Source organism: Mobula hypostoma, chromosome 6 (assembly GCF_963921235.1).
Source record: "Mobula hypostoma chromosome 6, sMobHyp1.1, whole genome shotgun sequence".
Classification (NCBI taxonomy): domain Eukaryota; kingdom Metazoa; phylum Chordata; class Chondrichthyes; order Myliobatiformes; family Myliobatidae; genus Mobula; species Mobula hypostoma.
The window spans coordinates 143439099-143500046 of NC_086102.1; the positions used below are offsets into that span (position 1 = coordinate 143439099).

Below are 60948 nucleotides of genomic sequence, written 5' to 3' on the forward strand. Positions count from 1 at the left end.
GCTTACCGTGCTATTCCACGCCCATACTTTGGAACATCCGATCACCTAACTGTACATCTGCTTCCAGGGTAGAAGCAGAGACTAAACACTGCAGCACTAGAGGTGAGGACCAAGAAAGGAGGCAGAGGAGTGCTTTCAGCTGGTGGACTGGACAATATTCAAGTCTGAATGAATACACCACAGTAGCCATCAAATTTATTATGAACTGTGAGGATGAGTATGCCTTCGAGAACATACCGGACATACTCAAACCAAAAGCCGTGGATGAACCAGGAGATTTGTAGTCTACTGAGAACTCAATCTGTGGCATTCAAGACTGGTGATCCAGAACTATATAAGAAGTACAGTTATGACCTACAGAAGGCTATTTTAAGAGTGAAAGAACAATTCCAAATGAGGTTAGAAATGGAATCAGATTCACGTCAGTTCTGGCAGGGTTTGCTGACCGTTAGTTCCTACAAAGTAAAGCCTAACATCATGAATGGCTGTGATGGTTCACTCCCAGATAAGCTCAATGTCTTTTATGCACACGTTGAAAGGGAGAGTAAAACTACACCTGTGCAATTCCCTGCAGCATCTGGATTCTGTGATCTCTGCCTTGGAGGCTGATGTCAGAACATCTTTCAAGAGGGTGAGTACTCACAAGGAGTCAGGCCCTTATCATGTACCTGTAGGGCTCTGAAAACCTATGCTAACCATCTGGTGGGAGTGTTCAAGGACATCTTTAATCTCTGCACCTGCACAAGAGTAATACCTTGTGGCGGACCCCACACACGGGACTCGAACCGCCATCGGGAGCCGCGGGCAGACACGAGGTATCGCGTTTGGAACTACCCGCTCGGGGTGGACCTTCCGGGGGCAGTCTGACGTCACGTCCGCCCCGCGGGTCGCAGGGACCCATGGGAGGGGAGATTTAAGTGCGCGATTTTGCATCAGTAAAGGCATTCTGAGTTCAGCTCTCTCTGCCTCTGTGAGTTTCTTTAAGCGTATTTGCATGCGACTACATTGGTGACCCCGACGTTCCAAACAGCATCTGGAGCCGGCGACTCAGTGACCAGCTATGAGTTTGAGCAACTCGCACAGCACGGTCTCTCTGAAGCTTCCAACTTTCTGGGCCACTCAGCCCCACGTTTGGCTCAAGCAGGCTGAGGCCCAGTTCAATATCAGAGACATTATAGCCGACACCACGCGGTACTACTACGTGGTCAGCACACTCGACCAGGAGACGGCAGGCTGGGTCATCGACTTCCTACGCCAGCCACCAACGGAGGACAGGTACACGAAGCTTAAGGCACTCTTGATCCATACCTTCGGACTCTCCCACTGCGAACTGGATGGAGGCCCTGCGGAGACTATAGAAGGCTCAACGACGCCACAACCACCGACAGATACCCGGTACCCCACATCCAGGACTTCACGGCGAACCAACACGGAGCGACCATCTTCTCGAAAATCGACCTGGTCAGGGGATACCATCAGATCCCAGTGCACCCCGACGATGTGCCCATGACAGCCCTCATCACCCGGTTCGGCTTGTTTGAATTCCTGAGGATGCCTTTCAGTCTCAAGAATGCAGCCCAAACTTTCTAAAGGCTCATGGACTCGGTGGAACGCAACCTGGATTTCTTTTTCATCTACTTGGATGATATCCTGGCGGCCAGCAGTTTCCACCAAGCGCACGTAGCACATTTGCGCCAGCTCTGCCAATGCCTGAGCGACCACGGACTGGCAATCAATCGGGCGAAGTGCCAGTTCGGGCTGACAGAGATCGATTTCTTGAGCCACAGAGTCAACTGACATGGCGCAGTTCCCCTACCGGACAAGGTCCAGGCCATCCGCCAGTTCCCCAAGCCCAGCACGGTCAAGGGCCTGCAGGAGTTCGTAGGGATGGTCAACTTTTATCATCGGTTCGTGCCGGCGGTGACACGCATCATGAGATCCTTGTTCAGCCTGATGGCCGGCGAGGCCAAAGAAGTGGCACGGGACGCAGAGTCCATGGAGGCACTCGAGCAGGCTGAGGAGGCGCTGGCAAAGGCGGCCCTCCAAGTGCACCCGAGAGTCGATGTACCCATGGCACTCACAGTTGACGCTTCCAACGTGGCAGTCGGCAAGGTCCTGGAGCAGCTCGTCGAGAACCAATGGCGACCACTCGCTTTCTTCAGCCAGCACCTACGGCCACCAGAGATGAAGTACAGCACTTTCAACAGAGAGTTGCTAGCGCTCTACCTGGCTGTCCGGCATTTCCGGTACTTCCTCGAGGGAAGGGAGTTCACCGTGTATACGGACCATAAGCCCATCACCTTCGCACTGGCCAAGGTATCGGACCCATGGTCAGCTCGGCAGCAGAGGCACCTGTCCTTTATTTCAGAATTCACCACGGACGTCCGCCACATCGCAGGGAAGAACAACGTCGTTGCCGACACACTGTCTCGCACCTGCCTCCAACTCAGTAGGCATATCATCCTCAGGAACAGACTACGCAGCACTGGCGGAAGCACAACGGTCAGACACCAGGATCCCGGCTTACCGCACCACCGCTACGGGGCTCCAGTTGGAGGACGTCTCCATCGGTCCAGCAGCAGATCGACTCCTGTGTGATGTGTCTACCGGCAAACCCCAACCCGTGCTACTAGCAGCATGGAGGCCCCGGGTGTTCGACACACTGCACGACCTGGCCCACCCGTCCATCCGGGCATCCATCAAGCTGGTAGCGGACAGATTCGTCTGGCACAGTTTGCGCAAACAGGTCGGACACTGGGCCAGGACCTGTGTATACTGCCAGATCGCCAGAGTCCAGCGGCACGTGAAGGCTCCCCTCCAGCAGTTCCAGCTGATGCACAGGAGATTCCAACACATCCACATGGACATCGTCGGCCCCCTGCCAGTCTCCCGGGCGCCAGGTATATCTTTACCATGGTAGACAGGTTCACCAGATGGCCGGAAGCCGTACTGCTCACAGACACGTCCACTGAGTCCTGCACCAAGATGCTCATTGCAAACTGAATCGCCAGGTTCGGCCTCCCAACGGACATCACCTCCGACAGAGGGGCGCAGTTCACACCTGGTTTGTGGACAGCACTGGCGCAGCTCCCGGGCACCCAGCTGCATCACACCACAGCGTACCATCCCCCATCCAACGGTTTGGTAGAGCAATTCCACCAGCATCTCAAGTCGGCCCTGATGGCGTGTCTCAGGGGCCCCAACTGGACAGATGAGCTTCCCTGGGTCCTACTGGGCATCCGCACAGCCCCCAAGGAGGACCTGGACACCTCCTCAGCAGAATTGGTCTACAGCACCCCCCGCCCCGACGGTTCCAGGCAAGTTCGTACCAGAGGCCCGAGGTTCGGAAGAAACTCCAGTAGTGGTGCTAACGGGGCTGCGGGACAAGGTAGGGACCCTGGCACCAGTCCCAACCTCCAAGCATGGTCCCATGCCATCCTTCACCCCAAAGACCTCCGAGACTGTGAGTATGTTTTTATTCGCAGGGGCATGCACAGGTCACCTCTACAGCGGCTGTACGAGGGACCCTTCAAGGTGATCCGGCACAGCAGAACCACGTGTGTCATGGAGGTGGGTGGCCGGGAAGAGACTTTTACAGTGGACCGCCTCAAACTGGCAGACTTGGACATTGAGCAACCAGTGAGGGCACCCACACCGTGCCAGCGAGGCCAGCCACCCAAGCAAGCCACACAGACTGGGAGCTCCACTCCCCCGATAGACATTTCTTTGGGGGGGGGTGGCAGCCCGCACACGCGGGACTTGAACCGCCATCGGGAGCCGCGGGCAGACATGCGGTAGCGCATTTGGAACTACCCATTCGGGGTGGACCTTCCGGGGACAGTCTGACATCACATCCGCCCCGTGGGTCGCAGGGGCCCATGGGAGGGGAGATTCAAGCGCGCGATTTTGCATCAGTAAAGGCATTCTGAGCTCAGCTCTCTCTGCCTCTGTGTGTTTCTTTAGTAGCGCGTTTGCACGTGACTACAACCTACAGCATGTTGCTCTTTATTGACTACAGCTCAACATGCAACACAATATATCTTCAGTTCTAATCAACAAGCTCAAAAATCTGGGACTCTGTACCTCCCTCTAAGATATCTAAAATCTAAGATAGTGAGCAATAAAGATGTCAGGAAAGACAGGCAGGTGATGGGGCAAATGTGTAGCCATTGGGATGAGTTGCAGTGCAATAAAGTTGCAGTGAAATCAAAGCAAAAGGTATCAAATACTCGTCTTAAGATGTTGTACTTAAATGCACGCAGCATAAGAAATAAGGTGGATGATCTTGTCGTACAGCTACAGATTGGCAGGTATGATATTGTGGCCATCACTGAGACCTGGCTAAAGGATGCATGTCTCTGGGAGCTGAACGTCCAAGGATACACAGTGTATCGGAAGGATAGGAAAATAGGCAGAGGGGGAGGCGTGGCTTTATTGGTAAGAAATGATATTAAATCATTAGAAAGAGGTGATATAGGATCCGAAGGTGCAGAATCTTTATGGGTTGAGCTAAGGAATAGCAGGGGTAAAAGGACCCTGATGGCAGTTATTTATAGGCCTCCAAACAACTGCAGGGATGTGGACTACAAATTACAACTGGAAATAGAAAAGGCTTGTCAGAAGGGCAGTGTTATGATAATTGTGGGGGATTTTAACATGCGAGTAGATTGGAAAAATCAGGTTGGCACTAGATCTCAAGAGAGAGAATTTGCAGAATGTCTGCGAGATGGCTTTTTAGAACAGCTTGTTGTTGAGCCCACTAGGGGATCGGCTGTACTGGATTGGGTATTGTGTAATGAACCGGAGGTGATTGGAGAGATTGAGGTGAAAGAACCCTTAGGAGGCAGTAATCATAACATGATTGAGTTCACTGTGAAATTAGAAGCCAAAATCTGATGTGTCGGTGTTTCAGTGGAGTAAAGGAAACTACTGTGGCATGAGAGAGGAACTGGCCAAAGTTGACTGGAAAGAGACACTGGCGGGAAAGACGGTAGAGCAGCAGTGGCTGGAGTTTATGCGAGAAATGAGGAATGAGCAAGACAGGTATATTCCAAAAAAGAAGAAATTTTCGAGTGGAAAAAGGATGCAACCGTGATTGACAAGCGAAGTCAAAGCCAAAGTTAAAGCTAAGGAGAAGGCATACAAGGAAGCAAAAATTAGTGGGAAGACAGAGGATTGGGAAGTCTTTAAAACCTTACAAAAGGAAACCAAGTAAGGTCATTAAGACAGAAAAGATTAACTATGAAAGGAAACTAGCAAATAATAACAAAGAGGATACTAAAAGCTTTTTCAAGTATATAAAGAGTAAAAGACAGGTGAGAGTAGATATAGGACCGATAGAAAATGATACTGGAGAAATTGTAATGGGAGATGAGGAGATGGCAGAGGAACTGAACAAGTATTTTGCATCAGTCTTCACTGAGGAAGACAGCAGGATACCGGACACTCAAGGGTGGCAGGGAAGAGAAGTGTGCGCAGTCACAATTACGACAGAGAAAGTACTCAGGAAGCTGAATAGGCTAAAGGTCGATACATCTCCTGGACCAGATGGAATGCACCCTCGTGTTCTGAAGGAAGTAGCTGTGGAGATTGCGGAGGCATTAACGATGATCTTTCAAAAGTCGATAGATTCTGGCATGGTTCCGGAAGACTGGAAGATTGCAAATGTCACTCCGCTATTTAAGAAGGGAGCAAGGAAGCAAAAAGGAAATTATAGACCTGTTAGCTTGATGTCGGTGGTTGGGAAGTTGTTGGAGTCGATTGTCAAGGATGAGGTTACAGAGTACCTGGAGGCATATGACAAGATAGGCAGAACTCAGCATGGATTCCTTAAAGGAAAATCCTGCCTGACAAACCTATTACAATTTTTTGAGGAAATTACCAGTAGGCTAGACAAGGGAGATGCAGTGGATGTTGTATATTTGGATTTTCAGAAGGCCTTTGACAAGGTGCCACACATGAGGCTGCTTAACAAGATAAGAGCCCATGGAATTACAGGTAAGTTACATACGTGGATAGAGCGTTGGCTGATTGGCAGGAAACAGAGAGTGGGAATAAACGGATCCTATTCTGGTTGGCTGCCGGTTACCAGTGGTGTTCCACAGGGATCAGTGTTGGGGCCGCTTCTTTTTACATTGTACATCAACGATTTGGATTATGGAATAGATGGCTTTGTGGCTAAGTTTGCTGACGATACGAAGGTAGGTGGAGGGGCCGGTAGTGCTGAGGAAACGGAGAGTCTGCAGAGAGACTTGGATAGATTGGAAGAATGGGCAGAGAAGTGGCAAATGAAGTACAATTTTGGAAAGTGTATGGTTATGCACTTTGGCAGAAAAAATAAATGGGCAGACTATTATTTAAATGGGGAAAGAATTCAAAGTTCTGAGATGCAACGGGACTTGGGAGTCCTTGTACAGGATTCCCTTAAAGTTAACCTCCAGGTTGAGTCGGTAGTGAAGAAGGCGAAGGCAATGTTGGCATTCATTTCCAGAGGAATAGCGTATAGGAGCAGGGATGTGATGTTGAGGCTCTATAAGGCGCTGGTGAGACCTCACTTGGAGTACTGTGGGCATTTTTGGTCTCCTTATTTAAGAAAGGATGTGCTGACGTTGGAGAGGGTACAGAGAAGATTCACTAGAATGGTTCCGGGAATGAGAGGGTTAACATATGAGGAACGTTTGTCCGCTCTTGGACTGTATTCCTTGGAGTATAGAAGAATGAGGGGAGACCTCATAGAAACATTTCGAATGTTAAAAGGCATGGACAGAGTGGATGTGGCAAAGTTGTTTCCCATGATGGGGGAGTCTAGTACGAGAGGGCATGACTTCAGGATTGAAGGGCGCCCTTTCAGAACAGAAATGCGAAAAAAAATTTTTAGTCAGAGGGTGGTGAATCTATGGAATTTGTTGCCACGGGCAGCAGTGGAGGCCAAGTCATTGGGTGTATTTAAGGCAGAGATTGATAGGTATCTGAGTAGCCATGGCATCAAAGGTTATGGTGAGAAGGCGGGGCAGTGGGACTAAATAGGATAAAATGGATCAGCTCATGATAAAATGGCGGAGCAGACTCGATGGGCCGAATGGCCTACTTCTGCTCCTTTGTCTTATGGTCTTATGGTCTCTGAACTCTTGGTGAGGAAGTCTTGACTTCCGCACCAGGAAACCAGGGTCAGTGCGGATAAGAAATAACATCTCAACCTTGCTAACAATCAACACTGGCACACTCAAGGACGCATGCTCAACCCACTGCTCTGCTCACTCTATACCCACAATTGTGTGGCTAGGTACAGCACAAACACCATCTATAAATTTGTAAATGACACAATTACTTTTGGTAGAATTTCAGATAGTGATGAGAAGGCATACAGCATAAAGATAGATCAGTTTGTTAAGTGTTGTTGCAACAACCTTGCACTCAACGTCAGTAAGACCAAAGAATTGATGGGGAATTTCAGAAAGGGGAAGTTGAAGGAACACACACCAGTGCTTATTGAGAAATCGGAAGTGGAAAGCGTGAGCAGTTTAAAGTTCCTGCATGTCAACGTCTCCGAGGAGCACAAAATATTGATATATCTCATAATTGGTATGTCACCAAAAACACTCGGAAATTTCTACAGATCTACCATGGAGAGCATTCTAACTGGTTGCACCACCATCTGGTATGGAAGAGCCACTGCACAGGATTGGCAAAGGTTGCAGAAAGTTGTAAACTTAGGCAGCTCCATCATGGGCATCAGCAACATCCAGGACACCTTTAAAAGGCAATGCCTCAAAAAGGAGGCATACATCATTAAAGATCCTGATCAGCCAGGACATACCCTCTTTCCATTGGTACCATCAAGGAGATGGTATAGGAGCCTGAAGAACACACAACCAACATATTTCTAACAGCTTATTCCCTCCATCATCAGATTTCTGAATGGACAATGAACCTATGAAGTGCCTCAGCTTTTCCCTCACTTTTTGCACTACCTATATATATTTATAAAAAATATATAACTATATATGTAGTTATATAGTATTTTTGTTGGCACGTGGCCAAGTGGTTAAGGCGTTCGTCTAGTGATCTGAAGGTCACTAGTTCGAGCCTTGGCTGAGGCAGCGTGTCTGTCCTTGAGCAAGGCACTTAACCACACCTTGCTCTGCGATGACACCGGTGCCAAGCTGTATGAGTCCTAATGCCCTCCCCTTGGACAACATTGGTGGCGTGGAGAGGGGAGACTTGCAGCATGGGCAACTGCCAGTCTTCCATACAACCTTGCCCAGGCCTGCACCCTGGAAACTTTCCAAGGTGCAAATCCATGGTCTCATAAGACTAACGGATGCCTATAGATATTTTTATAAATTATAATATAAATTCTGTTATTAAAATATATATACACATAAGTATTATTGTGATTTTTATTTATTAATATTATTATGTATTGCAATGTACTGCTGCCAAAAAATAAGTTTCACAACATATGCCAGTGAGATTAAACCTGATCCTGAAATAGGGAAGGCATGCTAGCTAAGTACCTGCTTGTGCAGACAAAAAGCTTAGTCAGATGTGGATTTTCAGCAGCTTCTTAAAGAGAGTATAATATTCAGTGACTGTGATAGTGGTGGGTGGGGATGTGGGAGGAAGGTTGTCGCAAAAGGTTGATTAATTCCAGAGCTTAGAATCTTAAACATTGAAAGAACACCCACCAATGGCAGAGCAATTACAGTCAAGAATACTCCAGAGGCAAGAATTGGAATAGTGCAAATATCTTTGAGGATTACTGACCGGAGGGACATTTCAGAGTTAGAAATGGGCAAAGCTACTGAGGGATTTGAAAACAAGAATGACAATTGTTTACTTTAGGTCTATCTTAATCAGGAGTCAGTGCAGGGTTTGAGGAGTTTGCAGAGATAGAAAGGGCCAGATGATGGGAGGATGTAAAATCCCTTGCACTCTTGGTTAGTATCTTTAAGGAGTTTCAAGTAATAAGGTTTATATTCTTTAAGGAAGAATGCTGAAGTTGCCTTAAATCTGACTTTAGCTGATTGAACATGCAAAAATCTACAGTCTACTGAATAAGAAGTCCACCGAATTATGAGCCTATTTCTTTTTTTGTTTCCACATATGAACACTAAATAATGACACTATGATTCAGCATTTTACTGAATTCATTGGATTTCACATTCTTCCACCCAGCTCCCATCCAAATTCAAAAAGGCTGCAAAGCTCTCCATTGCTCTTAAATGTAGGCCACAAGTGAGGCAGGCAACCCGGGAATGAGTCTGATGAATTATTGGAGCTACATATAGAGATATAACAATTGCCAGCGGCTTACTCAAGAGTATAACTTTGAAATCCTTTGTGCCTCTTATATTATGCTGAAAGTGGGCCTGGAAATTATGCCCTCATTAAAATGTACCCCAAGTTCTCCAGAGAAATTAGGGTGCAAAAACAGCCTTGTTGTTCTCAATTCAAATGAATATGATCAAATGTGACTGACTACACCACACCCTAATATTGCACTTAATAGCTGAAGTGAGAAGAAAGAAGAAATTATTAATTACTTGTGTTTGCCACTGTGCTTTCTTACTGTAACTCTCAGACTCACCCAGTTCATGTTCGTCTAGGGGAAACACTACATACCTGTAGCCCTGACACACTACCTTCATGTGTAACCACTCTGTAAGCTTTAGGTCAACATGGAAGAATGAAAGGATTATTGTATGAGGAACGCCCAGCAGCTCTCGGGCTGTATTCCCTGGAGTTCAGAAGAATGGGGGGGCGGGGGAATCTCATAAAAACATTCCGAATGTTAAAAGACCTGAACAGATTAGATATGGCAAAGTTATTTCCCGTGGTAGGGGATTCTAGGACAAGAGGACAGGACTTCAGGGTTGAAGGACGTCCTTTTAGAACCCAGATGCGGAGAAATTGCTTTAGTCAGAGGGTGGTAAATCTGTGGAATTTGTTGCCACAAGTGGCTGTGGAGGCCAAGTCATTGGGTGTATTTAATGCAGAGATAGATAGGTTCTTGATTAGCCAGGGCATCAAAGAGTATGGGGTGAAAGCAGGGGAGTGGAGATGACCCGAAGAACTGGATCAGCCCATGACTGAATGGCGGAGCAGATTCAATGGGCTGAATGGCCTACTTCTGCTCCTATATCTTATGGCCTTATACAAGTGCTGATCTAATATAAAGACCCACATGAATGGATCTCCCGCTAATAATTCAGTTGAACAACCTGCCTCAACTCTTGCACACTCTTTGGGTGAAACAGCAATTACATAGAACATATGATGAAACTCTGTCAACAGATTTAAAACATGCAAAATACAGAGATTTCGTGTATGGTTTATGATTTAGCATTCTAGAGATGTGTTTTACAAAACAGGTTGGACATTCGGAATTTGGATAATGAGACGATAGTGTTGTTTGTGATTTTTGTTTTTGTTCAGTTAGCTTTATCAATCTGGATGTCCAGTGCTGACTTGGCCACTTTCAGTTCCCCTGCTTTGTCTCCACTTAAATGAACCCACAAATACTATCTCATTTCTGGACAATGTTTCCCACCCTCTGCATGCATGCATGCCACCTTGGCTGAACAGAGGAGCACTTTTAGTAATAGACGAAGACAACTACACTGCTCCAAGGAGCACTATATACAATCATTCTTACTTTCAGTCATTAGACTCTACAATGAGTCAACCTATAGCCGGGGAAGTGATGATCCCCTCCTGTTAGACTGTTTGAGATAACTTATTTTTTATTATTTTTACTTCTCTTCTAATATTTATATCTGTGCACTGTAATGTCACTGTGACACTGTAATTTCCTTTAGGATCAATAAAATATCAATCTATCTATCCATCTATTATTCCTCTTTTAAGGTTCAAAGGTCCAATTTAATGTCAGAGAAATGCACACAATATACATCCTGAAATGCTTTTTCTTCGCAAAACATCCACAAAAACAGAAAAGTGCCCCAAAGAATGAACAACAGTTAAACGTGAGAACCCCAAAAGACTCCCCCCAGCTCCCCCCGCCCACGCGTAAGCAGCGGCGAGAAACAATCCCCATCGGCAAAAAACAGCAAGCATCAGCACCACCACCAAGCACTCAAGCATGAGCAAAGCAATAGTAAAGACACAGACTTGCAGTTACCCCAAAGACTTCACATTTCATCTGGCATTCGACATACCACAGGTTCTCTCTCTCCCTAATAAGGGAGAAAGAAGTGTCTCCGTTTCACAGCGAGCAGGGAGACATAACAAACAACCCACCGGTTTACAATGTTAAAAATCCTATATGTTGCTTTTTTCGACGCTTTTTGCAGTATTTATTTTGTAATTTACAGTAATTGTACTACTGCTGCAAAACAACAAATTGCACAACACAGTCAGTGATTATAAACCTGATTCTGATATTGACATGTTATACATTAAGCAGCTGTATGAAGTTCTTGTGAAAGGATGATATATTTATCTGGATATAATGGCATTTGTATCCAGTCAACACTTTAATTTTTTTTAAAGCACACTCAAGCTATCAACTCCACCACGGATGGTCCCGAGTACGGCTGAGAAAGGAGGAGGGTTGGGAATGTGGCTTGCAACCTCATCCTGTAAAAGCCCAGAGATGCAGAAATGCCAGCAGAAGCTCCAAAGACGTCATCCCTGGGAGAGGAAGGACCTTCACTTAGAAGAACTATAAAGTCATGTGGTGAAAGCGGAAACCACTGAGCCGATAAACATTTGGCCCAGGACAGCTGATGTCAGTGACCTATGCTCCAGTAGAGGTGATGGGCTTAAGAAGATGAAGACACTCAAACTATCAACAACATGGCGAGATGAAACATGGTTAATCTGCCTTTTAGATTGAAAGCTATTTCCCAAGTCACTGGCATGGTTGACTAGTATGCGTCTTACTTTAGAATAAAAGACCAAGGAGCAGGGTATGATTTAAATGTCACAGATAGTAGCAATTAATGGGCCACTTACTTGCAATACTATATTACACTTCTGGTATTGTTCCTTTATAGCAAGGAACCCAGCAGGGAACCCACACAATTAATTATTTCAAAGACAGCATTGGCATTTCTTCACTAAAGTAAATCAAGGTAATAATGCTATATTCTCTTCAGAGAATCATTAGAAGTTATGCAGCCTTGGTACCACAAACAGCCAAAAATAGTCTACTTCACCAGCCAGAAACATTTTCACTACAGTAAATATAATGGAATACAATGTTTGCAGACAAATATCTTTTCAGATTCTTATTATAACTTCCATCCTTGGTTAATTTCAGTGTAATCATCCCACTAACAAATTATTTATGGTAACACTCTGAAAAGTTGTTTCTAAAGCTTGACAATCCTTTTAAAGTTGTCCTCACTTAATACCTTTCATTATTGAAATGGATCATGCACCGTAAATTTCCCCCTTTAGTGCAAACAACCACCATTTCTTCCATCTTGTAATCCTCACATTGAAAATAGTCTTTCCAAAGTGACACCAATAACCTAACCAATGCACTCTAGTATTTGATTCTCCAATATAACTGCCCGTAGCTGGAGTATCACTGGCTGTGCATCTCTTCCTATGTAACACACACAAAATGTTGGGAATCTCATTGGGTTAGGCAGCATCTATGGAGAGGAATAGAGTCAACATTTTGGGCCATGACCCTTCATCACTTCGTCACCCCTCTGCTGCCCACCTACCACCCCTCTCTCCTGGCTTCACCTATCACCTGCTATCTTGTAATCCTTCCTCACTCCTTCCCCCCCCCCCACCTTCATATTCTAGACTCTTCCCATGTCATTCTAGTCCTGATGAAAGGTCTCAGACTGAAATATTGACTTTTTATTACTCTCTATAGATGCTGCCTCACCTGCTGAGTTCCTCCAGAATTTTGTGTGTGTTACTGTGGATTTCCATCATCTGCAGAATCTCTTGTGTTAATGCATCTCTTCCTAGCCTATCCAGGACATCTGGAGACTCCTAATAATCTATTCTTGCTATCTTCCTCTTTTATACACACTACATCATCTGGTGATAAAAGGTCAGGTTCCTTTTCTGTAGTTGCACTAACCAGCTCTTCACCACCACGACCTCTTTTGACTCTTCTGTAGCCTCTGTCTGATATCCAGATTTGGACATGATGTATTTGCCTGTGATCAAACCATTGCAAAATCAAAATGCAGACCTCCAATTTCCTTTCACATTACTCTGCTACTTTCCATTATTTCAAAAATTCTGTTTGCAGCCATGATGTATCCTGTTGTGACTATGAACCTACAAGATTACAGTATTGTGGGGAAAAAACCCTCATATTCACTGATGCACTGTTTCTCTAAAGCCAGTTCACAGACTGGTGATCATCCACAGCATTGTCATCACAGGTCCATGAAAGTAAATAAAAATATATTTTTAAAGAAAAAATGGCTAAAACTTCTTAGATTTCTGAATTCAAAGGTTCATTTATGATCAAAGTACAGTGGCATGCAAAGGTTTGGGCACCCCTGGTCAAAATTTCTTCTACTGTGAATAGCTAAGCGAGTAAAAGATGAACTGATATCCAATAGGCATAAAGTTAAAGATGATACATTACTTTAATATTTTAAGCAAGAAATTTTTTTTATTTCCATCTTTTACAGATTTCAAAATAACAAAAATGAAAAGAGCCCAAAGCAAAAGTTTGGGCACCCTGCATGGCAGTACTTAGTAACACCCCCTTTGGCAAATATCACAGCTTGTAAACACTTTTTGTAGCCAGCTAAGAGTCTTTCAGTTCTTGTTTGGGGGATTTTCGCCCATTCTTTCTTGCAAAAGGCTTCTAGTTCTGTGAGATTCTTGGGCTGTCTTGCATGCACTGCTCTTTTGAGGTCTATCCACAGATTCTCGATGATGTTTAGGTCAGGGGACTGTGAGGGCCATGGCAAAACCTTCAGCTTGCACCTCTTGAGGTAGTCCATTGTGGATTTTGAGGTGTGTTTAGGATCATTATCCTGTTGCAGAAGCCATCCTCTTTTCACCTTCGGCTTTCTTACAGACGGTGTGACGTTTGCTTTTAGAATTTGCTGGTATTTAATTGAATTCATTCTTCCCTTTACCAGTAAATGTTCCTTGTGCCACTGGCTGCAACACAAGCCCAAAGCATGATCGATCCACCCCTGTGCTTATACAGTTACAGAGGGGTTCTTTTCATGAAATTCTGCACCCTTTTTCCTCCAAACATACCCTTGCTCATTGTGGCCAAAAAGTTCCATTCAAAAGGTTCAAAGGAACAGCTAAACAAGTCCTGTGGACTGATGAAGTTAAAATAGAACTTTTTGGCCGCAAAAACAGGAGGCCACACTGGGAGAACCAGATACAGTAATGACCCCAACAGACTCAGAGATGAAGTGTCGCCTCACCTGGGAGGACTGTTTGGGGCCCAGAATGGTAGTGAGGGAGGAGGTGCAGGGGCAGGTGGAGCACTTGTTCCGTTTGCAAGGATAAGTACCAGGAGGGAGATAAGTGGGAAGGGATGAATAGACAAGGGATTCGTGTAAGGAATGATGCCTGCAGAATGTCGAAAGTGGCGGAGGAGGGATTCTCCTAACTTCTGCCATCTCCAACAGGATCCAATCACCAAGCACATTTTTCCCTCCCCCCTCCACTTTCTGCTTGGTGAGACCTGACCCAGTGGCCACCCATTTTAATTCCACTTCCCATTCCCATTCTGACATGTCCATCCATGGCCTCCTCTACTGTAGCAATGAAGCCACACTCAGGTTGGAAGAGCAACACCTTATGTTCCATCTGGGTAGCCTCCAACCTGATGGAATAAACATTGATTTCCTGAACTTCCAGTAATGCCCCCTCTCTCCTTCACCACATCACTCTGTCACCTTCTCTCCTTACCTGCCCATTACTATCTTTTGGTGCTCCTCCCCCTTTTCTCTCTTTCATGGCCTTCTGTCCTCTCCTGTGAAGATTCCCCCTTCTCCAACTCTATATCTCTGTCACCAATCAACTTCTCAGTTCTTTACGTCACCCTCCCCACTCCCGTTTTCACCTGTCACCTTGTGTTTCTTCCTCCCTCCTCCCACCTTCCGATTCTGACTTCTCATCTTTTTTTCTCCAGTCCTGATGAAGGGTCTCAGCCTGAAACATCGACTAAACTCTTTTCCATAGATGCTGCCTGGCCTACTGAGTTTCTCCAGCATTTTGTGTGTGGTTTGGATTTCCAGCATCTGCAGAATTTCTCTTGTTTGAAAAAGAGCTGGTCATTGACTTTAGGAAGAGGGCCAGTGCAGCGTTCTGGCAGGTTGAGAGTTTCAAGTTCAAAATTATTATCGAAGTACATACACACCACCATATACAACCCTGAGATCTGTTTTCTTGCAGGCAAACTCAATAAATTCAAGAACTACAAGAGAATCAATGAAAGACTACACTAACATGGCAGACAAAAAAAACAATGTGCAAAAGACAATAAGCTGTGCAAATACAAAAGAAAATACAATAATCATAAATAAATAAGCAATAAATTTTGGGAACATGAGATGAAGAGTCTTTGAAAGTGCATTAAAAATTGTGGGAACAGTTCAGTGAGGGGGCAGGTGAAGCTGAGTGAAGTTATCCCCATTGGTTCAAGAGCCTGATGGTTGAAGGATAATAACAGTTCCTGAACCTGGTGGTGTGAGTCTTGAGGCTCCTCCTGTACCTTCTTTCTGATGGCAGCAGCAGGAAGAAAGCATGAACTGCATGGTGGGGTCCCTGATGATGGATGTTGCTTTCCCACGACAGTGCCCCATGAAGATGGACTGTATCCACTACATTTTTGTAGGATTTTCCATTCAAGGGCATTGATATTTCCATAACAGGGTGTAATACAACCAGTCAGTATACTCTCTACCACACATCTATAGAAGTTTGTCAAAGTATTAGATATCATGCTGAACCTTCACAAACTCCTAAGGAAGTTGAGATACTGTCACGCTTTCTTCATAATAGCACTTACGTTTTGGGCCAAGGACATGTCCTCTAAAATGATAACACTGAAGAATTTAAAGTTGCTGAACCCTCTCCAACTCTGATCTGACCAAGGAGCTGAATTGAATAAGAGGTTGGTGTTATGGCACCACTCAGTCAGATTTTCAATCTCCCTTCAATATGATGTATCATCAGCACCTTTGATTGAGCCTAAGACAGTGGTGTCATCAGCAAACTTGAATTTGGCATTGAAGCTGTGCTAAGCAACACAGTCATAAAGTGTAAAGTGCTGATAGAGACCGTGGAGGAGATGTTGTTGCCAATCTGAACTAACTGGGGTCTACAATTGAGGAAATCGAGGATCCATTGTACAGGGAGATATTGAGGCCAAGATCTTGAAGCTTACTGGTAATTTTTGAGGGGATGATGGTAACGAATGCTGAGCTGTATTTGACCTGCTTAATATTCCCTGTAAACAACAGGAATTCTGCAGATGCTGGAAATTCAAGCAACACACATCAAAGTTGCTGGTGAACGCAGCAGGCCAGGCAGCATCTGTAGGAAGAGGTGAGTTGACGTTTCAGGCCGAGACCCTTCGTCAGGACTAACTGAAGGAAGAGTGAGTAAGGGATTTGAAAGTTGGAGGGGGAGGGGGAGATCCAAAATGATAGGAGAAGACAGGAGGGGGAGGGATAGAGCCAAGAGCTCTGTCTTCTCCTATCATTTTGGATCTCCCCCTCCCCCTCCAACTTTCAAATCCCTTACTCACTCTTCCTTCAGTTAGTCCTGACGAAGGGTCTCGGCCTGAAACGTCGACTGCACCTCTTCCTACAGATGCTGCCTGGCCTGCTGCGTTCACCAGCAACTTTGATGTGTGTTGCTAATATTCCCTGTATTTATTGATTTTATTCTAGTTTTTCACCATTTGCAGTTTTTTTTTAATTTTCAATCTACCTGACAGTCAATGGTTATGGAGAACAGGTAGCAAAATTGGACCAAATTCAAATCAGCCATTATCTTACTGAAAGGCAAGAGACTGCATGAACAACTCCCATTTATGATATCCTTTTCCGTTAAAAAAACCTTTAGTTAAAAGAATCGTAGTTCTGTTATTGGTACTGTTATCTATTTCGAAAGATTTGTAAGTGACTAGGTAAAATAAACTCGAATACCTTTCTGTAATGGCACTGCTACCGAAACAGATTGCGTTGCTGGGCAAACCAAAGCAAATATGTCAAAGGCGTTGAGCCGGTTTCCTTTTTAATGCGCAGGCGTATTTCTCGTAGACGGTGCGCATGTGCAAATCTTGGCCGGCCTCCCTGGCTGTGGGCATGCGTCGAGTCCGTCGCCTGTTGCAGCAATGAGCTTGCAGGATGGGAGTGAGGAGGGCCACTCAGTCAGCGCCATAAATAGGAGATGCAGGAATAAGAAGCAGGCCGGGAAGGATGCAGCTGTGAGTGATGGTCGCTCTGTGATAAAGGGCGGGATTGCAAGTCCTTTGGGCAGATTTCACTTCAATCCATGTGTTTAAGTGGGCCAGCTCCAGGCTGTTGGGTGCTCCGTAGAGGGAACATAAGTGGAGGTGCTGCTCAGTCGATGGGATGAGTTCAGGCTTTAGGGAGTCAGAGGGTGAGGGCAAGGCAATGCACAGAGACTGGCTGAAGATTCTTTCCGCTGATGATGGAGTAGAGTGTATAGACCGCAGTGCAGGCCTTCTCGGTCTCCTGAGCTCCAGTGAATGCAAATCTACTTAACGTTAACGTCTCTGCACATGGCAGTCACACCATCCCCGGAATCAATTTCTAGACTATGCTATTCTAGGAATATGGGAACATTGAAGCAACATTGATGCAGTGGTAGATGATCGGCCATGATCTTGATGAACAATGGAGCAGGTTTGAGAGGCCATGGGACATTCTCATTTCTTTTGCAAGTGGGCATCGCTGTTTAGCATCTCATCTGAAAGATGCATCTGAGCGCTGTAGCGCTCTCAGTACTGCCCTACATTGTTCACTTAGTTTATGTGCTCCTTCCTCTGCTGAGAAACTCGTGATTTGAGTTGCAGTGATGATGAAGGCTGTGGATTTTAGCAGGGAGATCTGGAATCTGACTGGCAGGTCAAGTGTAGATATGAAGTAATTAGGGATGTGTTTTGATTGATAAGATGGAGAAATACTGTATTTGGTTAATGACATAAAAGATCTATGTAATAATTCAGTTTTGGATTAGAAAATCTGTTAAGGTTACACATAATCTGCTGAAGAAAGTGCAGAAGAGGTTCACCAAGATCTGGGCCAGATTTGAGAGTATTAGCTATAAAGAAAAGTTGGGCAAACTTGGGATTGTTTTCTCTGGAGTGTATGAGGCTGAGTGGTGAATTGATAAAAGCGTATAAAAATTATGAGAAGTGTAGATAGAATGGGTTGTTAGGTTCTCTTTCCTGGGGTGGAAATGTCAAGTATATTTGAAGTGATAGTTATATAATCATACAGCAGAGGACAGGCTCTTCAGTCCAACTTTTTCATGCTGACCTCGGTGTCCTGTCCAAGCTTGTCCCATCTGCCAGTGTTTGGCCCATAAACTAAACCTTTCCAATTCACGTACCTGTCCAGCTGTCGTTTAAATATAAATGCACCCCACAACCATCAGGCTACCGAACCAGTGTGGATAACTTCACTTAGCTCAATGCTGAACTGATTCTACAGGCTCCCTTTCAAGGACTCCACAACTATGGACTCAGTTTTATTTTTATTTGCATAATTTGTCTTTTGCACAGTCTTTGTAGTTTTTTGTCATTTCTATTGTATTTCTTTATTTTCCTGTAAATGCCTGCAAGAAAATGAGTCTCAAGGTTGTATATGATGACACATACGTGCTTTGATAAGAAACTTACTTTCACTTTGACGTTGAAATGTTGTTATTGTACTTCCCTCAACCTCTTCCTCTGGTAGCTCATTCCACATAGATCACACCTGTTTGGTGTTATTTTTAAGTTGCCCCTTGAATTCTCTTCTCACCTTAAATCTCTGTATTCTAGTTCTTGGTTCTCTCACCATGATAAAAAAAAGTGTACTTATCCTCCTCTCTAGGGAGAAAGTTGAAGGCAATGTGCTGCCAGGAAAGTGCTAGAAGCAGATATGATAGCCACATTTAAAAGACATTCAGAAACATTCACGGCCAGTGAATGGCACAGTGGTTATTACATGTAGGCAGATGGAATTGTTGAAATTGGCATGGTCACCATAGATATTTTCAGACAAAGTGTCTCTGCCTGTGCGGTGCTGTTCTATTAAGGTGGATAGAATTTGTGATTGCAGTATGTAATTCTTGGCAGAACTAAAAGAACACTTGTTCGTCTTGTCCTGTTGAAGAAAATAGGGGTTTCTTCAGACTGATTGAATCAGATTAGCATACAGCACAGAAATGGGCACACAACTACACTAATCCCCATTTACCTGCACTTTTTCTGTAGTCAGATTTGTTTTGGTGATTCAAGTGCTTGTATAAATACTTGAATATTGTGAGAATCTCAACTTTTCATCAGAGTGTGTATTCTCAACCCCAACAACCTTGCTTTCTTTTGTATCACCTCTAATTCTGATGCCCCTTACTGCAAACCTATGCTCCCAGTTATGGACATCTCTGAATTTCTCACAGTCTAGTCTGCCTCTGCCCATCTTGATTTAATACACCTCTATCAGCACTCCTTTCAGCTTTGTGAGGTGGTTAAAAGGAAACCAGGTGCAGATAGCCATAAACTTTTCCCATGTCAGCTGTCTAAAAGTGGATTTACAGTGAAGAGTGAGAGGTTTAACAACGACCTGAGGAAGAACTGTTTCACAGGGGTAGTGGTTGAAATCTGGAATGCACTGCCTGATTGGCTGGTGAAGGTGGATATTTCACAGTATTTAAGTATTTAGATAAACATTTAGTTCACCAGCACGTAGACTGAAGTGCTGGTAAATGGGACTAGTATACGTTGGTACTTGAGTAGTTAGCATGGATGTGGTGGGCTGAAAGGCCTACTTCTGTGGTTCCATGAATCGTGCTTGTGATATCAGAAAGATAAAATCCAGAATGTTGTAATGAGGCAACTTAAATTGCATAAAACCGCCACGATTTGAATCTAGCACTGCCCATTTATATGCATGTGACCAATTAACATGTACAACTGTGGAATGTGGAAGGAAAATGGATCACCCGGAGAAAACCCACACTGTAACAGGGAAAATGTACAAACTCCTTACAGTGGCGGAATTAAACCCCAGACACTGATGGTGTAATGGTGGTACATTAATGGCTATGATGCTGTGACACCTCAAGACAATAGCCAATCATTTGGAGTTAGTCAGGGGGCATAATTGAATCTTTCGGTCTTTCTGTCTGTGGATAGCTGATGATTCAGGCAGTGCCAAGATGAGTCAGTGCAAAGGAACTGCTAAATACTAGGTCAGTGAAATGCCAAGGAACAAGGTCTCTTGATACTGAGTATCTTGGTTAGTTAAGAGAACACAAAGGAGCTTCTGTGGACAAGGACGAGATTCCTGGATGGTATGTTGCCTCCTGCGTGTCAGGGTGAGCGACACCTCAAGATCAGCGTTCTTAAGTGGGAGGGTGACCAGCTAGAAGTCATGGTCTATGTAAGTACCAATGACATGGGTAGGAAGAGGGATGAGGTTCTGCAAAGTGAGTTCAGGGAGTCAGGTGCTAAGTTAAAGGACAGGAGCTCCAGGGTTGAGGTCTCAGGATCGCTACCCATGCAAGTGCTAGTGAGGCCAGAAATAGGAAGATCATACAGTTTATCAGGTGGCTAACAAGTTGGTGTAAAAGGGAGAGTGTAAGATTTCTGGATCATTTGGCACTCTTCCAGGGAAGGTGGGACCTGTGCAGAAGAGAAGGTTTGCATCTAAACTGGAGGGGATCTAATATACCAGAGGAAGGCTTGTTAGTTTACATGGGGGGTGGTTTAAACCAGAGTTGCAGGGGGATGGGGGCCAGAGTGCCAGAACAAATAGTGGAGTTGTTGTAGAGATGTTGTTTAGACTTTAGACAGAGTCAGGAAAAAGATTGAGCATGGTGTTATTAGTGTCCTGAGCTGCATATATTTCAATGCAAGAAGTATTGTAGGAAAGGCAGATGAGCTCAGGGCATGGATCAACACATGGAATTGTGATATTGTAGCCATGAGTGAGACCTGGTTGCAGAGGGACAAGACTGGCAGCTCAATACTACGGGGTTCCGTTGTTTTAGATGTGATAGAGTAGGAGGGATTAAAGTGGCAGGGGTGGCGTTACTAATCAGAGAAAATGTCACAGTACTGCTCAGTCAGGACACACTGGAAAACTCGTCTAGTGAGGCTTAGAAGTTGGAACTGATGAATAAGATAGGTATGACCACGTTAATGAGTCTGTATTATAGACCATCCAACAGTCCTTGGGATTTAGAGGAAAAATTTGTAGTGAGGTCTCAAGACTGTTGCAAGAAATGTAAGGTTGTGATAGTAGATGATTTTAACTTTCCATATATTGACTAGGACTCCTATACTGTAAAAGGACTGGATGGGATAGAGTTTGTCAGATGTGTTCTGGAAAGTACATAGAAGTCCCAAAGAGAGTGTGCAATATTTGATCTATTAGAGAACGAGATAGGGCAAGTGACAGAAGTTTGTGTAGGGGAACACTTTGCATCTAGGATCATTATGCCATTAGTTTCATAGAAAAGGATAGGTATGGTCCTCAGGTTGAGGTTCTAAATTGGACAAAAGCCAATTTTGATGGCATCAGAAAGCATTTGGCAAGTGTGGATTGCAACAGGCTGTTTTTTGGCAAAGGTGTACTTGGTAAGTGGGAGGCCTTTAAAAGTGAATTTTTGAGAGTACAAAGCTTATATGTGCCTGTCAGAATAAAAGATAAAGATAACAAGTGTGGGAACCTTGGTTTTCGAGAGACATTGAGACCCTGGTTAAGAAAAAAAAAAGGGGGTGAATAGCAAATGTAGGCATATAAGATCAAATGAAGTACTTGAGTATGAGAAATGCAAGAGAACACTAGAGAAAGAAATCAGGAGGGCTAAAAGAAGGCATGAAGTTGCTGTAGCAGATAAGGTGAAGCAGAATCCTAAGGGCTTCTACAGATATGTTAAGAGCAGAAAGATTGCAGGAGACAAAATTGGTCCTTTGGAAGATCAGAATGGTAATCTATTTGTGCAGCCAGAAGAGATGGGGGAAATGGATTTTTTGCATCTGTATTTACTTGGGTTGCCATGGTAGAGATACATCTGGACCAAAGGAAGTGTAAGGTGCTCCTTCCCTCCACTATCCTGCAGGTTACGCTTGGGCAAGGTGTGGCACCTGCTTCACCCCCTAATCAGGGTCACATGAAGCCATGGGACCAGGCAGTGGATATCACAAGTTCTGGTTATGCGACCACTGATGCCAAGCAGACAATCCTTGAAGAGTATTGATAATAGCTGGGGTCATCTGTCTCGTAAAGGCAGTGCCCAGAAGGCAATGGTAAACCACTGCTGTGAAAAAAATTGCCAAGAGCAATCATAGTCACGGATACCATGATATCCTACGTCATATGGCACAGCACATAATGATGCTGATGGTTACTCAAGAGGCGGACACAGAGTCTATAGAAGTGACGGAAAACAGCAAGGTCATGTACCCTATAAACATTACAGAGGAGGAGGTGTTTAATGTCTTGAGGCAAATTAAGGTGGACATATCACCAGGGTCTGACAAGGTATTCCCTTGGACCCTGTGGGAGGCAAGTGTAGAAATTGCAGGGGCCTTAGCAAAGATAGTTAAATCATCCTTAATGATAGTTGAGGTACCAGAGGATCGGAGGATAGCTAATGTTGTACTGTTGTTTAAGAGAGACTCCAAAAATAAACCAGGAAGTTGTAGACCAGTGAACCTGACATCAGTAGTGGGAAAGTTACTGGAAAGTATTCTAACAGACTGGATCTCTGAGTATTTGGATAGACATAGACTGATTACAAACATTCAGCATAGCTTTGTGCATGGTAGTTCATGTCTAACCAATCTTAAAGAGTTGTTTGAAGAAGTTACCAGGAAAGTTAATGAAATCAAGGCAGTGGATATTGTGTACATGGACTTAGCAAGGCATTTGACGAGGTCCCGCATGGGAAGTTGGTCATGAAAGTTCAATTGCTTAGCATTCAAGATGCAGGAGTAAATTGGATGAGATATTAGCTTTGTGGGAGAAGCCAGAGAGTGGTAGTAGATGATTGCCTCTGACTGGAGGCCTGTGACTAGTGGAGTGCTGCAAGGATCGGTGCTGGGTCCCTTGTTCTTTGTCATCTATATCAGCAATCTGGATGATAATGTAATTAACTGGATCTGCAAATTTGCTGATGACACCAAGATTGGGGTCTAGTGGACAGCAAAGAAGATTGTCAAAACTTGTAGCGGAATCTGGACCAGTTGACAAAATGGGTTGAAAAATGGCAGATGGAATTTAATGTAGACAAGTGTGAGGTGTTGCACGTGAGGACCCACTAGGGTAGGGCAGTGAGGAGTGCGGTAAAACAAAAGGACCATAATTCATTGAAGGTGGTGTCACAGGTAGATAGGGTTGTGAAGAAAGCTTTTGGCACATTGGCCTTCAAAAATCAAAGCATTGAGAACAGGAGTTGGGATGTTATATTCAAATTGTGTAAGACATTGGTGAGGTCTAATTTGGAAGATTGTGTACAGTTTTGCTTACCTACCTACAGGAAAGATGTAAATAAGATTGAAATAGTACAGAGTACATTCACAAGCCTGTTGCCTGGACTGGAGGACCTGAGTTATAAGGAAAGATTGAATAGATTAGAAATTTATTCCTTAGAACATAGAAGATTGAGGGGAGATTTGATAGAGGGTACACAAAATTATGAAGGGTATAGATAGAGTAAATGCAACTGGGCTTTTATTGCTCAGGTTGGATGAGACTGCAACTAGAGGTTATGGGTTAAGGGTAAAAGGTGAAATGTATAAGGAGAACAAAGGGTGGTGAGAGTGTGAAATAGGCTGTCAGTGCAAGTGGTGGATGCGGGTTTGATTTCAACGTTTAAGAGAAGTTTGGATAGGTACATGAATTGGAGGGGGTATAGAGAGCTATGGTCCGGGTATAGATTGGTAGGACTAGGCAGTTAAATGGTTTGGCACAGACAAATGCTCAGAAGATCCTGTTTCTGTGCTGAGTTTTCTATGACTCTGAGCCAGTCTGGAAGTGGGATGAAGGATCATCTATTTAGATTGGGGATCTGGGTAGAGAAGCCACATGTTAACACACCTAGACAGATATAATATATCATTGTCATATGAATAATGTTTCCATCTTTTTTACTGCCTCATTGCATTATGAGTTGGTTGAACCTCAGCACTTTAACCTGTTACTGAACCGTATTCAGTAGTTAATCAAAATCTTGCTCTCAAGATCCATCATATCTGCAGAACAAGTAAAGAAGGAAAATACTTTACAGAATCTGATCTGTGATTGAATGTCCATGGATTCATTGGAAACAATTTGATATAATGTACTCCAGAGGGTAGGATTAAACCTGGGTTATTGGATCTATGAGCCTGAAGTTCTATTTAGCTGCACCACTGCGCTAACCTACTTAATTTAATTCAGGAATATGCAGAATGCCACCTTCATTTGATTTGAATATAATGCATTGCAAAAATCATTTTATAAGAAAATTACCTTTATGCGTCTGTAAATGTAGCTGTTAACAGAATAAGCAGGCAGATTAATGAGATAGGGGAAAATGTGCACTGAAAATTATTTTAAAGAGGTTGAAAGGTGATGGATCAAAACAGTAAAAGTTCTAAGGATTGTAAAACCAGCAGTGGAAAAAACTGCAGATGCTGTAAATCTGAAGTATTCTCACAAAGGACCTTCTTCCTAAAACATTAAGTCTCTTCCTCATTTCAAGTGTTGCCTTTCCAGAATTTTCTGCGATTTATCTATCACAGTTTCAAAAATGGGGTAATGTATGATTAAAGAGGTTAATTTTGCACTGTACAATGATACATTGCAAATGAGTCCCTGTGAATGGATGTATGACATGTCATAATTCCAGATAAAATCTTTGAATTAGCACAAGTCTGCAATAAAGACAGATCGCACATACTGTCATTATCAGCACAATGAGTAGTCAAGTGGAGTCATAGAATGATTATAACATTCAAGGAGGTCATTTATGGTTATTAATAAACATTTAAAAAAAAGCAACTGTTCTGATATGGATTCCTGCAGAGGGCCACAATATTCTTTACTCCAGCTCATATAACTACCATTCATCATGACCCTCTATTGTCCGTAACACAACAAACTTCATTTCCAAGCTATTAATATCCTTTCTGAGTTTTGAACTTCAGCTTTACTGATAAACCTGTTAAGTAGTACCTTACTGAAAGTCCTTTGGATGACTACGCATTACCTACATCAACTGTGTTACTTTATGAAGGAATACTATCATATTGATTTGGAAGATTGACAGAAATTGTCAGAAATAAAAAAATTGTTTTGCATTGCAGCTATATATGACTTGGAAATGGTGAGCAGTTTGGGATATCTATCGAATGTTTAATATCAAAAATTGTTGGAATGATTCAGCATATCTGTTGGCTTCCAGAAGCACCTTATTTTTTCAACTATTAATGGGCCGGTGTGTTGCATTATGTTGCTTAAAGCTAGTTTTTTTTCAATCCATTTAAGATAATCATTTTTGTTAGGATTGGCATATGCAAGTAAACCTGAGGTAAATGATCATTCAAAATCTAAGTAGGCACGAGGGGCTCAATGGTCAATTCTCGCTCCTAATGGTTGTGTTCTTATGTTTGGTTATCATGGAAACTCTGTTTTATTCAGTGCTATATAACTCAGTGTGAAATACTACATGCTGCAATAAATTATGCTGGAACACATGCACCACCTAGTAATCTGATGGAGTTCTTGCAGTAACTTGTATTTGCAATAATAATATAGCAAGATTGGTGAAGTTGCTTACAAATTATAGATTAAAGAAAGGATTGTGTGAGGCCCAGCAGGTCTTTATGGATTGTGACAGTTTCTCTATATGTAGCATAGTAATCACTCATTGGTGCTGACAGTCGTTCATTTTGATAAAATATTTGGCTTATTTATTTGTTATTTATTAAAATGTAATGGATCTTTGTATTTATTTCATATGTCATCCTTGTTGATCATATGCTGCTATACGTACAATGGGATGTGTATTACATATTCTGTACTCCCACATTTTTACAGTTGATTAATTCATAAAATGATGCAGTACAGAGAGGCAGTTCAGTTTATTGTACAAAGTTGGTTATTTGGAAGTGCTGTCCAATAAATCCCACTCAATTGCCTTTTATTCACCCTTATATTTATTTCTGTTTACCCTTCAGCTATTTCTTCAACTCCCTTATCAATGTTGCTGCTGCTTAGCTGTGCTTCTACTACTCTTTCAGATTTTGATTTCAAGGCTGATACACATGACTGAAAAAGTTCCTCATGTCTCTGGTTGTACTGCTAATCACTTTTAATCTCTGACTGGCTACTTACTTTTACAATCCAAGAGATAGTTTCAGTTATATCCTCTGTTAAAACGTTGTTGATTTTAAGTAACTCTAAACATTTCTCTTCTTGCCTGCTGTGAAGGTGACAACTCCATTTTCTATGATCACTCTACATAGCTGAAGTCCCTCAACCTTCTTGTGGACCATTGTTACTGCACTGTATCTTTATCACTTCATAATTTGTAATTCCCTCAGTTTGAACATGTTGTTCCTGCTGAGGCCTAACAATATTTTACAAAGATTGAAATCAATTGTCTTTTTTTTGAACACTTTTCCTCCTTTAATAAAGCTAAAATTATACTTTTGATCAATCGTGCCAGCCGTTAACTTCAAAGCTTTAGATGCTTGCCTGTTTCTCAGTTCCTTTAGAATGTCCAGTTTAGTTCATTTATCAATTTTAAAGCACACAAAGGAGAGAAAATATTAATATTTCAGCTAAGTAAGTAATCCTCCATCAGAATTAGCCAAGATTCTCTGACTCAAAGCTTTAACTAGGATTTTCTGCCTACAGTATGCTGTCTAACTTGCTTATTGTTTGGCTTTTCGCTTTTGTTTTAGTTTACATTGGATGGCATCACACTTTTCTGTGCTAAATTTTACTTACCATCTTTCTGCCCATCTCTAATGTTGACATCTCCCTAAAAATGTACAGTTTTTCTGAATGTCTTGTAGGTAATATAAGAATTGGAAATATAACAAAATGAAATTGCGTCCCATTTGCACAACTTCAAATCATGTTGAGAACAGCAGTGGCTCTAATAGGAACCTGTGGGAAACACCACTGCACATTCCCTCCAGACTAAGAAATGATTGTTTACTAATACCCCGCCTTCTGTTCTTTGTCCTTGTTATAATCTTGCAATAGAATTTACGGAAATCAATCAGACATAGAGAGTCAAAAGCCAAATAGCACAGTGACAGGCCTTTAGTCCATCAAATCTCTGCCAACTATCAAGTACTCATTTATACTAATCCAACAATAATCTCATTACAATAAAATATGATAATTCACTCTCTGATTTTAGGAAATCTTGGCAGTTCATCATCTAGTTTACAGACTACTGACACTCACAGTCCCTTTTAATTCACCAGGCCCTGGTTGTCACAGGCTCTTCAAACTTACTGAGGATTTTATCATATGGCTCTGTAACATCTAAAAGAAGAGAGTATTAAAAGTGTGTTGGAATACCATTCAGTTGCCTGGACAGCCTGCTAGTTCAGCACCATCACAGTGTCCCAGGTTAATCATGTTTTATGATAATTCTGCCCACATGCCCATGTGGGGAAATGACTATAAAACACCAGTAACCTAGGAATTCTCGACCACTGCAACCCCCCACCCACCCCGCTTCTGCCAATACACGTATGGAATGTAGAGAGAGGAGACAGAAGCACCGAGGAGAATGTACAAGCTCCACAGAGATGACACCAGTGATCAGGATTGAATCTGGATTACGGGAACTTTGAGACAACTCTAAAAGTAAAATCATAATTACTCTAAAGATGCCATTTGTATTGGGAAGACAAGCAGGTGCTGTATGGAAATGCTTCGTGTAAGAAGACTAGGTATTCAGTGTTCATAAAGTGATTGAATTCTCAGCCTAATAATCACGAGGCTGGTCTAACAATCCAGAGACCTCAGTCAAATCCCATCATCATCACTGTGGTATTTCAGTTAATAATCAACAATGCCCACAACACAATCAGATTATTGTAAAAACCCACTAATGTCCATTAGGGTTTGAAAGGGTGGGGTGTATTCTGCTGTCCTTTCCTTACCTGGTTTGTATTTGACTTCATATCCACCAGCATGATTGACTCTTAAAGCGTCTCTGAAATTGCTTATTAAACCACCACGAGAGAATGCTGGTCAATAAATACTGGTCTTGCCCAGATCCTGAAGAATAATTTTTTTTTAAAAACTATCTTTGAAAATCTACTGCAGGAATATGCTGATGATAAAAGGGTTGACAGAAATGCAGCAAGCTTACTTGCAGTTAATGCAGGCTCTTAGCTTGGATATTTTTAACATTAAACTTTAATGCAAAATAGAGGCTGCCAAAAAGAAATTAGAGCAATATGCAAATAGTGAGCTGTTATTACAATGTGTTTTTTAGGCAAACTGCACTGTATCAAAAAGATTTTACTTTGTTGTTCCTTACTCTGCACTCTGAACCTGCGGCCTAATTTCAGTGCAATCTAAGTGGGGTTTTTTTGGGTTCTTTTGACTGCATCTCAAGATCCATACATCAATTACATTCTGCTGCAAGCCTTGGTTTTGCAGCTGCCTGTAAAATTTCAACAAGCCATACTATTCAAACCTAATAAAAATACATTGCAAAAGACAGACACACACACATGCACACATATTCAAAATTGACTTTCAGTTACGTGGGCAGATGTTCCTTTATGTGTATGCCTGTTTGCTTTCAGCATTGTGAAGTTGCCCATTTTCAGTATCACTGTTGATCTCCCTGCAGGTCCAGGGTACAAATGACAGCAGTATTGTCAGCAAGTATTCAATGGTCAATCTGGGCTACTTCACAGATGGATTCCTGAAAGAATTTGTTCATAAGACCAATAGAAGAGCTCCACTCATAAATCGGTACGGTACTGTATTAAATGTTTTTAGTTATATTGCAAAATTATTTTGGCACCCTGAACCTTGCGTATTGAGGGTGGTGACTTTGGTATAATTATATTTGAGAGTTGTTTTGCTAACAAGATGGTGCTTTTTAATGATTTCCTCAACCCTCTGAAAGAATTGACTGGGCGCGTTCTTTTGTGGATCTTACCCGACAGCAGCAGCCATTGTGGAGGTGTGAGTTAGAACAGGTTAGTTTATTATGAGATGCACCAGGATGCAATGAAATCCCTAGCTTGCATGAAGCTCACAGAGTAAATGGTATACAGATAGTAAATACCACAATAAATATGAAGTGCAAAACTACAGAGTGGTGGAAAGATTGTCAACAGAATGTTGTTCTGCTGAACATTGTGGGCATGCTTCGTTACCGCCAAAGTGTGTGGCAATATTTGTGGGCTGCCCCCACCACATTCTCGTTGAGTTGATTGTTAATGCAAATGACAGATTGCGCTGTATGTTTTGATGTGCCTGTGATTAATAATAAATCTGAAGACTCTAGTGTAGGTCTGAAGTAGTACAGAAGATGCTGAAGTAATAACAAAATAGCCGAGAGAGGCAGCGTTAAGAGAATGAGAACGCAACCGTACCACTGGGAAGGGGGTGTGATTGAGCTGATTGGTCCAAACGTCTGATAGTAGAGGAGAGAAAAAGACTGCTCTAAGTCTAGCCATACATTGAGAGCATTAGCAGGCTTTTCACAATGTTCCGTACTGACTGCAGATAATCCCAGCAGGGAGAAGTGGAGTGGAAACTCAAGATGATTCAGCACATCCTTGCCAAAAGTGCTGAAGCCAGAGTAGAATTTAATGTACAAATTCAGATGATATTAGTTAATTCAGCACAGTCTATGATGGTATAGATTAGCAAATGCTTTTTAGCATGTCTAGTGAATGAAAAAGTTCAAGATTGTTTAATGCCATTTCCTGCACACAAGTGCAAAGAAGAACAAAATAATTGTTACTCCAGATCAAAAGCACCACAAAAAACACAGAAGGTAAAGAACACAATAACAATAATAAAAAATATATAAATACAGAAGATGGCTTATATACACAGATTGATTATGTGTCTATAAAGTGATGGTAGGCACAGGAGTGTCTGTACACAAGGAGACTGATAGAAAATAATGAAGTGGTGGAGGTTGGGAACTTGGAGAGTTGGGTTAGTGAGTGGAGATGTTGATCAACTTTACTGCTTGTGGAAAGTAACTGTTTTTGAGTCTGGTGGTCCTAGTGTGGACGCTACGTAGCCTCCTTCCTGATGGGAGTGTGATAAGCAGTCCATGAGCAACGTAGATGGGATCCTCCGTGATGTTGCTGGCCCTTTCCCTGCACCATTTGTGTTTACATGTCTTTGCTGGTGGGTAGGTTGGTGCCGGTGATGCGTTGGGCAGGTTTGACGGCCCGTTATAGAGCCTTCCTGTCCGTCATGGTGCAGCTTGTTAGAATGCTCTCTATGGCTCATTTGTAGAATGACGTAAGTATGGATGTGCATAGTCCAGCTCTCTTCAGCCACCTCAGAAAGGTTTCCTGACTGTGTAGAATGTGTTCTGGAACCACAGGAGGTTGTGTGAGATGTGGCTCCCAGAAGTTTGAAATTGCTTGTAGTTACCACAGCTATATCACCAATATAAAGGGAGGAGTGAGTGGTGCAAGTTTTCATGAAGTCAATAACCATCTCCTTTGTTTTGTTGACATTCAGGAAGAGGTTATTTACCTGGCACCAAGCCTCAAGCTCCTCCACCTCCTCTCCTCTACTCTCATTGTTGTGGGGATGAGCCCCACCACTGTTGTGTCATTGGCAAACTTGACAATGTGATTATTTGGGTGTAGTCTATGTCCTTTTAAAGTCAGAGTAAATCTGTTCTTTGTAGAAACCAATTTAAAGAACTATGGACATTAATAAAATCAAACAATATAAATAAAATTAATAATATAAAATTAGAATCCATTGTTAAGCTTTCCTTGTTTGATTTCTGGCCATATATTTTTAGTAATGCCGAGGACAGGCAGTTTTAGAAGGAAGGTAGTATCAATCAGTTTAGAAGTCGATAAAAGTTAGATGATGTTGCGATACAATGAGGATGCATATAGCATTTGTGACAATATAAGAACTTAAGGCATCTGTTATGTATATTCTTATGAATGAAATACTTTAGAATACACCACAATATACAAAGCTAGTCTTTAGTGGATTTTGTTTCTCTCTCATGACAGTCAAACAATTCTGCCTAATATTGTCTTTTGATATGATTAGAAATGTGCTAAGATATTCATGGATAATTAGAAGAAAATAAATTAAATTTGTAGAAATGTAACAATGGGTCTTGTCACAACTGTTGGTCATTATGGAAACCTTGAGCTACTTTTAACCTGGTGCTTATTCAGATGAAATTCTCACTGATAGATGTCAGTCTTCTCCGTGCACTTCTACAGATAAATCTAGCTGAGCTTGTATCCTGCTAGCCACCTTGCTGGACCACAAAGAACAGTCTTTGACATTGTGGCAGTGCATGAAAGCCAGTTACAGAATCTAGATCAAATATACAGCAGCAAAAAAAAAAGGCTTCAGATGGGTAGTAATTTTTATGTGTTTTTTAGAACACTGCTAAGGCTGTTAATAACCAAGAAATCATGCAACATTTTGAGAGTTGTGAACCAAGCTGAGAAATGCTTTAAGCAATTAGGGTTGCTGGTTCTGTTTCAGGCTTAATGAATTCAGGCTTGAATGGAAGTTTGACGTTTTGCAAGAAATTTTCAAACTGACAAGTGGTAGAGAGAAACCCACCCTGGCTCCTGAAAATCACAAAGGATGCCACAAGAAGGAGGCCTTTCTGCTGGCAGAGTCCGAATCAGCTAAATCTAAAAGATTTAACAATAACAGCTTCGGGGAGATGTCTATTAGAATACGTTGATTATTTTTCTTTGCATCACAATAAATGGAAATTCTTTCTTTCCCTTTAAAGTGGATACTATGTGAGGGCAAAGGCAGTGGATTATAGTGTGCGTTGCTTCTTAAAACATACCGAAAATTACCCTTGTAGACAAGTGAGTACACTGTTTTATTCTATTTTTATTGTATTTTATCCATTATTAAAGCAATATTAACATTATTTAGTTTAGCAATACTAATGTATTGAATTGATGAGAGAAAAAGAAGATGAATCATGTGCAATGTACATTTCCTAATATCATTATGTGGCTCTTCTCAGTGAATTAGTTTCTTTCGTCCCTCTCTGTTTCTGTGAGGAAACAACTAGTTTTCTGCCTAGTAGTTCACTCGGGTAGACCATCCATTGTTGGATGTAAAGGAACCACAAACATAAATCAGCATTTTGTTACGGTAAATAGTACTCATCTCATAGAATTAAAAATATGGTGGCAATTCAGATGCTAAATTATCAAGCTTGTAATCCATACAACCAAGTTCAATTCCCATTGTGGTTGCTATGGGAATATAAACTTTAGTTAACAATCTGTACTTTAAAAAAATGTAAAAAAAACTGTTGCAAAAGTCGATCTGGTTGACTAACGTCCTTCAAGGGAAAAATCTGTCCTGTATGTGACATTAGGCTCACAAACATGAATATCACTTAAAGACCTCCAAAGTGGTCTTACTAACCACACAGTTCAATAGAAATTAGGAGACGTGTGGGACTGCTGATGCTGGAATCCAGAGCAATAAACAGTCCGCTGGAGGGAGTCAGTGGATTGTGCAATATCTGTGAGAGATAAGGAATTGTTGATGCTTTGGATAAGAAACCAGCATGAAGACTGAGTGTAGAGAGGGGAGATAGCCGTTATAAGTAGGAGAGAGGGAATGGTAAGTTAAGCGCCGAGGGTGGACTGAGGAAGGGTGCAAGATGACAGGTAAGTAGCACCAAATAGGAGAGGAGAGAAGGAATGAGTGATTGCTGGACTGAGGAAGGGTGCAAAGTGACAGGTGGGTAGCACCAAGCAGGGGAGCAGAGAGGTATGATGGTAAGGGAGGAGGTAAAAGAACAAGTGTAAATTTCCCGTGATTACAAAGGAAAGTGTTTGAGGTCACGGAGCAGTGACTGCTTCTTTCTTTCTTTTTAAATCTTTTTATTGAGTAAGTATACAAAAAAGGTAAGCCATATAAACATTAATACAATGTTAAAGTATAATAAAATTCCAAAAGATAACAATACCAAAAAGAAAATACTACAAACAATGTAATTTAAGCATAAGAAACCAAGATAACATAATAGTATACTAGATTTTATATATATCAATGGAAAAAAAAAGAAAAAAAAAACCCCAAAAAAAAACCAAGCAGTGACTGCTTCAATTCTTCATCCATCTACCACTCTCCTAACTCCACCTCTCCTCCCATCACTGCTTGATAGAAACTGCTCAATATCTTACACCCCAGCTGAGTCCATCAATCTCCTGGGGCTGCTATCTTATCACTTCCCCTCTCCTCTCCTCTCCTCTTTATACTGGCCATCTGCCCTTTCCTTTGTCCACTCTCAGTCTTGACATAGGCCTTTGGCCTAAATTGTTGACAGTTCTTTTTCTTTTACTGATGCTACTCAACTCACTGAGTTCTTCCAGTAGATTGCTTATTACAAAAAGAATGGGCCTTAAGTGCTACCCCAAGCAATGATGTCCAGATCTTAAAAAATGATTATGGTGCGACTAGTAACTTGCAGAGTATGAGTTTCAAGACACAGTATTCAAAATGTTCTGTAATGTGTTGTCCATACATATTTTCAGGTACAAGCATCTGGTGCAGATTTATTCTTTCTAAAAGCATAAATGTAGCTAAACTGTGAGACTTTGTATACTTAGATCAGAATCATTGTCGTATGAACATTTGTGTTCTGACAGTGACTAAGGGTAGTATATTAGATAGAGCTTGTTATGTGTTCTGCAGATCCTCTCACTTGGAGCTGGTTTTGATTCGTTGTACTTCCGGCTGAAGGCAAGTGGTGAGCTGAAAAATGTAATTATGTATGAGGTGGATTTTCCAGATGTCGTTCAACGCAAAGCCATTCTGATTAAAAACAAGCAGGAACTTGTGGAGCTCATAGGCTGCACTGATGAAATGGGACTTGCCCAAACAGGTATGATTGATTTCCAAGTACATGTTTCATTGAAAATGCTTGCTGACTTTGGCGCAGCTTTTGACAGTGATACAATAGGCAAGTTAAATAAGGCCCTCTTGCTAAACAGGTTTATTGTCAGCATAATACAATCACTGAGTTTTGTGTTTTTTAAAGGAAGAATTGCTTGGTGGGCTTTTTTCATATTATATTATGTTTATTGGCAAGAGTTGCAGAAAATGTTTAAGTATAAAATTAACAAAGTATGTCTGCACAATGAACGTTCATTTTGTCTTTTATAGATAATGGATACTGATTTGTTCAGTGATGCAAAAAACTGAATCATAAAAATAGAACAATACACATTAAATTACAGTATATTACAAAAAATGCTTTCTTAATGCCTTTGTTTGAATGTCCAACTGTCTGATGCACTTTATAATTGGATTTCTTTTTTGAAGTTGCAGGTCATCTGTACGGTATGGATTACAAGCTGCTAGGTATTGATCTTACTGAAATAACTAAGTTAGATAGCACACTGATGGAAATTGGCCTAAACTATGCTTGCCCAACCTTATTGCTGTCAGAAGTTGTGCTGACATATATGAAAAATGAAAGGTAACTACAATGGATTTGTAAGTTTATTTGAAGGACTTGTCAATGACCATGCAGCTATTTTTAGAACAAGTAAGCAGCGAAGGAGTTTCTCATTAGAAAACTGTGGCAGCTTCTATGCTACTGGACAGGTATTAAATTGAGAGAAAGTGGAAAAATATAGTCAAAGTGTTTAAACTTTGTAATTGGGTCAGTGGGAGATTTTCAAGCTTAAAGTTCAATTGGTACCTGAGCTTGGTGCTCATTGTTTGTTCAAGTTAATGTATTCCAGATAATTAGAAGCAGGTGGAAAAAAATTGCAGTAAGAATAGATAAAATTCATTCTCAAAACACAGCGGCGGAATAGTTGCGAAACTTCAGAAGTTGCAGCCAGCTACTTATACTTTCAATTAAAAGGACTGTTGTAGATTCCAGGAAGAAGGACCAAGGTAAATAAAAATGCTATCCATTTCATAGATATAAGAATGCAATCTTGTCAATGACAGAGGATTCTGGTTAATTGGACTAATCGTAAATCAAGGTAGCTACTTATGTGGGACAACCCTTAAAGAACAAAAACTAAACAAGAAAATAGCCAGGATTCCCTTTGTTTATTTGGGACACTATGTGCTTAAATGGGGCAGGAAACTGTTGATGAAGGGTTTCTATGTAGCATCAACCATGTGACTTGCACGGCCATTGACACACCATACTTCAAGCAAGCAGTTTTTAAATAGCATCAGTTGTCTGCATTTGTGTTTAAAATCAGTGATTTTTGTCACTGATAGTTGGCAAGAATTAAGCAGTAAGACAATTTGGAACTGTTTAGCTCACTGCGGTTTCAAGCATTCAGGCTTGGAGGTGCCAGAAACAGCCCGGTGTGAAGATGAAGCGATTTCACTACTTCAACAAGTTAGAAACTTGATGAATTTGAAGGTGTCGATATCATCTTGAATGTACAATGAAAGTAAAATTTGGAGGATGCAATCACTGGCAGCATTGTATGAAGGCAATGCATTATCTACACTTAAGTGTGTTGATTTTGTTCATACAGTCAAAAGAACACAACACAGCTGAATTCCTCAGTGACAAGTATTGGGAACTAATACATAGTTTTATATTACTGCAGTAGTATCAGTAGTCTTCTAATTTGTTCCATATTTCATTTAAAATCATAATTTGTTACTCAGTTTGTCTTTTGTATACCTTTTTAACTATTTCCATGAAACTTTGGCTAATTGGGATAGCAGCTTAATTGGGCCAAAATTACTGGTCCTGAAGTGACCAATTAACTGGAATCCACTGTATTATGGTTTTAAAAGTCCTACAAATTTTTAGTGTGTAAAATGAGCAAAATAGAAGAATCACGGATGTTAACTGGTATGAATTGTCACTGACAAAAGTCCATATTTCATTTTCTGAGAGAAAGAAAGTTACAGTGTTTATCATCCTGGTGTGCCTGAACATCTCTCAGAACAATTTATCATTTGTAGTTAATCCTGACAATTCCAGCAATTTGTTCTTAGAAATTCCAAATCCAAACTCAGAGAAACAGCAGGCAGTTGTGAATAGAATGGTCATCTTTTCTAATAAATCCTTTCTTTGTTTCAAGTTGGGCCATTTTCAGAGGACTGGTGTATTAAATAAAGAGTTTTGGTTTTCTGATTGCTCACTGACAAAGTTAAACTATTCTCTAGCTCTTCAGCTGTAATCCGTTGGGCAGCGGAGCGATTTTCGTCAGCAGTGTTTGCTGTCTATGAACAGATACGTCCGAATGATCCCTTTGGTCATGTGATGCAGCAGCACTTTGTGCAGTTGAACTCCACTCTGCACGCACTTGTCCAGTTCCCTGGAAAGGAGGCTCAGCAGAATCGGTTTTTGAAGGAGGTTAGTGGGGAATTGCACATTTTCCATTTATTATAATTATGATGGTGTAGGTGTTCTAAAACTAAATATGTCACAGTATGAATCATTGAATTTCTTTAATGTGGTTCAGGTGCAGGTGTTTTATTCATCTACAGATTCTCTAACTAGTAGAAGAAGGCATATCTGTGACAGTGTGGATTTGTCCATTGTTTTATGTTGAGCAGCCTGTTTCATGTAGCAGCAACGATTTCCTCCAGATATTAGTGAACTTCGACTGTTGACAGCAGGCAGTTTCACATAGCATAGTCACCCAAATAGTATTGCATTAGTAGCCTGACGGCCTGACGTAGTGGTGTTAGTCGAGAAGTAAATACCGGCCAAGACAGCTGGATAGGTTGTCTACTGTCCTCCAGATTAGTGCTTTGGGTTCTTCTGTGTCCACTTGAAGGACCAGTGAAGACCGTGGTTTAATGTCTCATGTGAAAGCTGGTGACTCTGTCAGTATGCTCTCAGCCAATATTTCGTGCTCAGGGTTCTGCGTGGAGCTTGAACTTACTGTTTCCTGCACAAAGGGAAAGTGCTGTGATCACTTTAGCTTTACATATTGCTTTGTAAAAGTAGGTTGGAGGTAACTGCAAATTTCATTTGATATTGCTCCAAATGTAAGAGCACAGAAAATTTGAGTCTCAGGTAGTTTTGAATTCCTGAACTCTTGGGAGAATTTTCTCTACATTTGTTGTTAGGACATTGGCAACACAAACAAATTGATATTTGGTGTTCCAAGACTCTACGAGTCAGCCATGCACTGTTGAACTGGAGACAAATATACCCCAAATAATGTAGGGCTGACAAGTTCCTTTATGATGGTGTAAGTGGTCGAAAGGGCCGGCCAGTGGTGTAGTGGCATCAGTTCTGCGCTTAGAGGCAGATGGTCCTGAGTTAGAATCCAGCCAGGTGCCAAACTGGGCAGTAGCTGTATCTGTGCAGAGGAAAGGCCTGGCAGTCTACTTCCGTATCTTGCCACGAAAACTCTATTGACAGCCGCACTATCCATAGGATCGCCATGAGTGGGCAACGACTCAATGGCACTCAACAAGTGCTCTAAGAGCAAATTTATCACAGTATGAATCATTGAAATTCTTTAATTTGGTTCAGGTGCAGGAGTTTTATTCATCTACAGGTTCTAGAACCAGTAGGAGGCATATCTATGACAGTGTGGATTTGTCCATGGTACAGTAGACTATTTGTGCTTTCTCAGTAACTCAGTGCATTCACAATTATTTCTCACTGCTGGCTTCCAAGTTATTGTTTTATTGAATTCAGTTAATTGCTGCATTGGGATTCTGACTTATGCACTGCTCGATCAATATAACACATTGATTACTATACCTATAACATTTGTGTACGTAATTTAAAATAACAGGTGGGAATGAACAGAGCTGAGGAAGGGTCTTTATCGGAAATGTTAACTGTTTATTACTCTCCTTGGACGCTGCCTGGCCGCTGAGTTCCTCCAGCATTTTGTGTGTGTTACTCAGGATTTCCAGCATCTGTAGAATTTCTTGTTAATAAACACAGCAGCTACCCATCAGTCAACTTGGGTGGTTGGGAAACCTCCAAAGAAAAAAAAAAATTGGGGATAGAATTAATCGTTAAGTTCAGCTAGCTTCATTGAATTCTTTGACAAAGCAGCAGAGAGGGTGGGTAATAGTAGTGCAGTTGATTTGTAGATGTGGTTTCATGTAGCATTTGATACCTCAAGTATCGCCTGGTAGACGCTAGGAAAATTAACCCCATGGCTGTGCAAATATAATGTTGTCAAAGGGACAGAAAGCAGAGTATTAGGGAGTGGTGCTTTTTTTGTATTACATACAATAGTTTGTGTCTTTAGAATTTATGTCTGGATTAATATACAGAAGCAGTCTGTGGTCAAAGTGATAAATTTATTTGTCTTCATTTCCTTACGTGTCTGTTTCAGGGCTGGGAGGAATGCTTTTGTATTGACATGAACGAATTTTATGTCAGATATATTCCAGAGCAAGAGAAGCAAAGGATTGAACTGTTGGAACCTTTTGATGAGTATGAGGTAAATCTAACTTTAGATATATCAACTGTTTGAAAAGACTAGAACTATGCTTTAATTTTCAAATAGACCATTCTAACTCAAAACTTGTGTGAAAAATATTTTGAAAATAAAATTATGGAAGGTGTAGATTGAAGAACTACTTAATGATTTTCTTTTAAAAAGGTATTTCACCCACAACATCGGATCGGCAGTGGGATGTTTGGGGTCTGGAACTTACTCCATTATTCAGTGTGATCATCACTGATCTGTGACTAAACTCAGATATTTGCCTTTTTCTTGCATCCCTTAATGTCTCACTTCATTCTTGAAAGGCCTGGCTCTAATTTTGTAGATTATGTCCACATGTCCCAGACTCCTCAGATAGTAAAAATAGTTTCACTCATTTACCTTTCTGTTTCCTCTATTATCTTTAAAACATCAGTCAGATCAACCCTTAAACTTCTAAATTCAAGGAAAATAGTCTAATTTATTTAACATGTCCTTGATACTTTAACCTTTGGAGACTTATCATCATTTTGATAAATCTGTGCTGCATTCTTTCCAAGACCATAATATTTTTCCTAAAATGTGTTGCCTATAATCGCTTCCAGTAGTCCAGCATGGGTCTAGCCAGGATGTAATATAGCTGTAGTAAATCTATGTGCACTCTGACCCATTTTTTAGCTTTCTTTTTCCTTTACCTTTCTATGACATTTTAATAATTTTTGTACTTGAATCCTTATGTCACCTTGAATGAACATAAAACATAGAACTGTGCAGCATAGGAGCAAGCCCTTCACCCCACAATGTTGTATCGAACTAAATAAATGAGTGATCAAATGTCTAAATAATCCCTTCTGCCTATGCAATGCCCTTATCCTTTCACTTCTTGCAAATTCATGTACATATAAGAACCTCTTGAATCCCTCTATCATATTTGCCTCCACCGCCACCCCAAACAGCACATTCAGGCACACATCACTGAGAAAAACATTGTCCAGCACATTTCCTCTGAACGTGCCTCCTCTCACCTTAAATGGTATTAGAGTGTCTATTAGACTCAGATGATTTATCACATTTCAGGAGAAATCAGAAATAAAAGTAAATATATGCTGTTAATAAATACCTACTAAAATTCACTTTGAAGAGGCCTAACTAGTCAATCATTAATATTTATCCACATAAATCAGATAAATAATTCAATCCATATGTACCAGCATGGATGTGATGGACGTAATGGCCCCCTTCTATAAACGTCTATGACACTATTGTTACAGGTTTATTTCATAGAATGTTAAATAGTTTTTTTAAATAGATATTTTAAAGATTGCTTAACTTGACAAATATTTCTTTTCATTCTCATCATCTCCTTTTGACCAAGGAATGGCATCTGAAGTGTTCTCACTATATGATTCTGTGTGCCTCAAAAGGAGATTTGATAAAGTATCTGCCATTTACTCCCCATCCAGGTAAGGTCGGCAAAATTTCACATGGTAACAAACTAGAAAGGGTAATAATTTGCATGTGTTCTTTGGTGCCTAGCCATCTTTACTACATGGAGCTGTCAATCATAGAAAATCTGCCAAAGCACCAGCGGCAGTTAAAACACGTCTTTCTTTAACTGATGTATGGTAATATGATCGCCAGATGCCATGCTCCCGGTCTTGCCTGCTGTTAAGTATGTTAAGGGCTTTGAATGCTTCTGAATGTCCCTGATATTGAGAAACATTTGACGAATGCAAAAATTATTAAAGTTCAGTGATTCAATAAAGAAAGGTTAAGTTATTAAAACATTTTAAAAATTAAAGTGCCAAAAAATCATTAAAAATGTGGCATTAAGTGCATTATTAACAGCAGACTGTAGGTAAGCAGTTGTCTAATGTGTAAAAGAATGTAAAGACTGAAGAAGATAGTGCATATTAATGGATCAGATGTTGATATTGGCAGGAGTTGAACCTGAGAAGTGAAATGCCTTCAATAATAGCATGGCATTTTCTGTATCAGGTTTCATGAAAAAAAATCCACATCTGATGCAGAATTCAGCAAAAGATCTTAGTTTTCTGTGTTCGTGTCTGAGCAAACCTATGTTGTAATATTCACAATAATTGCATTCCTGTGGGCATGGAATTAAATTTAAAATTGCTGGAAGATTCAACTTGGTGGTTGCCTGTTTGAAACTATGATGTGTAATGGTATTGTTCATTCTTTTGAACATTGGTTAAATATTGTTTTCTTTTTCAGTCTATGTACACTTTTGTTTCCTCTTCAGATTTCTGCACCAAGTTAGATATTCTTGACTCATTGCAACTTTCGGTCTCTCTGTGTGAGACAGAAACACAGAGTCCTCATCTGAGGAGATTTGCCCATTGCTCTGTACTACTTGGCCCATATACAGTTGTTACCACTGGAGGATTTGGCAACAGAACTGGTCAGCATGGACGCCTTAAAGATATATCACTCTTGGCTAAAAGTGGGCCAGTTTGGAAATCTACCTCCTTTAGGGATGCAGACGGTTTATTGAGTAAGTTTAAAAATAATAAAATTTGCTTTAAATTATTTTTTGAATTATTGTTATCCATGTTGTACTACGAAAGCCTAAACTGCTAAAAGAAGTAGTAATTTCTCTCTCACACTCTGTGCTTGATATTAGGGCTTTGATGTTAATTTATCAGAAAAGCAGCAAGAACCATCAAAAGTTAAAAGTCTGTTCATTGTTGCCTCTTTTCATTTGAAGATATTTTCTTGGCTCAGCTTCACAGATGTCTGCAAAACTATGATAGCTTGTTCTTAATCTGCGAGCTCAGGCAATGAATCCCAGAAGCTATTTAGCTTTTGGAACCATTACAGCTGAGAATTTTTCATGATCTAGCCTGATGCCTTGACATTTGCCCAACTTGCTAAAGATCTATGGTGATCAAAATCAGGTTTAATATCACCGGAGTATGTCTTGAAATTTGTTGACTTTACGGCAGCAATATAATGTAATACATAACAGAGAAAGCAAGCTGTGAATTACAGTAAAAAAAAATATTATATATATATATATAATAGTTTAAGTAGTGCAAAAATAGAAATAAAAAAGTAGTGAGGTAGTGTTCATGGGTTCAATGTCCATTCAAAAATCAGATAGCAGATGGGAACAAGCTGTTCCTGAATCGTTGATTGTGTGCCTTCGTGTTTCTGTACCTCCTTTCTGATGGTAGCAATGAGAACAAGGCATACCCTGGGTGATGGGGGTCCTTAATGATGGGACGCCTCCTTTTTGAGGGCAGTGTTCCTTGAAGATGTCCTGGATACTTCAGAAGCTAGTGCTCATGATGGAGCTGACAAAGTTTACAACTCTGCAGCTTACTTCAATCCTGTACAGTAGCACCCCCCCCCCCAAATACCAGACAAAGATGCAGCCAGTTAGAATGCTCTCCACGGTATTTTCAAGTGGTTTGGTGACATACCAAATCTTCTCAAACTCCAAATGAAATTTAGCCAGTGTCATGCCTTCTTTGTAGCTGCATCGATATGTTGGGATACGTTATGATCTGAAGAAGCAGTTGTGACCTTTTTCCTGGAGTGTATTATTTAAACTTTTAGAATCCCAAGTATGAACTTGGTGTGCAATGGGAACATATTGAAAAAAAAAATCAGTATATAGATGATATCTATGGTATGAGGTTGGGGAGGGGGTTTGCATTTCTAGAAAGTACAGCATACAGGTTTCCCCCGCTTTCTGAAGGTAGAGCGTTCCTATGAAACCGTTCTTAAGCCAAAATGGCGTAAAGCGAAGAAGCAATTACCACTAATTTATATGGGAAAAATTTTTGAGCGTTCCCAGACCCAAAAAATAACCTGCCAAATCATACCAAATAGCACATAAAACCTAAAATAACACTAATATATAGCACAAGCAGGAATGATATGATAAATACACAGCCTATATAAAGTAGAAATAATGTATGTACAATGTAGTTTCACTTAACAGAATCAGGAAGGTTTAGCCAAAATTGATTTGTAGAAAAAAATCGACACATACACACATGCGCACATACCTGCCCACGTAAGGCTTTACGGTCGTGGTAGTCTTTCTAGGGGTAAACACAAGATTAAAACAGGCATCTTTTTTCGTAAAAGCGAAAACTCTCTTTCGGTTAGCGAAAACAGGTACTAATGTAGGTCTTTCATAAAAGCGAAGTGATGTAAAGTGAACGTTCGTGAAGCAGGAGACACTTGTATTGCAATCTTCTGTAATATAAAGCCACATCACCTGAATATGCATCAAGAAACACAAATTGGAAAAGTATATTTTGTGTTTATTTTTTTCACGTAAGTTATGTAAGAGCCAATTTTATTCTGTATCTCAATTTTTTTGGTAGTTATTTTTGAATTCTGTAAGGGTAGTTTCTAAAACCTGAATGGCTATAATGTAAAGTTTGCCTGCACTCCATACATAACTATAATATTAAGTGGCAAAAAACACCTGTTTCTCAACATCATGGTTGTTAATTTAAAGTTGAACACCAATTGCAAATTTGTGTGAAGTAACTATGAGAGAGTCTAACCACTTCCCTTTCCCATTCAATAGAATTTCCATCAGAATCACATTCAATCAGTAAGTCCCTCACCATCGATATCTTGGGAGTTACACTTAACCAGAAGCTAAAGTGGACCAGCCACATCAATGCTGTGGCTACTAGAACAAGCCAGAGGCTGGTATCTTGCAATGAGTGACTCATCCCCCGATACCCAAAGGCCTTTCCACAACCTACAAAGGAGCATTATGTAAAACTCTCCACTTGAATACAGCACCAACAGCATCCAATAAAGCTTGATGCCATCCAGAACAAAATAGTCTCCTTAATTGACACCTCATCAACCTCCCTAAGTATTCATTCCAACCAACCCTGGTGCACAAGGGCTACAATCTGTACCATCTACAAAATGCTCTGCTGTTAATCTCCTAGTCTTCCTCACTTACAGCTGCTCCCAGTCCTGCAATGTTTACCACCAAGAAAGGTAAGAGCTACATCTGCAATAGAAAACCCCACCTTCAGGTTCCCCTCCAAGTTGCCCACAATCCTAACTTGGTAATATATTACTTGTCCTTCATTATTGAGTCTAAATCCTGGAATTCTCTGCCCAACAGCATTATGAGTGTATCTTAATTAGAAGGACTGTGGTGGTTCAAAGAATAGCCCATTACCACCTAATTGTATGCTGGCCTTGGAAGTAATACCTGAATCCTGAAAATGAATGTTAAAAGATTTATGGTGTAAATTGGTATGAGCATTTGCTCATAAAATGTACATGTTTGTCACTATATTTATACTGTAACCTCTAATGCGTGTGTGAATATGTCCTTGTTTGTATTTCTGACTTCCCTATGGGTTAGCAAGTTCATCTTGCTAATAACTGAGCTGTTACTAGGATACACTGCTATTTCAGCTTCTGCTCCTCTCAATTTGTTGATTTGAGTGATCTTGGTTCTCCAGTAAATGAAAATCATAAAACTGCAAATGGTGGAAACACTCAGCAGGTCAAGCGACATCTGTGGAAAGGCAAACAGATTGGTAAAATTAATTCTGTTTCTCTTTGCATGAGTACTGCCTGATTCGCTGAACATTTTCAGCAGTTTCTATTTTTAATTCTGGTTCTCCAGTTGGCTGTGTAGATTCCAACTTGGTTTCACTGATCTCTGCTGGAGGCACTTGAATGTGGTTGCTCTTGAGAGCTCAGTTGGGCTTGGCTGCATTGCCCCCTGCTGTTAAAGAGGCCAATCACTATTTTAAAACAAATTATTGCTATTTATTTAGTCATTGAACTTCAATGAACAAAACAGTCAGCTCTTAGTAAACCATTTGGTAAGTAAATTTTAAAAAGTAATTCTTGATCATCATACAATTCAATCCTTGTTTTTCTGTATGCAGTACATAATAGTCTGTTTCTAATGTATTCCTAATTACTACTTTTAAAATCAAAAGATAATTCAGGGAAACCTATTTAGAAACTGAATGTAAATTTGGTGAATTTTGCTAAAATCTGTCAGCTTTGATGGCACTTAAGAGTCTTTATTCTTGATAGGTTAACTAAACATTCTTTTAAACTGCAACCTATTCTGTTTGTGCGTTGAACTTGTAATTTTTTTGTTTATTTTCAGCTGAGCGAATGTTTCACAGCATGACCGCACTCAGTGATGGTCGTTGTATAATCATCGGCGGCCGCACGTCTCCACTGAAGCCAGTCACAAGTGTTCTTTGTTTGAGATGTGACACAGGCAATGGTGGCATCTCCAATGTCAGCTTGTCATTAAAGGCAATTGAATGCAGTGGCACCATGCCGTCACCACGCTGGCGGCACACAGCAACAGAAGTGATTTACAGAGGTAAAAATAAAACACAAGAACAAGTCATGTAAAATATAAGGGGCCATTAATTACAAAACAACTAGACAAAAGGCTGAAAGATTTCAAATCATTCTGTCTATTTCTCCTCTGATTTATAGCTTCATAAATGCTCACTGATAATTTTTTTAAAAAACAAAAATAAGGGAAAGAAGTCAGCTGTTTAGATAGAGGAAATCTATCAAAATCCCCTATTTGGTAATCTGGACAAATTTTAATATACTGTCCTAGCAGATCAATGGTAACATTATATAAATTTGACCTGACACATAAAAAGGGAAACTTAATTACATGGAAGGAATACTGTATGGAAAGACCCTCAGATTTGTTTTTTTTGTAAAATGTTATTAAAGAAAGATTTGAAGTTATATAGTGTGTTACACAAGCTCAAGACTTTATAAATTTCTTTACAGCCAATGAGATATTTTAAAAAATTGTAATATACCCCCCAGTTTTTACAAAGCAATATCCTATTAAATAAAAACAGATTAACCATATAATCCATTCTTTGAAGTTTTGGTTTAAGAGATTAACGTTAGCCAGAATACCAGGATTACTTCTTCTGTATTTGAAATAGTACCTTAGGACCTATAATGTTTGAGAAAGGAATCCAAAACTTAGATCACAAATTCCTCTGTTTGGCATCTGCCTACAAGGTACTTCTGTTGGAGGTTTAGCTTTAGAGCCAATTCCAATTAGGGATCAGTGACTGAGTTTCAAAATGACAAAGGGTTCACTGTCTCCATAGGCCTCCAGATTCTGTTTTATTACTTTGATAAGGAACTCTAGAAAATAATAGATCTAAAGAATATATTTATCTCTAATTGAAGGTCAATGCATTTTCTTTTAAAGACCAGAACTATCTGTTCATTTATGGTGGTCGCTCGTCCAAAGAGTTGGTACTAGGTGACTGGCATTTCCTCAATCTGAAAGATTACAGCTGGACAAATGTAAGTTCAGAAATCAAAACATGAACTGCTGCAAATATTCAACATTACAGTGAGTTTATGTGGAGAAAGCAAGATAATTAATATTTTGGGAGTAGACTTTAATGAAAATCCAAGTAAATAACATCCACTGACTCTCCTGAGTCTATTCTGCTTGTTACTTCCTCAAAGAATTCCAACAGATTTGCCAGACAAGATCTCCCCTTAAGTACACCATACTGACTTTGGAATATTTTATCATGTGCTTCCAAGTAACCTGAAACCTCATCCTTAATAATGGAATTGCTGACTCTGGTGATTCTTGAAAGATGCCTCCACATTCTCTTCAGCTACCCCTTTCAGAACCCTGGTGTTTTGTCCATCAGGTCCAGGTGACTTTTCCACCATCAAACTTTTTCAATGTCCCAAGTAGCTTCTCCTCAATAATGGTGATTCTACACACTTCTGCTCCCTGACTCTCAAATTTCTGGCATGTTGCTGGTATCTTCCACAGTAAATATTGACACAAATACTTCTTCAGTTTATCCACCATTTCTTCGTTTCCCATTACTATTATTTCTCCAGCAACATGTTCCAGGAGTCCAATGTTCACTCTTGCTTCTCGTTTGCTCTTAATATATCTGAAAAAAGCCTTTGGATTCCTCTTATATCTGCATTTTTCATCTTTTCTCACCTTATTAATTTTTGGTTGGTATCTGTTAGTTTTTAGAATCCTCCAAATCCTCTGTTTTCCTGTTGTTTGTTGTGCTGTTTTAAAGGTAAAAAGGTCAGCTTTTTTAAGTCATATGTACATCAAAACATTAAAACATACAGTGAAATGCATCAAACAAGAGAAAACCTGCAGATGCTGGGAATCCAAGCAACACACACGAAGATGCTGGCGGAACTCAGCAGGCCAAGTAGCATCTGGAAAAGAGTACAATCAAAGTTTTGGGCCGAGACCCTTCGTTTGGACTGGAGAAAAAAAAGATGAGGAGTCAAAGTTAGAAGGAGGGAGGAGGGGAGGAGAATCACAAGGTGAGAGGTGAAAGCTAAAGGGGGAGGGGTGAAATAAAGAGCTGGGAGGTTGATTGGTGAAAGAGATACAGGGCTGGAGGAGGGGGAATCTGATAAGAGAGGACAGAAGGTCATGGAAGAAAGAAAAGGGGGGAAGGAGCACCAGAAGGAGATGATGGGCAGGTAAGGAGATAAGGTGAGAGAGCGGAAAGGGAATGCGGAATGGAGAAGGGTAGGTTGGTGGGGGGGCATGACTGAAAGTTGAAGAAATCGATGTTCATGTCATCAGGTTGGAGGCTACCCAGACAGAATATAAGGTGTTGCTCCTCCAAGCTGAGTGTGGCCACACTGCAGCAGTAGAGGAGGCCAGGGACTGATGTGTCAGAATGGGAATGGGATGTGGAATTAAAATGGGTGGCCACTGGGAGATCCCTCTTTTTCTGGGGATGGAACGTAGGTGCTGGGCGAAGCGGTCTCCCAATCTACGTCGGGTCTCACCGATATACAAGGGGCCACTCTGGGAGCACCAGACACAATAGATGACCCCAATAGATGCGCAGGTGATGTGTCATCTGACCGGGAAGGACAGTTCGGGGCCCTGAATGGTAGTGAGGGAGGAGGTATAGCACTTTTTCCACTTGCAAGGGTAAGTGCCAGGAGGGAGATCAGTGGGGAGGGACAAGGGAGTCGTGTAGGGAAAGATCCCTGTGGAAAGCAGAAAGTGGGGGGGATGGAAAGATGTGCTTGTGGTGCAATCCTGTTGGAGATGGTGGAATTCATAGAGAATTATTTGCTGAATGTGGAGGCTGCTGGGATGGTAAGTGAAGACAAGAGGAACCCTATCCCTTGCGGGGTAGTGAGAGGATGGAGTGAGGACAGACGTGCACGAAAAGGAAGAGTGCAGTTGAGGGCAGTATTGATGGTGGAGGAAGGGAAGCTCCCTTCTTTGAAGAAGGACGACATCTCCATTCTGGAATGAAATGTGTAATTTGCCTCAACAAAATCAGCAAGGATTGTGCTGAGCAGGCCACAAATGCCAACAACTCACTAATCCATCTGTGTGTCTTTGGAATGTGGGAGGAATCCCACATGGCCACTGGGAGGATGTACAAACACCTTACAGACAGTGGCAGGAATCGAACCGCGATCTTACAGCTACTGCTGTAAAGCAATATGCTAACTGCTGTGCTGCCTTTATGTTACTTTTGACTTCTCTTGTCAACCACGGTTGCTTCATCCTCCCTTTAGAATGTTTCTTCTTCAGGATAAAATGAACCTGTGTCTTCCGAATTACTCCCAGAAACCCCTGCTTCTTCACCATCATTCTTGTTAGGTCTCCTTTGAGTCAGCTTTGGCCAACTCCTCTGTCATGCCACTGTAGTTGCCTTTAGTCGATTGCAGTGCCTTTCTTCTATCCATTTGTTGGCACCTTCAAGGATTCAATCTTTAATAAACGTTTCTAAAACTTGATTTATTTTAAGGAAATTAAAGGGTCCCCTAAGGTGATATAATCTTGCGTGACCAAGGAAGGGGAGATATGTAAAATCAAGTCACATTCTTTGCATTTACAAAGGAGACTGGAAAGATATTTGAGTGAAGGAAGTTATGAAATAAACACAAATGGAATATAGACAGGCTGGAAGTCAACCTAAACTGGAATTGCACACAGCTTGCACAGTATCCTTCAGACCACTTGGGTTTGCTCTGGGTGTGCCAGTTCATTCTCACATCCCAAAGACAAATGTGTTGGTAAGCGTAAATCTCCTCCACTGTACAGGTGAATGGCAGAGTGTGGGAAGAGTTGTAGAGACTGATGGGAGAATAAAAACATGTTTAATGTAGGATTAGTGTAAATGAGTGGTTGATGCTTGGTGGTGACTCAGTGAGACAAGGTTTCTCTTTCTCTGCTGTATATCACTGATTCTGTACTGCAATCCTTTACAATAGATTTTATGCAAGAATACTCATGAAGTGACTAATAGGTATTTGACAATATATGCAGAATGTGGAAGAGGAAAAGTTGATTGGGAAGTTGTTAATATAATGTTGATATTTAAAAGACAGCACAGGGATAACCCAATATAGTCTAGGCTAGAAAGTCTAATTCCTTTTGTGGATGAAGTTTGATAAAGCAACCTCAAAGATAGGGTAATGACATACCTAGACTCATTTACTATGCTAAATATTTCACTAGTGTCCTCCATTAGAACTTAAGTATCCATTAGGAAAAACAGTTAACAGTTTGAAATTGGTTGATGTTCATATTCTAAAAACAAAGCAAAACAGCCTGCTAATCTGTTACACAATGTGTGTGCTTTTCAGATCCCAGTGGATGGTCCTCCGCCGGAAGGCCGTCATTCTCACAGTGCGTGTGCGTGGAAGGGTGGTGTTGTGATTACTGGTGGATTGGGAACAGCACAGGTTCCTTTGGGATCTGTTTTCTATCTTAAACCAACTTTGTCTGGTTTTGTTTGGGAAAGAATACAAATGATTTCTTCTGTCATTCCGTGGTAATAATATGGATTATTTTAAAAGCAAAAAATAAAATTGCTATTTTCCTCTCCCCCCCCCTCCCCTTCCCCTCTCCCCTTCCCCTCTCCCCCTCCCCCTTCCCCGCTCCCCTTCCCTCTCCCTCTCCCCCTCTCCCCCTCCCCCTCTCCCCCTGTCCCCGTCCCTCCCCCCCCGCCCCCCTCCCTTCATCCTCACCCTCTCTCCATCCTCACCCTCTCTCCCTCTCTCCCTCCTTTTCCCTCTTGCTTTCTCTGCCCTTCATACTTTTGCCTACATCTTCAGATGATGACAGGTTGATCTGTGTACAACCCACGTTCAGGTCTGAAGACTGGCTAGTGCTATGATATATTTTCCATATATCGTAACTCCAGAATACGCCCTAACAGTCCCAGGGCTCTTAACTTCAGATTCTCAGATGAGTAAGATTTATTTTATGTGGAAGACCTGGAAGGATTATGATGTATGTGAAATATCAACAAATACTGATTTAATTTTTACTTTTTATGTGCTTTCAAATTGATAGTTATAACTTTTTAATACAGAGTACCCATTGTCAGAATGGTTAAAACTACAAGAAGTAAGCCTGAGTGAGTCTTTACATTTTAAGGAATAGCAGTCATTATTCAAGTATCTATCCTGTGAAGACTTAAGCAAATTAAATACTTCCTGGTAAATAATACAGTATAGAGGAAAATCGGAAGTTTACCGGAATGCATATGTGATGTGATTTTTAACACCGGAGATTTTTAGAAACATAGAAAAACCTACAGTGCAATACAGGCCCTTCGGCCCACAAAGCTGAGCCACACATGTACGTACTTTAGAAATTATGTAGGGTTACCCATAGCTTTCCATTTTTCCAAGTTCCATGTATCCATCCAGGAGTCTCTTAAAATACCCTATCGTTTCCGCCTCCACCACCGTCACCAGCAACCCATTCCACGTACTCACCACTCTCTGCGTAAAAAAAACTTACCCCTGACATCTCCTCTGTACCTACTTCGAAGCACCTTAAAACTGTGCCCTCTCATGTTAGCCATTTCAGCCCTGGGAAAAAGCCTCTGACTATCCACACAATCAATGCCTCTCATCATCTTATACACCTCTATCAGGTCACCTCTCGTCCCCCAGCGCTCCAAGGAGAAAAGATCAAGTTCACTCAACCTTTTTTTTCATAGGGCATGCCCCCAATCCAGGCAACATCCTTGTAAATCTCTGCATCCTTTCTATGGTTTCCACATCCTTCCTGTAGTGAGGTGACCAGAATTGTCTGACCAGGGTCCTATATAGCTGTAACATTACCTCTCGGCTCTTGAACTCAATCCCATGGTTGATGAAGGCCAATACACCATATGCCTTCTTAACCACACAGTCAACCTGCGCAGCAGCTTTGAGTGTCCTTTGGGCTTGGACCCCAAGATCCCTCTGATCCTCCACACTGCCAAGAGCCTTACCATTAATACTATATTCTGCCATCATATTTGACCTATTAAAATGAACCAACTCACAATTATCTGGGTTGAACTTTATCTGCCACTTCTCAGCCCAGTTTTGCATCCTATCAATGTCCTGCTATAACCTCTGACAGCCCTCCACACTATCCACAACACCCCCAACCTATGTGTCATCAGCAAATTTACTAACCCATCCCTCCATTTCCTCATCCGGATCATTTATAAAAATCACGAAGAGAAAGAGTCCCAGAACAGATCCCTGAGGCACACCACTGGTCACCGGCCTCCATGCAGAATATGACCCATCTACAAACACTCTTTGCCTTCTGTGGGCAAGCCAGTTCTGGATTCGCAAAGCAATATCCCCTTGGATCCCATGTCTCCTTGCTTTCTCAATAAGCCTTGCATGGGGTACCTTCTCAAATGTTTTGCTGAAATCCATATACACTACATTTACTGCTCTACCTTCATCAATGTGTTTAGTCACATCCTCAAAAAATTCAGTCAGGCCCATAAGGCACAACATGCCTTTGGCAAAGCCATGCTGGCTATTCCTAATCATATTTTTCCTCTCCAAATGTTCATAAATCCTGCTTCTCAGGATCTTCTCTTTTTTGAATAAGAAAATTGGACAATCTTATATCCCCAGATTTGTTATCCCCCTATCACCAGCCACTTCCTGTGAAGAACAGATATAATTTGTCTGGAAGTGGCTGCTGGCCTTTGGAATCTTGTATGACTTGCAGCTTCCCAGCTTCCCAATACTGATGGAACAATATGGAGGAGTTTGGGCTGGGAGGTCCTCCTCCTTTCCACCCAGAAAGGAAGCTGGAAATTCACTTCATTGTTATATTACTATGATTCTAGAGAAAAGTCCAAATTGATTTCCCTGCTCAAGCCTGGGTTAAAATTTCACTTCGGTTAGGGTTGCAACATTACTGGACCTTAACGTACATGTTGAAAGAAGGACTTTCCAGTATCAGAGGGCAGAAGAAACAAGGGGTGGTTGATGACCAGTGACATTAAAATTGCCTTCAAGTTGTTTGCATTTATTTTTCAGGTACTCGCACACAGCACATATTCTTGATGATAAACTTATTTTGCTTGGAGGAGTATCAATCCACTCAGATTCAAATCCTGAAGTAACTCTTATTGATTTAAAAGCAGGACGGAGTTGTAACTACTACATCAGCACGGCAAGTAATCAGTGTTAGAGCAATATATCTGATAAAAACAGAACATCTGTTGTATTGGGCTCAGGAATTTTCCCCTCCAGCGTATTTACATATTTTGCTTCCTGTTGGTAATAATCAAAGGTACAGCACGCGAATGACCAACTTATTCCAAAGAAGCTCATTCCCTGAAATGTTGTCATATGGCAGTGGCACGACATAGCTTTAAACATATTTTTCTAGATTATGTTGAAACGGTGAGTAAGACTGTGAATAATGTGTATTTGTATTCTCTTGCGGATTTGCTTTATTAATTTTAATGGCTGGAGGAGAAAATGTCTAATTTTTATTCCCAGCTGTTACAATTTTATGCCGTAGCTTTTTAAGTTGTGTTTTTTTTTACTGCTGGTAACCTTATTCCTGAGTAGCTCAAATGTCAGGAACAGAGAGGACAAGGATTTTTTTCCCAAGATTAGTAATGAATTGTAATGGCAGATTACCCTTTGAAGACTGTGTATCCGATGACTTTTCTTGTTGGTGACAATTACTAGTGAAGGTAAAAGGATGTAGCTCTATATTTTAGAATAAAATAACCTACTTAATCAGAAAGAAAGCAAGAATTTGTCATTCAAGCTCTATCCCTGCAAGACCTTGATATTGTTGCAGAAGCCCAGATCAATTTGTTATTTTGTTATAGCTACAAATTTTGGTGAACAGAGACCCTGTCAGTATCTTGACTTGGTATTAAATGCTACTTTACCTTTCATGATCCGGCCCATGGTCATTTGGTAGACACACAAATGTTCAGACTGCCTCTGTTATCACAAGTCACTGAGCATGACAGATCAGTGAACGAAAAAATACCTCAAATTATTGAGACTAAAAGTAACGATTTGTTACCATTAACAAGATAATTATAATTCTATAATATTACTCTGAGTGCTTTAAAGCTGAAGTATTTATTTATGACTATGCATATTGGATGCCCCAGGGGACATAAAGGATGAAGCAACAAACCGGAGAAGTAGATAAGAGAGTGAGGAAATTGGGGGAGGAGTCAGGGGTTAAAGGTGAGGTGTAGAGCACAAGAGGAAAAATGTTCAACCATTCAAAGTTCAACCAGTCAAGCCTAAAAAGTTAGATTGCCAAGAAGATTTTGGAACTATCTAAAAGTACATGTCTCTTTGCAGGAGTTCCTGAATGATTAATCCTTACTTAATTTAGTATTAAGTGAATAAATAAAAGATAATTCTTGCCACTAAAAGTTGTAACCAGAATGACAACAAAATGTTGGCCTTGAATTTTTCATTTAATATATTTATGTCACATTCCTCCATGCACCAACAAGGGTAAAATGGAAAGAAATTGCACCATATGGCAGACTATTATGTGACATTAATCTTCAGATTATTAATTATTTTCTCTATTACAGAACCCTGTGAAGTGGCCACTAATGTTACACAATCATAGTAGTCTGCTGTTGGCAAAGGAACGCCAAGTACTGGTCATAGGAGGAGGAGGGAACTGCTTCTCATTTGGAACACACCTGAATTACCAACCAGTCTTGTTACAGTTACCTGAGATTAGCTGACCCAACAAAATGAAACACAACAGTAAAATTAGAGTACAGTTTGTAGCTTTTATGAAATAATACTTCTCCTGGAGGCCTAAAGCCAACAGCTGAATCTGCTGAATATCATAACGGTGACAAATGAAATATTGTGAACTTAATTATCGGTGACCCTGGCTACGCCATGAGACTTTGCCAGATTTATGAGTATTGGTTTTATATTACATCACATTTGTCTTATCCTCACTAAATATGAAGGAATGTCAACCTGTAATTGTTTGAGTAATTAGTCTTAACTGTGTCAACATTCATGGTATTGTATTTGAGCTACTTTCTAAATTAAATTGTCCATCATTTGGTGGCTGGCATAGATTTAATACACTCAGTTGCCACTTTATTAGGCACCTCCTGTATTTAATAAAGTTGTCACTTAGTGTATGTTCGTGTTTTTGTGTTGCTGTAACCCATCCACTTCAAGGTTCAATGTGTTGTGTGTTCAGAGATGCTCTTCTGCACACCACTTTTGTTATGGTTATGGTCATGGTTATTCGCCTTCCTCTCAGTTTGAACTAGTCTGGCCATTCTCTGACCTCTCTCATTAACACGGCATTCTCACCCACAGAACTGCTGCTCACTGGATGTTTTTTTGGTGTTTCTCACACCATTCTCTGTAAAATCTTGAGAATGTTGTGCGTGAAAATCCTAGGAGTTGATAGCAGTTTCTGAGATACTCAAACCATCCTATCTGGCATCAACAGTCATTTCATGGTCAAAGTCACTTAGATCACATTTCTTTCCCATTCTGATGTTTGGCCCGAACAACAACTGAATTCCTTGGCCATTATAAGGAGAACAAATAATTGTTACTCCAGATCTGAAGCAGCATAAAAGAACAGAAAACATAAAGAAAAAGAATAATAATAGAAAAAAACACAATAAATATAAATGCATGTTACCTTTAATACATAGTGATTGTGTCCATAAAGTGACACGAGGCTGTACATAAGGTGACTAACGCAAAATAATAAAGTCATGGTGGAGTTAATGGGTGGAGGTGTTGATCAGCCTTACTGCTTGGGGAAGTAACTATTTATGCATTGAGTTGCCGCCACATGCTTGGCTGATCAGATATTTCCATTAATGAGTGTGTGTACAGGTGTACCTAATAAAATGGCCGTTGAGTATATGTGAATGGTTTGAACCTGTGGATTTGATTTAAACAATGAGCTGTTGTGTTCTCAAGCAAAATACCTATAACTTTTAGAAGGAAACTCACTCTCATGAACACAAAATTCTTTAAATTTTGCCTCTGGAAAATGTATATTTTCTTATTTTTGGGGTAATAATGATACCTACAACAGGCTGTTTCAAATTGATGTTAAGAATGTGACCAATTTGAGGGTGTGCAGATGCAAATATAATTAAGAGAATCTCTTATATTTATCTGTTGATAATATATCAGATATTCATTTCTTGACATATTTCTAATGTCATACCATTAAATACATACTTGTTAATGACTTGTGACAAATTATGAACTAACCCATCTATTAAAATTTGCATTGCCTTTCAAACAGTTATAATAAATTATTAAATTGAGGAATTTCTGTACACAGTCAAAGGAATAAATTTAAAAAGTGCTCCATATTGGAGGATATCTTGTACTTCCTTACATTGTTTATGTTGTTAAGTGAAATTTCATTGGCATGTCGAAACAATACAAAATGACCAACAGTAAATGAATGTGTTTTCTTCAAAGGGTCAGACAAATTAGGGTTACCACCATGATGGGCAATAATTTTGTTTCCCTGTAACTATAAAACAATGAAATTAGGAGCAGAATTACATCATTCAACCCATCGAGTCTGCTGCACCATTCAATCATGGCTGATTTATTTTCCCTCAATCCCATTCTCCTGCCTTTTCTCTGTAAAGCATCACAGTACAGTAATATGCAAACTGAACTTTTTTTTATGTTTTGCTTGAACATTAATTCACTTTTCTTTCCAAAAGGGGACAAACAAAAGTTTTATTTTTAGGAAGCTATAGGAAAATAGACTTTAGACCATAAGACATAGGAGCAGAATTAAGCCATCTGGCCCATAGAGTCTACTCCACCATTCAATCATGGCTGATCCTTTTTTTTTCTCCTCCTCAACCCCAGTTCCTGGCCTTTTCCCCATAACGTTTGATGCCATGTCCAATCAAGAACCTATCAATCTCTGCCTCCCAATGACCTGGCCTCCACAGCTGTATGTGGCAACAAATTCCACAAATTCACCACCCTCTGGCTAAAGAAATTTCTCCGCATCTCTGTTTTGAAAGGGTGCCGCTCTATCCTGAGGCTGTGCCCTCTTGTCCTAGACTCTCCCACCATGGAAAACATCCTTTCCATGTCTACTCCGTCTAGGCCTTTCAACATTTGAAAGGTTTCAATGAGATTCCCCCTCATCCTTCTGAATTCCAGCGAGTAAAGACCCAGAGCCATCAAACGTTCTTCGTATGATAACCCTTTCATTCCTGGAATCATCCTTGTGAACCTCTTCTGAACCCTTTAAATGCCAGCACGTCTTTTCTGAGATGAGGGGCCCAAAACTGTTCACGATACTCAAGGTGAGGCCTCACCAGTGACAAGGCTTTAGACAATATAACAATTAAATTGGAAAGATTAAGATTTTTGCTTCTGGCAGTGTGTTGAACTATATGATCTGATCTGTTGGTAATTACCCTGTCCAATCTATTCAGCTTTAACTTGGCCTTTCTTTATATTGCCTGACTTATGCATGAGACAATTTTGTTATCAATAAAAGGCAATGGACATTTCTTGGGCATGACTGAAATTCTGCAACAATAATGTAATTAAGGGAGATTAATTTTTGCAAATGAATTGAAAGGAAAGGATTTGTCTTTCTTCTGGACCAATTATTCTTCAATTGGAATCTGAAAGAATTGATGTCAAAGTGTAGAGATTGTATATTCCCATTTGATTAGACTTTATGTTAATAGCTGTTCTCTGATATAGTTGAGATGGGAAAAGTCCAGTGTTTTCCAATTGGAAACAAGCCAAACATTTTATCTAAGCATGACATGTCAACTATGATTCAATGATAGCATTCTCATCTCCAAAGAAAGCCAAGGGTTTACGTTCTACTTCAGCGATTTGAGCACAAAGTTACGTCAGCACATCACTGCAGGACCAAGGTGTGCTATAGGTATTGTCCTGCAAGCAGAACTCTTACCACTCAGATGTGTTTTAAATCTTTCCCCTCTCCCCCTAAATTTCTGCCTTCTAGTTTTAGACTTCCCTATCCTGGGAAGTAAACTGCGACCATTCATATTATCTGTGATCCTGCGAAAGTGAGGATAGAAATAGAATGAGGTGGCAGATAAATGCATAGCTGAAGAATTGGAGTGGGGACAAGGATTCAGATTTCTGGATAATCGGAACCTCTTCTGGGGCAGGTGTGACCTATACAACAGGGACGAGTTGCACTTGAATCTGAAGGGAGCCAATATTCTTGCGGGCAGGTTTACTCGCGCTGTTGGGAGTGGTTTAAACTAATATGGCAGGGGAATGGAACCAGGATGTTAGAGCTGAGGATGTAGCCAGCAGGTTTACAAGTAGATGATGGGTGTAATATGAATGTAAGAAAGGACAAGCCAATGATTGGGTACAACTGCAGACAGAGCAAAGAGTTAAGTTGTACCACAGAGGCAAAGTTCATAAGGGTGAAGAATGAAGGACTGAAGGTGCTGTATCTCAATGCACATAGCGTTCAGAATAAGGTGGACAAACTCGTGGTGCAATTAGAGATTAGTTGGTATGATACTGTAGGCATCACTGAGTCATAGCTGAAAGAAGGTCATAGTTGGGAATTTACATCAAAGGATATACTTTGGATCAAAAGGACAGGCAGGAAGGCATAGGTTGGTAAGAGATGGAATTACATTTTTAGAAGGAGGAGATTGAGAACATTGAATTTTTGTGGGCAGCGTTAAGAAATTGCAAGGGTGAAAAAACCATAATGGGAATCATGTATAGGCCTCTGATAGCAGCCAAGACGTGGAGTTGAGATTGCAAAGGGAGCAGGGAAGAGCATGGAATAAAGGTAATGTCACAGTTGTAATGGGGGGCTTCAATATGCAAGGGGATGTGAAAACCTGGTTGGTGTTGGATCGTAAGAGAGGGAATTTGTTGAATGCCTACGAGATGGCTTTTGAGAGCAGCATGTACTCGTGTCTACTGGGGAAAGGCTATCTTAGATTGGGTGTTGTGTAATAACCCAGATTTTATTAGTCAGCTTAACGTGAAGGAACTCTAAGGAGGCAGTGATCATAATATGATTGAATTCATACTGCAATTTGAGAGGGAGAAGCACAGGTTGCATGTATCAATATCACAATGGAATAAAGGGAATTACAGAGGCATAAGAGAGGAGCTTGCCCAGGTGAATTGCAGGGGGATACTAGCAGGGAAGACGGCAGAACAGAGGTGGCTGAAGTTTCTGGGAATAGTTCACCAGGCTCAGGATAGATATGTCCCACAGAATTTGCTCTCAAATGTCGGCTGGGCAACCGTGGCTGACAAGGGAAGATAAGGTCTGCATAAAAGCCAAGGAAAGGGCATATAATGTAGCAAAAGTGAGTGGGAAACTGTTAAAATCCAACAGAATGCAACTAAAAACAGTTATAAGAATGGAAAAGATGAAATACAAGGGCAAACTAGCTGATAATATAAAGCAGGATATTAAAAGTTCTTTTTTTCAGTTATATAAAGAATAAAAGGGAGGTGAGAGTTGATGTGGACCACTGGAAAATGATACTGGTGAGGTAGTAATAGGGAGCAAAGAAATAGCAGATGAACTTAATAGGTACTTTGCATCAGTCTTTACTGTGGAAGACACTAGCTGTATGCTAGAGGTCCATGAATGTCAGAAAACGGGAGTGAGTGTCATCGCTATACAAAGGAAAAAGTGCTAGGCAAACTGAAAGGTCTTAAGGTGGGTAAGTCACCTGGCCCAGATGGACGACATCCCAGAGTCCTGAATGAGGTTGCTGAAGAGATAACAGATGCAATGGTCATGATCTTTCAAGAATCACTTGATTCTGGCATGTTCACGGAGGACTGGAAAACTGCAAATGTCTCCACTCTTTAAGAAGGGAGGAAGACAAAGGAGGAAATTATAGGCCAGTTAGCCTAATCTCAATGGTTGGGACTGTGTTGGAGTCCATTATTAAGGATGAGGTTTCAGGGAACTTGGAGACTAATGATAAAATAAGTCAAAGTCAGCATGGTTTTTGTTAAGGGAAACCTTGCCTGACAAGTCTGTTAGAATTCTTCGAGGTAACAACAAGGTGGACAAAGGAGAGGCAGTAGATGTCATTTACTTAGATTTTCAGAAGACATTGATAAGGCGGCACATGAGGCTACTTAACAAGGTAATGTCCTGTGGTTTTACAGGAAATACTGGCATAGATAGAAGAATGGCTGACAGGCAGGAGATAGCAAGTGGGAATAAAGGAGGCCTTTACTGGTTGGCTGCCAGTGACTAGTGGTGTTCCTCAGGGGTCAGTATTAGGATAACTACTTCTCACATTGTTTGTCAATGATTTAGATAGTGGAATTGATGGCTTTGTGACAAAGTTTGCAGATGATACGAAGATAGCTGGACAGGTAGGTAGTGCTGAGGAAGCAATGCGATTGCAGCAGGACTTTGACAAATTGGAAGGATGGACAACGAAGTGGCAGATGGAATACAGTGTTGGGAAATCTATGATAACGCATTTTGGCAAAAGGAACAATAGTGTGGACTATCATCTAAATGGGGAGAATATTCAAATATCAGAGGTGCAAAGGAATTTAATCCTCATGCAAGACTCCCAGAGGGTTAATTCACAGGTCGAGTCTGTGGTAAAGAAGGCAGATGCAATGTTCGCATTTATTTCAAGGGGAATAGAATATAAAAACAAGGATATAATGCTGAAGCTTTATAAGACAGTAGTCAGGCCACACTAGGAGTATTGTCAACAATTTTGGGCACCATATCTCAGAAAGGATGTATGTCATTGGAGAGAGTCCAGAGGAAGTTTACGAGGATGATTCTGGGAATGAAGGGGTTAACAGTGGGCCTGCACTCACTGGAATTTAGAAGAAAGCATGGGGATAACTTTGAAACCAACCAAATGTTGAAAGGACTAGATAAGGTGGATGTGGAGAGGATGTTTTCTCTGGTGGGGGTATCCAGAACTGGAGGGCACAGCCTCAAAATTGAGGGGAGACCTTTTAGAACAAAAGTAATGTGGAACTTTTTTAGCCAAAGAGTGGTGAATCTGCAGAATGCTCTGCCACTGACTGCAGTGGAGGCCAAGTCCAAAGCAGAAGTTGATAGATTCCTGATTGGTCGGGGCATCAAGAGATATGGTGAGAGGGCATTTTGTATGGGGTTGAATGGGATCTGGGATCAGCCATGATGAAATGGTGGAGTGGACTCGGGTTGGATGGCCTAATTCTGCTCCTATGTCGTACGGACCTGTCTGATGTCATATATGTTTATAATGTCATCCCTCAATGTCCTATGCTCCAGGTAAAAAAATTCCAGCTTATCCAACCTCTTATAACTCAAGCTTTCCAGTTCTGGTAACACCCTTGTGAATTTTTTTCTGCATCCTTTCCAGCTTAGTAATATCCTTCCTATAACTGGGCAAATCAAACTGCACATAATACTCCCAAGAGTGGTCTCAACAGCAGCTTGCATAGTTGAAACATCACATCCCAAATCCTGACTGATGAGCATGCCAAAAACCTTCGCCTCTTGTACCGGATCATTTCCCTGCACTGCACTCTTAGTACATTAGGATTAACAATGCATTGTTCTTGTTACTGTTTTACCTTATTTAGTTCAGTGCACTGTATAATAATCTCAATGATCTGTATAACAATATGCAAAACAAGCTTTTCATGGGATTTTGGTACTGTACACGTGACGATAATAAACCAATACAATGCCAACACCGTTGTTTGATCAACTTCCCCAGTTTGTTTAGCTCTCATTGCAATCTTAGATAGCCCTCTTCACTGCCCACTATACCACCAATATTATTGTCATTTGT

General features: G+C 41.0%; 1 protein-coding gene across 3 annotated transcripts; it reads left to right on the top strand.

Moving 5' to 3' along the window:
* The first annotated feature begins 17301 nt into the window (after positions 1-17301).
* On the top strand, positions 17302-55473 carry lcmt2 (leucine carboxyl methyltransferase 2). Of its 3 annotated transcripts, none has more exons than XM_063050046.1 (14): positions 17302-17413; positions 29038-29162; positions 32170-32251; positions 34104-34293; positions 34734-34890; positions 36564-36753; positions 38711-38818; positions 40179-40266; positions 41067-41318; positions 44946-45170; positions 46041-46138; positions 49454-49641; positions 52157-52292; positions 53701-55473. In XM_063050046.1, exons 1-14 carry the CDS (start codon positions 17321-17323, stop codon positions 53857-53859), a joined length of 2091 nt encoding a protein of 696 aa, XP_062906116.1. In that variant the 5' UTR covers positions 17302-17320; the 3' UTR covers positions 53860-55473. The 3 variants fall into 3 exon arrangements, with proteins under 3 accessions (XP_062906116.1, XP_062906118.1, XP_062906119.1); XM_063050048.1 differs by having other exon boundaries at positions 34740-34890; XM_063050049.1 differs by lacking the exon at positions 29038-29162 and having other exon boundaries at positions 17316-17413.
* Positions 55474-60948: the final 5475 nt, after the last annotated feature.

Coding starts and splice junctions, on each gene's coding strand:
- lcmt2 (XM_063050046.1), top strand. CDS start 17,321: ATGAGCTTGCAGGATGGGAGTGAGGAGGGCCACTCAGTCAGCGCCATA. Junction 34,294..34,733: donor AATGGGACTTGCCCAAACAG/GTATGATTGATT, acceptor TCTTTTTTGAAG/TTGCAGGTCATCTGTACGGT. Junction 49,642..52,156: donor ATTTCTTCTGTCATTCCGTG/GTAATAATATGG, acceptor TTTATTTTTCAG/GTACTCGCACACAGCACATA.